Source organism: Metopolophium dirhodum, chromosome 1, assembly GCF_019925205.1.
Source record: "Metopolophium dirhodum isolate CAU chromosome 1, ASM1992520v1, whole genome shotgun sequence".
Classification (NCBI taxonomy): Eukaryota; Metazoa; Arthropoda; class Insecta; order Hemiptera; family Aphididae; genus Metopolophium; species Metopolophium dirhodum.
This window is the reverse complement of record NC_083560.1, coordinates 57,105,171-57,177,259: the sequence shown is the minus strand read 5'-3', so window position 1 is coordinate 57,177,259 and position 72,089 is coordinate 57,105,171. Positions and strand designations below refer to the sequence as shown.

The 72,089-nt window shown below is 30.4% G+C and overlaps 7 protein-coding genes across 8 annotated transcripts in view; 1 reads left to right on the top strand and 6 right to left on the bottom strand.

The window, feature by feature from the left end:
• LOC132934833 (ceramide glucosyltransferase) overlaps positions 1-15,106 on the bottom strand; it is a 25,010-nt gene extending 9,904 nt beyond the window's left edge. The window contains exons 1-6 of the mRNA XM_061001216.1: positions 14,957-15,106; positions 3,978-4,161; positions 3,680-3,875; positions 3,498-3,600; positions 3,240-3,341; positions 2,715-2,941 (exon numbers count right to left, since the gene is read on the bottom strand). Of these exons, the coding sequence (XP_060857199.1) occupies positions 2,715-2,941; positions 3,240-3,341; positions 3,498-3,600; positions 3,680-3,875; positions 3,978-4,090 (741 nt within the window). The 5' untranslated portion in view covers positions 4,091-4,161; positions 14,957-15,106. The remainder of the gene's footprint in view (positions 1-2,714; positions 2,942-3,239; positions 3,342-3,497; positions 3,601-3,679; positions 3,876-3,977; positions 4,162-14,956) is intronic.
• Positions 15,107-36,914: 21,808 nt separating this feature from the next.
• On the bottom strand, positions 36,915-42,717 carry LOC132936056 (uncharacterized). Its single transcript, XM_061002723.1, has 7 exons — positions 39,606-42,717; positions 39,223-39,548; positions 38,996-39,139; positions 38,559-38,925; positions 38,168-38,493; positions 37,879-38,091; positions 36,915-37,329 (listed from the first exon to the last, which is right to left on the bottom strand). Exons 1-7 carry the CDS (start codon positions 42,169-42,171, stop codon positions 37,243-37,245), a joined length of 4,029 nt encoding a protein of 1,342 aa, XP_060858706.1. The 5' UTR covers positions 42,172-42,717; the 3' UTR covers positions 36,915-37,242.
• Positions 42,718-43,105: 388 nt separating this feature from the next.
• On the bottom strand, positions 43,106-57,015 carry LOC132936058 (uncharacterized). 2 transcript variants are annotated; one of them, XM_061002725.1, is made up of 5 exons: positions 56,604-57,015; positions 56,139-56,232; positions 51,807-52,095; positions 51,114-51,359; positions 43,106-45,526 (listed from the first exon to the last, which is right to left on the bottom strand). In XM_061002725.1, the coding sequence occupies exons 3-5, from the start codon at positions 52,072-52,074 to the stop codon at positions 43,461-43,463; spliced, it is 2,580 nt and encodes an 859-aa protein (XP_060858708.1). In that variant the 5' UTR covers positions 52,075-52,095; positions 56,139-56,232; positions 56,604-57,015; the 3' UTR covers positions 43,106-43,460. The 2 variants fall into 2 exon arrangements, with proteins under 2 accessions (XP_060858708.1, XP_060858709.1); XM_061002726.1 differs by lacking the exons at positions 56,139-56,232; positions 56,604-57,015 and adding an exon at positions 52,198-52,351.
• A 1,276-nt stretch (positions 57,016-58,291) lies between these two features.
• Positions 58,292-60,546, top strand: LOC132936059 (uncharacterized). The gene is made up of 4 exons (XM_061002727.1): positions 58,292-58,860; positions 58,918-59,145; positions 59,221-59,796; positions 59,865-60,546. The coding sequence occupies exons 1-4, from the start codon at positions 58,691-58,693 to the stop codon at positions 60,490-60,492; spliced, it is 1,602 nt and encodes a 533-aa protein (XP_060858710.1). The 5' UTR covers positions 58,292-58,690; the 3' UTR covers positions 60,493-60,546.
• LOC132936064 (cysteine-rich PDZ-binding protein) lies at positions 60,482-61,206 on the bottom strand. Its single transcript, XM_061002734.1, has one exon. It carries the CDS (start codon positions 61,115-61,117, stop codon positions 60,764-60,766), a length of 354 nt encoding a protein of 117 aa, XP_060858717.1. The 5' UTR covers positions 61,118-61,206; the 3' UTR covers positions 60,482-60,763.
• Positions 61,207-61,291: 85 nt separating this feature from the next.
• Positions 61,292-67,151, bottom strand: LOC132936062 (Na(+)/H(+) exchange regulatory cofactor NHE-RF1). Its single transcript, XM_061002729.1, is given in 3 exon segments — positions 61,292-62,403; positions 66,262-66,303; positions 66,305-67,151. Coding segments are annotated over 3 exon segments (762 nt in total). The 5' UTR covers positions 66,827-67,151; the 3' UTR covers positions 61,292-62,205.
• Positions 67,152-67,438: 287 nt separating this feature from the next.
• Positions 67,439-70,330, bottom strand: LOC132936061 (ATP synthase mitochondrial F1 complex assembly factor 1). The gene is made up of 5 exons (XM_061002728.1): positions 69,926-70,330; positions 69,670-69,859; positions 69,432-69,596; positions 69,243-69,365; positions 67,439-67,868 (listed from the first exon to the last, which is right to left on the bottom strand). The coding sequence occupies exons 1-5, from the start codon at positions 70,177-70,179 to the stop codon at positions 67,566-67,568; spliced, it is 1,035 nt and encodes a 344-aa protein (XP_060858711.1). The 5' UTR covers positions 70,180-70,330; the 3' UTR covers positions 67,439-67,565.
• Positions 70,331-72,089: the final 1,759 nt, after the last annotated feature.

Sequence of the window (72,089 nt, the reverse complement as noted above, 5' to 3'; positions counted from 1 at the left end):
TTCATTTTTGAATTACAACAAAATAATAAAATCACATTTTGTGTAATAATTCCCATTTTTTTTTTGTTTTTTCCTTTTAAAGAAAAGTACAGATAATTTTTAACTTTTGCCCACTCCCCCACCCCTCTAAAGCAGGCACCGGCAACCCGCGGCCCTCGGAACTTTTTGCTGAGGCCCTCCAAATATAATTCATGGTGTTTAAAATTTTAATTTTGTAGCTTAAATTGTTATAAATATATAAATAATATTTAATCAATGCGAGATAAGCTATAATCGAAAACGTAATCTAATCTTATGTAATGTATATATCGTCGATTATGACAAATACGTATTGGTTATGGTCTTAGTGGCTTAGTGCAGTTCGTTTTGAAACATTCCAACGTGAAGTTTAAATTTCAACTGTTTTATAATATATATAATTTATTTAAAAAATATTTTATTCAAGTCCTTCTGAAATAGATTTTAAAGGCATTAAAAGTTTTGCTAAAAAAATGATTACTGCTTTTGGTAGCACATATATTTGTGAGCAGACATTCTCAATACTTAAATTCCGAAAAAATAAATATTGTTCACGGTTAAGCGATGAACACTTGAACACTGTTTTAAGGATATCAACATCCAATTTAAAAGCGGATATAAATGAATTGGCGGGAAAAATTCAACCTCAAAAATCACACTAGTAACTTAATATTTGTATACTAAATTGCATTCAAGAATTAATTAATAATTATTTTTAAACTTTTAAATTGTCTCTACTAATGTATTTAATTAAAAATTAGTTAATAAGCACAACTGCAATGTTAAATTCATAATATGTTTGTTGCTATCTGTAAATATATTAGTATTATTTGTTAAAATTATATTTTTTAATATTTTAATTTTGTATGCGGCTCTCCATTAAAAACTGAAACAAATTATGGCCCGTGTAGGTAAAAAGGTTGCCGACCCCTGCTCTAAAGTACCAACTATATTCATAATCCTGAAGCAGTTTTACTGCTCCAAAAAGTGATTATAGACACAAAAATAAATATGTAAAACCAGTCATCATTGTAAAAACACTGGCTCAATGCTGTAAAATGCCACTAGGAATATTCTTCGAGAAACATTTTAAGATAAATTAAATATTTAAACATAACATGAACAATTTTATTTTTTTTCATGTGTTGAATTTGTGATGTGTTAAATTTGAAATTTTGATAGTTCAATGATAATTAAATATATAAAGAAAATCCAAATAATTATATCAATAATAATATTCAAATTTCAACAAATTTTTGTATTTTTCTTAGTATTTACTAATTATTTTAAAACTGTGAATTTTTAACTTAAACCTCCCAAAAGTACTAACTAGATCATTTGCTACAAGAAAACTCCAACATAGTTCATGATCAAAGCATTTATTCTACTAGAAAGTGTCATAAGACAAGATAAAATTAAAGAAACTTATTGTCGAAAATTCAACACATTTATCAGAATCTTAAAATAAACTGCTTATAAACACAACTAAAATGATGAGTTCTATGATGTTCAACTTATTATTTCTGAACATATTTTTAATGCGTAAGCATATAAAGCGGAATTCCAATCTGAATGATATTAGACTTAAGTCGGCTTTTAAGCATTTGTTGATGAAAAAAAAAACTTAAATAAAATAGAAAACGATTTATTTTAACACAGGCAAAATTGGTTATACAACTAGTCATATATACAATTATAGTTATTTTCTGATAACATCTATCATGATTATTTAAAATAAGTTACTAATGCTTAGTGCACCAATAGAAATTAAAAAACCGGTCAAGTGCGAGTCGGACTCGCGCACGAAGGGTTCTGTACCACCATCTATGAACATGTTGGCAACGCTGCTTATATTATATATTCTAGGTTTTTTTGTATTTGTTGTTATAGCGGCAACAGAAATACATAATCTTTAAACTATTTATAATTTCAACTTTCTAACTTTCATGGTTCATGAGATACAGCCATGTGACAGACGGACGGACAGACAGCGAGGTCTTAGTAATAGGGTTCCGTTTTACAGTACAGAACCTTAAAAATGGACATTCCATACATTTATTAAATTTAAAAGTGAGCTATAAAGAATTTTGTTTCAGACTCCACTTTATCAAAATAATGTTGACATAGTTTAATTGTTAACAAAAACTATAGCCATTATGTGTTGCTTGATATATTAAATTAGGTTAGGTTCATTATGATACTAAACACACTAATCACCAAATCAAAATAATTATAGAAAATTACTTAGTTGAGCAAAGAGCAATTATGTTTGGCATTTGGAGTTATATCATTACTTTTAACTATCTACTAGTAAAGTAAATTAAAACTAAAACATTTTAAAAGCAATTTAACAAAACTGCTATCATGAATTAACTAAAACACTATTAGAAATCAAATTCCTAAATATATATGTATAGACCTATTATGTATGTTTTTAAATTAACTGTCAATCTAATGAATTCTTTATTATAAACTCGAAAATAAATTAAAATCCGTTTTATTAATCATACATTTAGTAAATTAGGTAGAATGTTAAATTAAAATGATTTATATTACATTTTTCTTAATCGCACATTAGTAATAATATTCTATTAAACAATTTTTTAAAGCTACTTATGGCTATCAGAATTCAAAAACTTAAAATTCCCTATTTAATAAAAATTCTTCAAATGGTAAAAATATTTAATAATACTCACTTTTTCTAAGGTGGCAACAAAACGTCGTTGTTTGCGAGTTTGATTTTGGTATTCTACTTGCCCATCTAATTTTAAAAATGATGAAGGATCTGTTGAATTATCTGACAAAGGTGAAGTCATAGGCTCAGTTCTATTGTCAATTCGATCACATGTGAATGGTACTTGATGAACAATTGCAACATCATCAGCCATATTATCAACCATATCACTAAGTGTATCTTTTTTCACTGAAAATTGAGAAATTGACAAAATAAATTAAATACATGAATTCCAATTTATTAAATTTTACTTCAATGCTATTAGAAACTTATAAAAAAACGCTATTAAAACTTTATAGGATTTATCAGTCGCTAGTAGATAGAAAAATTATTTAAGAAAAACACTACTCATGTATTATGTAGGTTAAATACCTAATAAATAATAAATAATTATAATGGATGATTTAGGAAACAAATAAAATAGCTGATAATGATTTTATGGTTATATTGCATAAATGTAAAAAAATTATATTTATTATTTTTATACTTTTTATTGAACTATCCGATATGAGTATCAAAGAATACTTGGCTGCTTGGTATGCTGCGTGAACATTATTGATTTTTGGATTAACACCTACTTGAGAACCACCTATAAAACATAGTTAAAATTAAACATAAATTTAAATCTTCCCAATGACATAATGCATAGAAAAATGTAAAAACAAAATATTTAATAAAAATAAAAATAAAAAATTTTCTTGTGCTTTTAAAAACTAGGTACTTTGATGAAAATTTATTTAAATACCTAAAAATAGTCGAGCATCTACTGATGGATACATTTCCAATAGCCGATTAGCAACCATTGCAGCAGGATCATTTCGGTCAACCACACATATTAATACTTCATACTGTAAATTATTATTACCATAGTATACTCTAAATTATACAAAACAACTTACATCACATTATAATGAAAGATAATATTACCATTGGGTATTCCATTTGAAAGTAAGAGCTTAAGTTGACAAACAGATTTGGATCCACACCCAATAATGGTTTCAATATACTAACACCCGGATACTGTTTTTTGTTATTTCTCGGCAAACCATGTTCTAAAGATACTAGAGATGGTATCAACTGTACAGATGATTCTGGTTTGGGTTTTCTGTATAGTTTGAACTTCCTATTAATGGCAATATAATAAGATTAAAGGTGGTACTTCTAAATGCACAATGAAATAATTTAACCATTAAAATATATACATAATATAATTTATAATAGTTACCCATAACATATTGCACTTATGTGCACCAACCAATAACCGCACCAGAATATAAGCAGCCCGCAAGCCAATAGTATGTCATAATCGACAAACATTGGCGGTGGTATCAGTTGCATTGTTAGTTCTACCGCTTCTCCTTACTATTGTATCCATCTACAAGTTATATCCTCTTCTAGCACTGGAACACCTAGGCACAACTCCACGTTCACATAACAATTTAAGACCCAGCGTAGGTGCTATCAGGTTTATTGGTGTTGAGTGTATTATCGTCGTCGGGCAATGGGTCACTACGACACAAAAATACACCGAAGGAATGCAACACACTTTGGCGGTAAAACGTCCGTCAGGCGCTCGCTGCTAGCCGTCGGTGAATGACAATTGAAATCGACTCACGGCGTAACGAAAACAACAGCCAGCCGAAAACACATTTCGTACGGCAGCGGTGATTGCGTAACATCTTTATTATCAGCTAATGTGTTTTTATCGAAAGGGCGAAACGTGTGCGGTGTCAGTGGTAAGTGAGTAATGTAACATGACGCCTCACGTACGATGTACAATACTATGTACTATATACATGCGTACAATGTATCGTATGTACACTAGAGACTGCGTGAGCAATAATCGAACGATATTGTTGCATAATGCGTGCCTCAAGTCTGATAAGCATTACCCATTAATTATCATTATTATTATTATTGTTGTTATAAGTTACACATCCGCGTGATAGTAGCGAGAGGGGCACGGTGTTGGCGCTAAATAGATTACAGATCCCCGTCACTGACAGCAGCTGCTGCTGATGCAGCCTCGTAAATACCATTCTGGTTGGCCGCTATCGTATACCAAAACTCTGATGATGTTCATAATAATAACAATATATTGTTATTATCAAGTCAGGCGACCGAAGTCGATCGAATGATAACGTTGTCTCCGGAGATCATCGTCTTAATTTCGATATCATAGATAGGTGTTGTTTAATATTTATTTTTAATATCGTCGTCAATAAAAAAAACGCGCGATTCCCGTACCTATAATACTATCTACAGAAAAACGCACTGAACGTATTTACGTGTGTACTGTGAGCGTTGTATAATGCGATCAAAAAACGCGTTTACAGGCCCGCGTCGACGTTAACGGACCTGTGCTGTAAATCGATTTAATTAGGGAACTTGCGCGCGCGCGCGCGCGTAGGTATATACGTGTGTGTGTTATATATTATTATAATATGTGTGTGCAGTACACTATTATTATACACGCAATGCACGTGAGTTGGGACGAAAATTAATCAAAAATCGACGTCGGCGTACCGGAACGAGGACGAATAATGTATATTATTATTATTACCGTCCGGCACGGCCAATTTCACAAAAAGCTTTGGCCCTTTATACTTTGCGTACCTAATTTGGTATTTACGCGGACCGCGTGACTGCAGTAATGACTAACGATGGTATTCACGGGGTCATTACAATATTTTATATAGGCACTGGACAATATTTTAATAGAGAAATTCACCAGTGATCATCCCCTGATTTCATTGTTATTACCAATTCACATATGCAAAACTAGAAAATGTTATTAGGTCTGGCCAAATGATAGACATAAAAAATATTCTTATAATTAATTACAAAATAAGTTTTTTATTCAAATTTCCAATGTTATTAATTCAGTATGTTATCCAGTCATGACCTGACCCGTAGTTACCTTTGCCAATTTAACTCGTGAGAAGTCGAAAATGATGGAGGGGAGGTTAAGGGGGCTACAGGCCTACACACCTCCAGTGACAATATTAAATTGTACAATTTTTTTTAACTATTCAGCATTACAAACTTGAAACTTTAAAATGTATAGTATTTTAACTTTTAACTAGGTCCTTGAACCCGAATTAACCAAACCCCCAAACACCCTTAAAAACACTTAAAAATCAAACCCCCGAAACTAAATGATTCTGTTTTCAAAACACCCGAATAAAACATTCTGGTTCACCCCAAACACGAATAATTTTGAATTTTAAAATCTAATCATTTTGAATGTATTTTTTGTGGTGAGTTCGATTCTGTAGTTAATAATAACCAATTAACAGAAACAATCATACAATCAATCATAGGTAAATTCAATAATTATTTTCTTGAAAATAAAATCGATTAAAATTAATAATAAATTTATTCTGATTAAACCAAATCGCCTAATAATATCAAATTATTTCTTATCGCTTATATATATATATATATATATAGATTACTTTATTAGTGTATAAAATAAATGCAAATATAGCCAATAACAATATAAAAAAAGACATGTCTCAACAAAACTGAACAACGTATTGACAAAAATACGAAATACTAATAACTAATAAGAAATAAGTAATAAAATCTATAATTAATAGTTAGTACACTATTATTTTCCAACCAACTTCCCGTGCGGTATTATTATAATTTAGTAACAAATATCGTAATTCATGACTATATTTACCAATTTTCTGGAAATCGCAAAATCATAATTTATATTTTATTGTATTTCTCTACAATTTAGTTAAGAGGATGTCAGCGCACATGCCCCCCCTCCACTGGCTAAAGTAGTGAATTAAAATTAGATATACCATAACACATTTTTTTCATTTTAAATTATTATCGTAGGTAGTATATGATATAATAGTACACTTAATAGTTAATATATTAGTTATTGTAAAAAGAAAGGTAGTAAATACATGGTCATAACTATTTTATATTAGGTACATATCATTATTTTTATTTTTATTATTACTTTTTTAAATGACAAAATACATTTTTAGTTTCATATTATTCTAAAGCTGACTATATTTTAGAGTATATATTTCAAAGTAGGTACTTAAATATAAAAATCAAATATCGAACGACTATCTAGGCTAATAATTAGTAGGGAACTAGCTAATTAATAGCTAGTATTTAAACTTTAAAGTTTAGATGAGCGGACTATGTGAACAAACACATCTTGTGGTTTTATGACATTTCAACTAACGTTAAACCTCGTGTTAAACATTTAACGACATTCAATAATATGATAATAATAATATTATGTTTATGGTTCATTTAATTTTGTTAAAAGCAGGGCTTAGCACCCGAATCATTTATTCGGGTTTCGGGTTTTGGAGGTTATCGAGTGTTCAAACACAGGAATAAAAATTTTAAACAAACGTCCGGTTTTCATAACTGTTATTATTCGGGTTAATATTAGTTAATACAGGTGTTCAGAAGTCTTGAAAAAACAACTTTTGAAGGTTGGGCCACCCAAAAATTGTCAAGTTGAAAAAAAAATGTAAAACAAAAATGATTTATGTTATTTATAATAAAATATAAATTCCTAACACGAATGCGCAACATTTGTTTATACAAAACTCGGTTTATTAATGTACAGTAGTTTTGTTTTTCTAAGAAACTAAAAGAACCAAGACAGTGGGAAATTAATTAGGTGCCTATTTATTTAACACTTGCCAAGTTAACGGATATAAGTTAAGGCTCCAGTTGGTCGTGTTTTAAGGAAATTAATATAGGCATTTTATTAACATCATGACATTAAAATGACTTGTAAATGTGTGCAAAGTAAATGAACATTAGTATGTGTGAGTTTAATCTGTAATCGTTTTCGGTCTATTTTTCCTAGAAATGTCCAGAATTATAACAGTAGGCCCGCATAATACCGCCATAATATCGGTCGTTATTTATATTCGTCGGCAATTAACTTACGTACGCGCAGGCATTGACGGAGATTTTAAATTATTTCCCTTAAAACACGACCAACTGGAGCCTTAACTTATATCCGTTAACTTGGCAAGTGTTAAATAAATAGGCACCTAATTAATTTCCCACTGTCTTGGTTCTTTTAGTTTCTTAGAAAAACAAAACTACTGTACATTAATAAACCGAGTTTTGTATAAACAAATGTTGCGCATTCGTGTTAGGAATTTATATTTTATTATAAATAACATAAATCATTTTTGTTTTACATTTTTTTTTCAACTTGACAATTTTTGGGTGGCCCAACCTTCAAAAGTTGTTTTTTCAAGACTTCTGAACACCTGTATTAACTAATATTAACCCGAATAATAACAGTTATGAAAACCGGACGTTTGTTTAAAATTTTTATTCCTGTGTTTGAACACTCGATAACCTCCAAAACCCGAAACCCGAATAAATGATTCGGGTGCTAAGCCCTGCTTTTAACAAAATTAAATGAACCATAAACATAATATTATTATTATCATATTATTGAATGTCGTTAAATGTTTAACACGAGGTTTAACGTTAGTTGAAATGTCATAAAACCACAAGATGTGTTTGTTCACATAGTCCGCTCATCTAAACTTTAAAGTTTAAATACTAGCTATTAATTAGCTAGTTCCCTACTAATTATTAGCCTAGATAGTCGTTCGATATTTGATTTTTATATTTAAGTACCTACTTTGAAATATATACTCTAAAATATAGTCAGCTTTAGAATAATATGAAACTAAAAATGTATTTTGTCATTTAAAAAAGTAATAATAAAAATAAAAATAATGATATGTACCTAATATAAAATAGTTATGACCATGTATTTACTACCTTTCTTTTTACAATAACTAATATATTAACTATTAAGTGTACTATTATAACATATACTACCTACGATAATAATTTAAAATGAAAAAAATGTGTTATGGTATATCTAATTTTAATTCACTACTTTAGCCAGAGGGGGGGGGGGGGGAATTGCAAAATCGGGGTTACACCACTGCATTATATAGTTCAGCCCTAACCACTTAATGATATGGTGTAGTTCAGCCCAAACCATGGGTGGCCAGCATAAAGAAACTCGTTAACCGCATTGCACGCATTATAGAATAAAAAATATATACCTAACCTATACCTATTCTTTTACAATAGTATAATAATAATTGACTGATCGTTGTTATAAATAAAACATCAAATGTAGAAATTCATAAAAGTAAAACGAGAAAATGGCATATTAACTCCATGCAATGATGTCAGATTAAAGTATTCTATTAGTAGTCAGTACCTATTTCCGAGATGTCTATAAGGTGACAGCAGGGGCGGATCTGGGGACAGATCCACTCCCATCATGGCAATTTTAATACATGTGCATTATTATATTATTATTAACCCCCACAGCTATGTAAGCTAAAATTCTTTTCATCCACCCCCTACAAAAATTCCTAAATACACGACTCGGTGACAGCGACTTTGGTTGGCCAGAAAAGACTTTTTCAGGATAACAGAAGGGAGATATAATATGATGTGAGGACCTGCATGTCCGTCTGCTATCCATCTGCATCCCTCTGTATCTTATATCTTAACCCTTTGTGGACTGGCGGAATTTTTAAGTCTGAGACAAAATAAATTAGTATACAATTACATACTAGTATGCAACGGTTATTTTTACCAGATGGGACTTCTATAGTTATATGTCCTATGTGCTATATTCTACCAGAAAAAAATATTAGTTATCATAATAAAAAAACAGTTTTCAAAAATAATAGATTTGTTTTCATATCCTGTCTTAAGATATAGTAAAAATTCGATATGATGTTGTCATCGTCATGGTTTACATAGAAGCCAAGCACTAAAGGATGACGGCTTATAATCTTCAGGTGGCCTTTTCATGATGTATACATTGTTGTTTCTCTTTTAATCCAATAAATTATGCTGCATAGGGGTAAGTCTTACGAACGTTACCCCTCAAAAAAAGGTATGTCAAACTGGAGAGTTTGACGGATGACTTTGAAGACATAAGATTACTTAACCATCTTTGGTTAAACAATCCATTTTTTTATGTTGTTGAAAATGTATTCCCAATACCAAAAAAAGTGGATGTCGCTCTGCTGTACAGTAAATTACAAAAGGGTCACTGTAATGGATAGTGTTAAATTTGAATCCAATGATATTAATATCATTGTATAAGAAAAACGATTCTGAGCCAAAACGGTCAGACGGTAATGATATTACTAAGTATATTTGATGATATTAAGGTGAATAAAGTAATTTATACTATATTATAACCTAATTTAGAATCTTGTTTTAAATTTTCAATCCTTAGCTATAAAAGTTGAACATTTTATAAATTTTTAACTACAAAATAAATATTAAATTATAAATTTGAACTTTAAATGCTTATAAAAAAAAAATTGTGCCTATGTATTTTTAATATTTTTCAAATTATAATATAAATTAATTATTTTTTATTTTAAATAGTCCGTAAAAAGCTTAAAAAGAGTCAATTATTTTTCAAAATTGTATGGTGTATAGAAAATGCCAAAGCTGGGCATTAACGAGTTAACAAGTTAAAGTTAAGTTAAAAAGTTAATTTAATTTAAACTTTTTAACTTAACTTGTTACTTTTGGCTTTTCATTAATTTAACTGTTAACTTACTAAATTTCTTTCTTAATTAACGTGAAATTGACGAGTTAATTTTTCATTTTAAAAAGTAAGTTAAGTTAATTTAATTTTGTTTTTAATCTTAAAATATTTCATTATTTCAGTCTAATTCGTTTTCATGTCAAAAAATATGTAGGTATCGTAAATTGTTTAAAGTTAAAAATGTATATCATTCGAATCTAACTTATATGGAAATACTGTATGATGTATGAACACTATATCCTATAATTTAGTTTTGGGTTGGAAAAAAAATAAGCACACTAGTAGCGTTGTATAAACAAATTAACTTTTTTTGAACTTAATAAAAAGTTAACAAAAAGTGTGTATTAACTTTTAACTTAACTGAGTTAACCTAAAATTAAATTAACTTTTAACTTTTAACTTTTTGTTATTGGTGCATATTAACTTAACTTAACTGAGTTAAAACAAATCATTAACTTGCCCAGCCTTGGAAAATGCTAATATAAACATTCAGTGAAATTTCAAAGTATCTACAGTCATTTGTTTTTTTAATTACAACAAAATAAGAAAATCGTTACAGATCCTTATGAGGAATCTTTTATTATATTTTCAAATCTTAGATTTAAAAAGAAAATTTTTTATGAATTTCTAACTCAAAATAATTTGCATATTTTCGTCATTTTTACGTATTTAGTCAATATTTGAACTTTAAATGCTTATAAAAAAAAACTGTGACTAAGGATTTTTAATATTTTCATCTGCCTTTGAAACAATATATACTAGGATCCGTCTATTCAATTTTCAAGCTTTTTTAATCAACAAATAAAATTTTATTAATATTTATAGAAAATAAAACTAAAAAAAATGGAAACTAAAAATGTCCGTAAGCAACTCAAAATATTTGGAAAATGATATGGTGTATAAATGCTAATATAAACATTCAGGCAACATTTCATGTACCTACGATCATTTGTTTTAGAGTTGCACCAAAAACCAAAATCAAGATTTTGCGTAAAAATGTCCGTTTTTTCCTTAATTTTTCTTTTGTTTTGAAAACTACTGGGACATTTTTACTTTTGGCTCCCCCAAAGTACCAACTAGATTCACTTTTCTATCAGAAAAGATACTGTTGAAGAAAGTCCAAGCATTTTTACTGTCCTAAAAAGACACAAAAATAAAAATAAATAATAATAAAAAAAAAAACACACATTATTGTAAAATCAATACATTCATCACTCCACTCAGAATCTAAAATGCATAACCTATTTTAATAGGCAGTATAAGTAGCTGATATAACAGGCAACAACAAGTTAAAGAAATTAAACTTTTAAAATATTGATTTATATAGGTAGGTACCTACAAAATACTGTAAGTCTCTAACAGTTAAAAAACTGTCATCCTTTGTTAGGATCTTGGAAGCACGGGCCCTCTATAAATATTCAAAATCTAAATATGAAACTAAAAAATGAATATTCATTTTCAACAACATTATATGCTTGTGAATCGACTATGAAAATTATAAAATCCAAATATTGTTTCCCAAGTTTAACGAATGCTCACAAACTGTCCTTACAGCGTGTTATATGAACTTCAAGTCTTCAAAAACCTCAAGAGATTGGGCAAATAAGTTCCGCTCTGCTGTAGGTACATTATAATTTATAGCTGTCATGTAGATTACTGTAATGACGATGTTAAATTCGAATTCAATGATATAATATCATTGTATAAGAAAACGATTCTGAGCAGAGATGTTCTGTCACTCGGCGTATAAAATAATAATATTTTTAAATAATAACAAAATAACTAAAATCGTTATTCTATGTTTAAATGTCGAATTTCTTCAAAATTTGAACTTAAAAACCTATAAAAAACCCAGGCTTATATATATTTATTTTAGATTTTTCGGTTAAATGTTTAACTACTTATATGAAACCTTGTTTTAAATTTTCAATCCTTAGCTATAAAACTGAACATTTCATACATTTTTAACTAAAAAATAATTGCAAATTGTTGAGATTTTGATAAATTTTATCAAATTTTAAATATTAAATCCTTATAAAAAAAAATTGTATGTGTATACCTATCTTTAATATTTTTTACTGTTATTGATTATTATAACAACTTGTGAAGAACCTTGTATTACATTTTTAAGCTTTTTGACCAAATAAACAACATTTTTTAATTGACATTTATAGAAAAATACCTACAACTAGCTCAAAACGAATCAAAATATTTTTAAAAAATGTATCGTGTATATAAAATAATAAAATAAATATTTGGTGAAAATATCAAGTAGATATCTATACGCCATTATACGGTTATTTACATTTAAATAAGTACAACAAACACTCATAAAAATTAATTTAACAAACCGAGTTTATTATTTACTCGTTTTTTAATTCAAATTATTGTATATGTGTATTTGTAATAGTTATGAAGGTATAGTTTAAACTTGAAGCGTTAAAACAAAAAAAAATTTACGAAAACTGGTGTTTGTTTAATATTCCTGACATACGAAAAATACTTATTATACCTATAGTTATATAATGACATGATGTACCAAACTACAAACTAGTATTTACAATAAAATAATAAAAAAATAAATATTTAAATTGTTTTTTTTATATTTATTATGATTCACTCATTTATTTCCGCTAAATTCACCTTGAATCCTAAATTCCTAAACTAACCTCGAATCTTTAAATGCCATACCCATGTTAGATTTAACATTATTTTTTTGTATATTGTTGAAATATTGCGACACTTAAATAAGAGTTAAGAGGACATCACTATTGTCCCTCTTACAAACGTTCAACAAAGCAAATTTGTGTTCAGAAGAACCAATTTTATGTTGCTACTCAATTAGTTTTAATATTTCGAGTGTATTGATGTATTATTGAATTTGAAGGTAAGATCATTATGCCATTATATTATAATAATTACATGACATTTACATTTTTAAGCGAGTTATCAGCATTTTCAATTGTAATATTTTAAATAACTACCTACCTCATAACTTGCTTAAAAAATTAAATGTTTTGTAATTTTTATAATATAATGTAATATTGTCATGATCTTACCTTCAAGTTTGATTATAGGTCAATGCAGTCTGATATTTAAGCTAACAACACAAAAAGTTAGTTCTACTGAACGAAAATGATTTTTGTAAAACGGTGACAACAGTGTTATTATAAGTCGCATGATACCTTAGGGGCTTAGGATACTTTTCAGATACCTCAGGTACTTATAATTTTTTCCCCATATTGAATATCGAACACAATATTATGTCCAAATAAAACGCTACATAAAAACTAGAAGGCATTATATTATGGTATTTTAGTAATTTAGCTGTATTTTAATAAATTTATGTCAATAATTGTGAAGATTATAACGGCACTTTTTATTTATTATTCTAATTTATAGTTATTTTTATGGTATAATATTAAATTATGAGATAGGCACGTACAATATACGAAGATTAGAACTAATAAGTAAACTTTACATATATATTTTATGATTTAATACTTATTAGTTAGGTAATATTTAATGCTTGAGCAATAAACAAAACCGTAAATCATAAATATAGGTAGGTAGGTACCGCCTATACCGTAATATTTATTCTTAAGTTATGTATACTAAAATGTATAAAGTATAATTAATGTACATTAGTATTTCTAAATGTCCAACTAACTTAAAAGTTATACAAGTTTTAAAATTGTAAAAATTAAATTGTAATCTAATTTGATTACAAATAAGTTTATGTACGAGTAGGCTTATGTCGTATTTATAAATTAGAAAACTGGAGAAGTCACTCTGCTGTATAGTAGGTTAAAGTGTTCTTAGCCATTTAGTAGGTTAGTAGGTCACTAATGGATGTATTACATTTTGAACTCAATAATGAATACTAAAAACAATCTGAACAGAGATGTGTATCTATTTCACCCTCTATTTCTAAGGATATTTTATAATTTATAGGCATGTAATACTCATATAGTAATGCATTAATACGTTAACTAGAACTATTTTTGCCCAAACCATCGCGTACTGATATTATATAATAATTATCATAACACTATTTTATTACTGTTATTATCTTATAAGTTAATATACTGGCTTAGGTAAAGTAAAAAGGTGTTAATATAGGTTCATGATAGAGGCGTACTAATATGGTGAGAAGGATAACCCCCCGGCCACCACGCATCATGTAATTTTTCGGACGTGACAATTCTTCTGAAATGCTTTTTTTTGATCAGTTTCAGATTTAAAGATCATCAATCACAAAATAAGTACGTTCAGAATCTAAAAATCATTAACTTGTTCAGCTTTGAATGACGCATATTATACTTTATATTACTCATAAGTCATAACTCATACTATAGGCCCTAGATTAAATAACAAGTGTTATTTTAATCTATGCTTATACGAATCGTCAGAACAATATATTTAGACATTTTCTGAATGGTAAATTGCCACTCATCGTTCATGTAATATTCGTAATCAAATATTATCAAATTATGTTACCTTTATAATTGTATATAATTATAGTTTGTAAATTTGTAATACAAGTTCTTCGATATAACAATAAATATTAAGTTAAAAACAAAAAAAATACTCACCTGAGTTAACCATCACAATATGTTGTATTATCTTTTGATAATGTGTAGGACGTGCTACCTTTAGTAATTACGATTTTCAGCTGAAAACGTTTGCAAGTGAATTAATAGGTACTGCACTAAATATGCTGAATTGGAATAGTGCACCGGATTGTGTATTTGTGTTACGACTTACGACTACCTTGTAACAGTATTGCGCACACTTAACACAGCTGCTATTTCTGCTGTAATCAGTCAGATAGGTATGTTATTATTTGTTATGTATATATTGCAAATCGTTTACAAATAGTAATAGATAAATCATAATCATTTTTTAGTCATAAAAATATTGTAATAAGTGTAAATTATATTTATCACTTATTAGTATTTATTAGTTATGGGTTATTTTTTGTCATATTGTCATAATCTTAATATTTTCTTTATTTCAAATTAGAATTACCATGCGAAGTCTGTCAATGTGTATGTATATGTATTTGTAAAATGTATGTCGTATATGTATAATATAATTTATAAGTAGGTTGTAGGTATATAACATTATAACGTATAATATAATATATAGGTACATATTATTTAGTATTATATTATACAATATAGTATTACTATTACACCTACCTACATATGTAGTTACTAGTTAGGTGGATACCTAGCTAGGCTGGTTATGGGTATATTATTTATAATAACTCTTATGTACAATATGTCTGATAAATAAATAGAATATAAGTAACAAAATGTATATTGTACCTATATTGCGAAATCATTAATCAACATACCACATACCGAATATTTATTGCATGGCTTTGTTGTAATATCTATTAATAGATATACAAAGAACAACACGAAATAATAAAATAATAAATTCCTGCGTGGTACGTAATGATTAATACATATTATTAAATAATTAAAAAATATATAGTAACCTATTATTATATTATCGAATAATAAATTATGGTACCAATATAGTAACTTCAACTCTAATAAATAATAATATATAATACTACGTATTAGTAGGTATGCATATTAATTATTATACCTATCAATAATATTCACTTTATATCTATATATTACTTAAAAAACACTTGGTTGAGTATGAATATTACAAACAAACGCGTTGTTTTTATAATACAGAACTTACATATTATTGTTAAATTATTGTGTACATATTTCTACGAAACTATATTATATTTTTAGTATTCACAGTTCAAACTCACTGTTGTGAAATATATTGTTTAATATTTAATAATTTTCTTATTGCATATTTTATATGTAGCCCGGCGCGATGATTCGTCATTATGGTGTATAGTCCAATACAGTAGAGGGGTGGGACTATGGGATTGATTTATACATTCAGTTTTCACCGATTTTCAATCAGACTGCCAAGTGTGCATCATTAAAATCCATATACCTACAACATATACATATTATTTCTAAAAAATTAAGTTTAATACTTTTTATTGATTTTATTTCATTTGCTTATAATAATATAACAATTTTATTTGTTTTATTAAATGTGCTGTTAAATCAAGGCCAAACGCGTTCACACACGTTTTTCTAGTCAATTAAGATATAACTTAATTTCCCCTCCAATACTATTAATATTATATTATATAGTATTTGTTTAAGCACATTTTAGGAGCAAATGTAACATATGATTAGTTAGATATTTTGTGATACACAATATTTGAACTTTAAAATGGCATGCATAGAAGGAAAATTATGAGCATACTTAAAATTTATTGAAATAGTGCCCCTATATTGATCACATCATAATCACATGAATAATGCATATTATGGTAGGTAATTATTTAATTTCCATTTCCTTGTCATAAGTTTGTTTCGTACCTATTTTAATTTGTAAGTGGAAATAGAGTGTCCTAATTAAATTACTTAAAGTTTTGATCATCGAATCCATATAATATAATGTCTTCTCACTTAACCTAACCGGTTACCTTGCACCATTATAGTTTGTATATACGTACGTATATCAATAACCTGTTTTGACCATTATTCTGAACAGTTTTTAATAACTGCAGATAATATAAAACTATAATATCAAGTTTATATTATAAACTCTTAATGACTGAACATCATGCATTACCTATAAATTAGATTATTAACATTGACATAAAACCAAAGTTCCATCATATTATGTTACATTACCTAATAATAGTACCATATAGGTACCAAAGAACAAAATGGCCTTTACTTTTATCTAGTCTATACGTTTAGAGTCAAAACAAAAACAATTAAAAGATACAGCTAAATCTATAACTTCCAAAAAATTCACTTTTTACCTTAACATTGAAGCATCAACTAAATTCGTATATAATTTTGTCTTCAAATAGGTAATATAATAAATTTAAAGTAAGGATGTCATACATTGATTTCAGTAACTACGTGGGTTAAGTACAGAAACGAAGAATTTGTATGTCCTCCTTATATATTTAGACGATACGGTTCAATTTTATTTATGGATTGATTTTAAAGGTAGGTATCATATTTTAAAATTTGTAATATGATATTATGTCAGTTTATAGTGATGATTCTTGTATTCCTTGTATTTATAATAAGTACCTACCAACTTAAAAACTTAAAATAATATATCGTTTATTTTAATTTGTAATATTTATAATTATTATAATTTTTATGAACATTTACAAACATACCGTAAAACCGGGTTATTGGTTACATTTTTCATTTTCATTTTGAACTCAAGCTAAGAATATTGGTCTGATGAATAATAAACTAAGGATATAAAAGATACGTATTGCCTCATTTATTATTGTCCAATACTTAATTTAAATTTGTTTGCTTAGTTAATTTTTTTTTTTTTTAATATCGGTGTCCAAAGTTACACTCTAAAAGAGGTTACTTGGGACAGTCATATTAAATGTATAGACATTTCATACGAGACTCATAAGAGGTATCTTGAAACGATTATTAAAAAATTTTAAAAAAAAATTGATTTTATTAAAATATATGTGTTTTTACTTTTTTATTGATATTATTGAATTTAAAGTAACATTACTGACATTGGGTTTAACTAGAGACATTAATAAAGCATGGGATAAGTGTCCCACGTTATCCTAAAATTGGTTAAATTTATTTACCTCCAGACCTTATTGTGATAAATTACTTTAAGGTGATACCAAAGTTTAAATTGTATTAAATTGCCCAGGGTTATATTTTTTATTTACATTTGATGATAACTAAATGTAATATTGAAATAATATTCAAATGGTTTAAAATCAGTGACAAAATCATACAACCCACAATAGCAATTAATCTTATTAATTGCTTCATTATGATAATATTGTAAAAATATGTGTACATTGTACATATTATAAAAAATTATTAACATTAGAGCACCTATCAGACTAATTGTTTATTTATATTAATAACTTATACATGACGTCTTTTAATTTTAAAATTAACAAGTGTATGGAAATATGGAATTTTATGTATTCCATAATTCGTAAACAGTGTACACTGTTATTACATTTTAATAGATATTTAGAATAACTTAGTTGTAAAATACAAATCTTATATACGTATATATTTATAATATTCACCACTTGTTAGTATAAATATAGTCTTTTTTTATACAGTTTTTAAATGTTTGGGTAATTTATTTTATGAATTATAAAATGTGTTAAACAATACGTCAATACAGTAAGCAAATTTACGATTTACACTCAAGTTAACATTTAAATGAACCCAGATTGTAAAATGATACGTCCTTATAGGTTTTATTACATAAGATAACGACAATAGTATGAGAATTCACAACTAAACGATATCAACTACCTATAAAATAATAATATATTATATTATATTATACCGTGATAATAAAAGCGTATATTATATATTAAATTCAACTGTATAAATAGTAGTATATGCCTATTTGATTGTTATATATTTTTTTTTTGATTTTGAGGGGCATGGCCCCCTGCCTCAGCCCCTAAAGCCGTCATACCATTATTGTATACGAAATATACAATTCTGAGCGAAGATAACCAGTCTCCAGATGATATATTACTAAGTATATTTGATGATATTATTGTGAATGGAGTAATTTATTTACCTATTTACGTGAAACCTTGTTTTAAATTTTCAATCCTTAGCTATAAAAGTTTAACATTTTAAAATTTGATAAATTTTAACTTTAAATGCCTATAAAAAAATTTGTGCATTTGTATATTTAATATTTTTCAACTGCTATTGTAACAATATATACCAGGAATCTGTATTGCATTCAATTTTCACGTTTTTTGACCAAGCAAATAAAATTATACTAACATTTATAAAAAAAAAATTGAAAAAAGTTGTCATGTGAGTGATGCTCTACTAAACACTATTTTTTTAACATGAAAACGAAATAGACTTAAATAGTAAAATATAATAAAATTCAAAACAAAATAAATTAACTTAACTTACTTCTTAAAATGAAAAAGGTAGGTAAGTGGATGTCGCTCTTCTGTACAGTAAGTTACAAGTTGGTCACTGTAATGGATTGTGTTAAATTTGAATTCAATGATATAATATCATTGTATAAGAAAAACGATTAGATCGAAAACGGTCAGTCAGTCTATGAAATTACTAAGTATATTTGATGATATTATTGTGAATAAAGTAATTTATATTTAATCTATTTATGTGGAACTTTGTCTTACATTTTTAATCCTTAGTTATAAAAGTTGAACATTTTATAATTTTTTTACTACTTAATAATTTATAAATATTCAATTTGATAAATTTCGTAAAAATTTAAACTTTAAATGATTATAAAAAAAAACCGGTTTATGAATTTTTAATATTTTTCATCTACTATTTTAACATTATATAAAAAGCCTTGCAATAATTTTTCACGCTTTTTGACACAACATATAAAATTGTATTGAAAAAAATTATAGAAAAAAATTAAAACCGTAAACAGCTCAAAACGAGTCATAATATTTTCAACATTTTATAGGGTATATAGAAAATAAAAATATAAACATTCTGTCAATTTTTCATTTATCTACAGTTACTCGTTTTTGAATTATAACAAAACAAGAAAATCGCTACATGAGAAATCGAGTTAATGTTATAAAAATATGAACTCCAAACGCTCATAAAAATGTTATATGATTTCTTGTAGTGTTGTATTATATTTTCAAATCTTTTGAAAAGAAAAATTTTTTTGAATTTCTAACATAAATAATTTGCACATTTTCGTCATTTCTTCGTATTTTGTCAAGATTTAAACTTAAAATGTTTAAAAAAAAAATTTTTAAATATTTTTCAAATATCATTGTAACAATATATTAGAAGCCTTGTATTATATTTTCAAGCTTTTTTACCCAACAAATACAATTTTATTGACATTCATATAAAAATATAATTAAACAAAATGTGAAACTGAAAATGTCCGTCTACAGTTCAAAATAAATTAAAATTGAAAATGTTATAGTGTATATAAAATTGTAATAGGTATAAACAACCAATGAAAATTGCATATATCTACATTTGTTTTAGAGTTTGACCAAAAACTGAAATCAATTTTGTTGAAAACCGATTTTGCGTAAAAATTCCCGTTTTTTCTTAATTTTTATTTTGTTTTTCCGGCGCTTTTGAAAACAGGAATTTCAAATTTTGACCCCCCGAATTCACCCACTAGATTCACTTTTCCATCGAACAAGATACTGTTGAAGAAAATCGAAGCAGTTTTACAGCCCCAAACGATGGTGACAGACACGAAGATAAAAAATTTTAAAATTAAAAAAAAAAACATTATTGTAAAATCAATACATTTATCGGTCCGCTCAGAATCTAAAATAGTTAAAATGACTGATCTTTGAGATTGTGGGAGAACGGGTCGGGTTTAAAATTCCCAATAGTTAGAATTTTGGTTTTTTGTGTAACTGTAAAACAAATGAACGAATATGCATGAAATTTTCATGTTCTGTTTTTCAAAATTCAAATTTGCATTTTCTATACACGATAAATTTTCAAAATATTTTAATTTGTTTTAAACTGTTTAGGGACATTTTCAGTTTTCAATTGTATTAGTCTTTTTTTCTACGAATGCCAATAAAACTTTATTAGTTGGGTAAAAAAGCTTGGCCGTTTATAGAAGTGGTCCTACTATATTGTTACAATTACGATTTACGTTTGAAAAATATTAAAAATCCTTAGTCACAGTTTTTTTTTTTAAGTATTTAAAGTTCAAATCTTGACAAAATACTGAAAAATTATGAATATTTGCAAATGATTTTGAGTAAAGAATTCTTAAAATTTTTTTTTTTTAATCTAAGGACTAAGATATGAAAATGTAATACAAGATTAAGTTTGTCTACGCTTTTATCAAAAAAAAAAAAAAAATGTCTACAAGCAAATTAAATTCAATTTTTATGAGTGTTTGAAGTTCATATTTTTGAAGTTAAGATATTTACTCGATTTCTCATGTAGCGATTTTGTTATTTTGTTGTAATCAAAAACGAATAACTAACTGTAGATACATGAAAATTTCACTGAATGTTTATATTTTAATTTTCTAATTGTATTCGTAAGGTAAAAGAGGTTGGTAAGTGGATGTCGCTCTGCTGTACAGTATGTTACAAGTGGGTCACTGTAATAGTGTAATGGATGGTGTTAAATTTGAATTCAATGATATAATACCAATGTATAAGAAAAACGATTAGAGCGAAAACGGTCAGTCAGTCTATGAAATTACTAAGTATATTTGATGATAATATTGTGAATAAAGTAATTTATATTTAACCTATTTACGTGGAACTTTGTCTTACATTTTTAATCCTTAGTTATAAAAGTTGAACATTTTATAATTTTTTTACTACTTAATAATTTGTAAATATTCAATTTGATAAATTTCGTAAAAATTTGAACTTTAAATGCTTATAAAAAAAATTGTGCCTATGTATTTTTAATATTTTTCAACTGCTATTAAAACGATATATCAGGAGCCTTATATTAAATGTTCACGCTTTTTTATCCAACAAATAAAATTTTATTGATATTTATAGGAAAAAAAAATTTAAAAAATTGAAAACTGACAATGTCCGTAAACAGCTCAAAAAGAGTAAAATTATTCTTAAAATTTTATCCTGTATAGAAAATGCTAATACAAACTTTCAGTGAAATTTTCAAGTATCTACAGTCATACGTTTTTTAATTACAACAAAATAAGAAAATCGTTACACAAGAAATCGAGTAAATATCAAATGTTGTAAAAATATGAATTTCAAACGCTCATAAAAATTTAATTTGACTTTCTTGTAGACATTTTTTTTTTGATAAAGGTAGATAAATTTATGGATAATCTTGTATTACATTTTCAAATCTTAGATTAAAAAATAAAAATTTTTATGAATCCTCAACTGAAAATAATTTGCTAATTTTCGTGATTTTTTCGTATTTTGTCAATATTTGAACTTTAAATGCTTATAAATAAAAATTGTGACATAGGATTTTTAATATTTTTCAAATGTCATTGTAACAATATAGTAGGAGCCTTGTATTAAATTTTCAAGCTTTTTTACCCAACGAATAAAATTTTATTGATGTTTGTAGAAAAAAAACTAAAAAAAATGGAAACTGAATATGTTTGTAAACAGTTCAAAATAAGTCAAAATATTTGGAAAATGTTATGGTGTATAGAAAATGCTAATATAAACATTCAGTCAAAATTTCATGTACCTACGATCATTTGTTTTAGAGTTACACCAAAAACCAAAATCGATTTTCACAAAAACAGATTTTGTGTAAAAATTCCCGTTTTTTCCTTAATTTTTCTTTTGTTTTTCATGTCACTTTTGAAAACTACTGGGAAATTTTTACTTTTGACCCCTTCCAAAGTACCAACTAGATTCACTTTTCTATCAGAAAAGATACTGTTGAAGAAAGTCCAAGCATTTTTAGTGTCCTAAAAGGTGATGACAGACACAAAAAATATTTAAAAAAAACACATATCATTGTAAAATTAATACATTCATCGCTTCGCTCAGAATTTAAAATTAACTCATTAATTTCACGTTAATTAGGAAAGAAATTTAGTAAGGTGACAGTTAAATTAATGAAAAGCCAAAAGTAACTAGTTAAAATAAAATTTACTTTAACTTTTTAACTCTTTAATGGCTAGCTTTGGTAATTACAGACCATATTCAGTCAAATTTAAAAGTATATTAATGATAATATTATGTACCTTTTAAAAACTCGACCAATGAGTAAACAAGTGAATACTTTCATTAGGTAATAATAATACTAAGTAAATTATTGTATTTTTTTGTACCATGGAATTTTCACAATAAATTACGGTGGCTGGGGGATGAAATGACTAACGTTAGTGCCACCCCCAGTCATCGATTAATAAATTATATAAAAAAAGGGGGTTAAAAGTCGAAAAATAACAGAGAAAGTGGACGTTTGGAGATTTTGTACGGAACATTCGTAACTTGTCGAATCACAAGAAATGGATTTCAAGCTCAGATTTTATGAGTTCTGTTGGGGAAGATTGATATCATTACGTATAACTACGTGAGTACTTTATAAGAATTAGGGTTTGCAATTTGTATTCTCAGGTGGTCACTAGAAAATATTCAAAAGACATTTTCTACTCTAATTTGTTCGATTAGTGCTGAGCAGAAGTTCGGAAAATCTAAAACATCTTTCATGAAAATCGGAGGAGGAGGTTTTACGTGGACAACGACGTTTGATTCTTCTGTGACTGAGGGTGTATCAGTATCTATGACAGCTGAATCATTTGGAGTTAGAAATTCGAAAAGGTTGCGTGTAGTAAATCATTTAATAGAGGTTTTGTAAGAGGTATCGGATGAGGAGTTTAAAAGATTTCTTTTTGGCTGTTTCGTTGTCTAGCAGTCGCTTCCATGACTACCCCGAGTACTGGGGCCAGAATTATTTTTAAAATTTGCAGGAATTTTTAGGTGAGTAGGCATTATAGTGGTGGATATTTTATTTGGATTTTGCATATTTAGTTTATTTGGTTAATTGTGTACACGGTGTATATTTGGAGAGGGCGGCATATATCTTACGTGTAAGGTCACGAATCGTCGAACGACGCACGCGATAATACGATATCACGACGCGTTAAATAAACAATAAATACACTTAGTTAATGTAAGCAAAGTAAATAACAGAAACTATATTTTTTAAGGCACAGAGAGAGCGTACTTACAGATTCAATTTAAATTAGGTAATTTAGATTGAGTTAGATGTTAACAATTTACGTGTATTAATTTTAACATAATCTGTTGCGAAGAACGAAAATTACAATGAATTTTGACAAAGTTAAATAAAGACGTGTGTGTTGTTTGTGCACAATGCGTCAGTCCGAACCGGGACTATGTACCTATATAAACTAAAAAATAATATTTTGGCAACTAATATAAAATAAAATGTCTCTTAAAAATTATAAATATCATAATAAATTTAAATAAAATCTTTTGTACTAACCCACCTAAACCTACTACCTATCCAAGTTATATAATATTTATTATTTTTTTCATTTATTATAACTTAAAATGTTTCAACACACTGGGTGTTTTTACAAGTATTTTAACAATTTTAAAATTTATAAGTAACATATTTATAACATAAGTTATAAATATTTATTATAATGTGTATAATAATGTGTATTTTATAAGCAAATAGCACACATTTTTGATAGTGTTTTAATTTTTTATTACTTACATTAGTAGTTTTAATTGTAATTTTTTTTTAAATGTTTAAGTACTTTTAATACAAATATATTGAAAATATGTCAAACAACTAGAACCACTATCTACCTAAACTATTAAGAAAGGATTTTGAATTTATATGGACAAAATACTGGAAAGAGACTTTTGATGATAAGAAAGAATACTTATGCTCAAATCTAATATTAGCAAATAACAATCACAACCCAGAGAAAGAAGTTTATATTTATACAAATGTAAGCGGAGATGGTATAGTTGCCGTACTTAAATAACTTCAAGAAAAAAATACAATGCACAACTCTGCAGTTGCTTATTTAATATTTTTGAAAAAAAATTAATCCTACAGTTAGTTAAAGAAGAAAACCATTAATTTTTAAAAGTTATTAGCAATTAAAGAAGTTAAATATCTTCTTTGGCAAATTTACTGGTAACACTGTCAATTGTCATAATTAATTTACAGTTACCCTCAGATCATAATCCTTTAGAAATACAAAATTGTAAAGCAATAGAACAGGTTTTATACTATGTCTCTCCATATTAGTTTTAAAGTCATGTACCTGTCAATGACAAAACTGAAGCAAATTCACTGTAAAGAATTTCTGGGAAAATGTTTTAATTAAAAAGGTGTATTTAACATTACTAATACCTATATGTGTAGTTAAATTAGAAGAAATATTTAATGACAGACCAATATAAGTGAATTTTGAAAAAAAAATATTTTAAGAGTGTTATACAAAAAAGGAATATCAGTTTCAAAAAGCTTAAAAATGTACGGAATTTTCATGTTGTATGAAATTGATTGTAATTTAAATTATGAAATGCATGTTTACTAGCCACTAGGTACTGTGTTCATAATATAATGTTGTTGAACATTTATGTGAGAAATAAAGACTATATTATTACTTTCAAGATATTTGTTAACTTATCCACATACTTTGTAATGCATGTGAAAATCAATATTCATAAAAAAATAAATCCAGAAGAACAAGACCAATATTAGCTTACTTCCAAAGTTAAGTCCACCAATACGGCAATGCAACTTTATGAAACTCTGTCTTATTCATCAGATCGACTATCTATTTTATAGTGCTGAAATTTGTTAATGGCATGAAAATTCACATTTTATTTTATAGTTGATAACTTACTTAAAAATGCATTAAGTTATCAAGATTAATATGACAAAGGTTTAAAAATGTAATACATAGTTTTACTTACAGTAATATTTAAAAAATTGAATGTATATAAATGCAAGCCTGGGCAAGTTAATGATAATATTTTTAATTGAGTTAAGTTAAGTTGATAGAAAATATGTTTTAAAGTTTATAGTTATATGAAAACTTTTCAATTTTTTGAAATTTATAAATAGCCAGTTATATGATTTAAAATAATAAAAAGTAAATGTTAATATGTATCATCAATAATAATTGTATTATAATTATAATTATTATTTAATTATTTATAAATTATCGTAACTTGAATTTGATTTAAAGTAACTAGTTATTTGTTAAGTTTATATATCTATAATAATCAGTTGAGTTAAAAATTAAATTAATGAAAATTAAATTTTTTAAAGTTAAAATTAACTTAACTTTAATTTATTAACTCGTTTATACAGGATTGTATATATGTAGACTTTATTTATAGGGCTTTAAGTTCAACTTATAACACAATTGTATACTTAAACGAAAAAAACAATTTTATTAAATTATATAATATGTTTTAGAAGTTCAAGAAATATTATTTGTAAGGACTGATACATTTTTCTATTTTAGATTCTGAGTGGAGCAATAAATGTATTGATTTTACAACGATGTGTTTTTTTTTTATTTTTTGTGTCATGTACACGTTAAGTAGTCAAAATAATAACTTGATTTTCAACTTTTCTTATAGGAAAGTGAATCTGGTTAGTGCTTCGGGAGGTCTAAATTAAGAATCCCCTATAGTTTTCAAAAGCGCCGGGAAAAACAAAAAACATTTAAGGAACAACAAGCATTTTTACGCAAAATACGTTTTTTACAAAATCGATTTTGGTTTTTGGTGTAACTCAAAAACAAATTTTTAAGCTCTTTGATCCAACGAATAACATTTTATTGACAGTTATACAATAAAAAATAATACAAAATGTAGCCTATCTTCTTCCCCAAGGTCTAATCTATTCCTGTACCAAATCAAATGAATGGTTTAGGAATGCATAAAGGAGATAGCTAGATAAAAACAGTTTTTGTGTTTTATATACCTAACGATGTTTCTTAATTTCGGACAAAGTAATAAAAACCATGTGAGTTGAGGACGAAACCTAAAAAGGTGACATTCGAATTACGGACACAAATATAACATACTATCTGTGGACAAATTTCCAATTATTATTTTTGATATAACGAATAACAATTGTGTTAGATATCGATGACTAATATAATATATAATATGATTGACTTTATTGGACTGATTATTTATCACTTTATCAGCATTAAGATTGTGAGTTAAGCTTTTGAGACGACTGCCATAGGTCATAGTCATAACTCATCACTCATCCTAATATATACCAAATGATCGAGGCCTTAAATTAAATACAGACTAGTAGCTACATGAAAATGAATTGTACTGCTGTCCGCAATTAGTAATTTGATAACGAAACCCATGTCCGCAATCGTTATATTATAATATTCACTTGAATAATTCGTCCGCAACTAGTATGCAGCTTTATATTATAATATACAGATTAAGAAAATATTATGAAATACGGATACCAGAAAAATGAAATAACGTCAGTGATCAGCATGAACTAAGATAGTTATCTTAGTTCATGGTGATCAGTGTTAGGAACAGATAACAAAAAAATCATCTAGATAAAGATAAAGATAACAACACTAAATTTTATCTAAGATACAGATAAAAGATAAACAAATCAAATTCATCTAACAAAAAGATAAAAGATAAAAATATTTCATCTAGATAATTATCTAAATGTTTAAATAACAGATAATTTTAGAAATTATAATTAGAACAACTAATTTAAAAAAATATATACACCGTCGTGTAAGTACACAAAATAATACACACACAAGAAAACCCATGGCTAACGGCCGTTCTTGCCGGGCTGGTGGTGGGGTCACCGGCCACTTTTCATGTCACGTACTATTATTATTATTATTATTATTATTATTAATTAACAACATTGAAAAGATATTTACGAGTATTGTGTATTTGTGTATACGAAATAATGTTTATTATTATTGTAAGTCATGTGCAATTAAAATTGGTTTAGAGATTGTTTATAGTCCATAGATTTATAATATAAAACATAAAACCCGAAATATATAAATAGCATCTCATATATTGCTCGTCAGACTTATCAATTGTCATTAATTTCAGACGCATTGCAAATACGGAAAGAATAGACGGCTGGTTTATCTTTATTTCTCAATGAATAATATTATATTCTATGGAATTTTGTTTGGGACGGCGGTGGTTATAACTTCCCATCTGTTTTATTATTCGTATTTTAATTATAGTTTAAAAATATTTATAAAATTCTGGGAATTTGACATGTTTGTTGCGACAGTAATATACTAATATAGGCTAATTACATAAATTAATTAGTATATTATATTATATATTATTAACCGAATACAGAATATTAATAAATTACTAATAAGTAATAAGTACTATATAGGAATAATTTATAGTCTTTTCAGAATAACGTCATATATTTTTAGCCCGGGATGTTATTTTACGAACAAGTTGTGCCTCAGATAATGAGAATAAAAATAAAACATTTTCGAATAGATCTAGCTAATTTTCTCCAAAAAATTTATCTTGTAAATTTATCTAGATAAGTCCTAACACTGTCAGTGATGTACTCAAATAGCCTACCCAAAACGCCTTGTACAAAGGGTATAACGAGTGGTACTTATCCACATATTATAATGTCTATTATTTTATGCTTATTAAGCTATTATATTATTATGAATTATTATTTCTAATTGGTTTTTTGTTTTTTGGGGGAATAGGGGCAGGTAGCACACGATATTTGCATATTGCCATCGTCTATCATAGTTTATTTATAAATGAGTACTTACGTAAGTTATTAAACTGGATTTGATGATTCATTAGCTCCTTATATTCTCGTAATTTGACCTGACAAAAGTGGCGCAACTAGACCAAACATTTTTTTTTGGGAGGGCATTCGAAGCACCTCCATACATTTTCCTGAAAAGTAACCCTTTGCCTACATCCCCATTTATTGCCTATTTTTATTACACAAAATATTTAATTTTACTTTAGTATAATTTGTAATGTATTATTATTACATAATGAAAGCATCCACTTGTTTACTCATTGGTCGAGTTTTTAAAAGGTACATATTATCATTAATATACTTTTAAATTTGACTGAATATGGTTTGTAATTACCAAAGCTAGGCATTAAAGAGTTAAAAAGTTAAAGTTCATTTTATTTTAACTTTTTAACTTAGCTAGTTACTTTTGGCTTTTCATTAACTGTTAACTTACTAAATTTATTTCCTAATTAACGTGAAATTAACGAGTTAAGTTTTCATTTTAAGAAGTAAGTTAAGTTAATTTATTTTGTTTTGAATTTTATTATATTTCACTATTTTAGTCTATTTCGTTTTCATGTCAAAAAAATGTATCGTAAATTGTTTAAAGTTAAAATCATTCAAATCTAACTTATATGGAAATACTGTATGAAGTATAAACACTATAATATCCTATAATTTAGTTTTGGGTTGGAAAAAATTAAGTACGCTAGCATTTTATAAACAAATTAACTTTTCTTTAACTTAACTGAGTTAACCTATAATTAAATTAACTTTTAACTTTTTATTATTGGTGTATATTAACTTAACTGAGTTAAAAAAAATCATTAACTTGCCCAGCCTTGGTAATTACTGATTAGAGTTATCTGTAATAATCAAATATAAAATATTACAACAAAATAAAAATACACTTTACAAAACATTAAACAATTAAAAATTATAAGATGTCTTATGTTATAGATTTAGATTTATTATCATTTCATGATAATAAAAATTAAATATAATACTGCAATAATAAAAATCTTAGACAAGAGTTCGTATTTTACAATGTAAAGTATGATATAGTTAACATAGTGGTAATTTACACATTTCAAATAATAAAAAAAAGTACTATACAATAATAAATTAAGATAAACTTTAAAAAAATTAAAAATTAAACAAACTGAAAACAATATTATGACTAGGTATTTAATTACAAACTCTAATTAATTTATAATGTAGACAGAAAACACTATAAGGTAATAATAAATTAATAACATTAAGACATAGGCTCTTGTAAGTGTATTACTGTCTTATTTTATAATTAGCATATTTGTTTGTATAAATTATAATTTTTGGTAACTATTTAAAATGATACTTAGTGGATTACAGAGGTTAAAAGGAATAAAATATGGGTACTTTTTTCCAAATTATACTTACGAAATTTAAAAATACTTGTATTCCTTTTGGTACTTATGTTAAAAAATAATATCTTTATGATTGAAATAATGTAAGTTCTATACAATTTCTTTAGAATGTAGTTGTTATAGATTTGGAAAGCTACACCACCTACACCCACATATTAAAAAGAACATCGGTATTTAAAGGAAACGGTTTTTTTAAAATTTAAAAGCAATCCTAAGGAGGAGGGTATTAAATAGTTACGATATTCGTTACTAAATAATAATAATACCGCTTAGGAAGTTGGTTGGCAAATAATACCATGACAAAATAAATAGGTATGCAATCAACTTTGTGATACGCAACTGTGTGTTCTCCCACCGCAAAAATTACGTCATCCGTTCTACGATATTACATATTATTATTATTTATTTATTTTGTCATGAATAATACTGTATAGGTATTAACTATTAATTATAGATACTATTATGTATTAGTTATTAGTATTTGGTATTTTGGTCACGACTGTCAATACGTTGTTCAGGTTTGTTGAGACCAATGGATTTATTTTATATACTAATAAAGTAATCAATTTATATATACCTATAAGTAATAATTTAGTATTATGCGATTTGTTTTAATCAGAATCAATTATTGAATTTACTTAAGATTGATTGTAAAATTGTTCCTGTTAATTTGTCATTATTATCAAGCAACTAACTACAGAATCAAACTCCCCACAACAAATACATTGAATACGATAAATCACATAAATATTATAAAAAACAAAATTATTCGGGTTTTGGGTTAACCAGAATATTTTATTCGGGTCGTTCGAAACCAAAATCATTCGGGTTATATGGGTTTCGGGAGTTAGATTTTTAAAGGTTTTTAGGGGTGTTAAGGAATTCGGTTAATTCGGGTGCAAGGTCCTGGTTTGAACACATAGAATAAAAAGTATTTTCTATTTTTACAATTGTACCTAATAAATCAGTTTAATCAGAGATTCAGAGAATGTTTGGATAAACATAAAATAGAATATATAAAACTAATATAATCTTTATTACACATTTACACCTATATCAATATACTATGTATGACTACAGATTCTTAATTCAGTCTATCACTCAGTATCTCAGTTTGATTCATTTTTCCTAACTAAATTAACAATCATAAATGTGAATATTTCTGAAGTTTTTGAAACCCGTCATGATAAAAAGTCTGTTATAATTTATAATTTTAAAAATAGTGAATTTAAAATAAATAAAGATGAGAGCAACATTTTTTGTTATACCTACTAAACGTAACTGGATACATTTTTTTTTTAAATTTGTTATTATGTATACACAATCTATACCGGCAGGTACAATTAATAAGAGTATGAGGTAGGTATATAAAAAAGAAAACATGAATAATTTGATTGAAGAAGCCACCCATAATTGGCACTTTCAGATGGATACATTAAAAAAATGTACCTAATGAATTTAATCTTGACAATGGTTTACGGCGAAGTCTACTTGTCAATTTTCTAAAAATGTATCTGGTGTTAATCTCATGGAATCTAGTGGCGTCATTTGGGTGGATGGCTGGGTAGGAATTCCCCCTCACTTGTCATTAGCGGGCAGCTATCGGGCCGGGTATGGGCTAGTTTTGGGCCTTCATAATATAGTAGCTAATAAGTAATAGGTAATATATTTGGGTATCCCTCTACATATTATTATGTATTAATTATTTATTTCATTAACCAGTAACCACTAACCTTAGCAGATAACCATGATAGTAACTGGTAAGTATAAAATTATGTAAGAAGGCTATTTGTTTTGAGATAAAAAATAAAAATGCAATTGTAATGTAATGTAATGTAAAGTATTGTTAGCGAGCGGTTTTTTCAGTTTTATTATGGGCTGGTCAAAAATGTTGCCCCCCCTCTCAAAAACTGAAATGACACCACTGATGGCAGCATACATTTTTAGTTGAATATTTCACCTGCCCATATAGTAAAATATCTTTAGTAGCTTTGATACCTAATGGATTATCTAAATAATAAAGGGAATATATTACCTACTGTGGGGCGCCAAAGCAAACGTTTCGGCTTTTCTACCTGATGGTGGAAAAATTATGGTAGCGAATGAGGAAGAAGAGAGCTATTTTTTTTTATAGGCAGGCAGCCGAGCCAAGGTGACAGAGATCTTCTGTCCTCCGCTCTCTAGCACGTCAAACACTGCAAGCTCTCAGGCTCTGCCAAGGATCTACATGATATATTATATACTAGCAATCGATACGGAAAGTAGTCCTTGGTAGTATATTCTTAAATGCATTGTTATGTAATTGTTATTATTTTTAATTAAGTGTAATGGATTAATTTAAAATTAATAGATGATGGTGGAGCTGTCGATGTAACGCTTAAGCAGTTATGACAGCAACGTCGTTGCCACAAAAAAAAAAAAAACGGGTATTCACTATTCATTATACTGTATAGGTACTTAGATAGTTTTACAAATTATTTATATTGATAAATTATTAGATCAATAGTAATTACTAACATTTTAAAATCATCGAAGCTCCCATATCTATTTAACCCATTACTATAGTCCATAGGTATAGTATATAAACCTACTAGTACACAAAGTTATATAACTTAAAAACTATTGGTTCCAGTTTTGATTTAAATACATTAAAATTTTTAGAAAAAAAATATCTGCTAATAATTAAAAGTGAAAAATTGTCATTTGAAAAGTTAAAATTTTTAAAAAAGTGTTAAAAACCATATTTTTGTTGTATATTTTATTAATTAAAAAATTATTTAGTATTTACTTTCAAATATAATACGTTTTTCAAATTAGTTGCAGCCTTCGCTTATGGTTAAGGGAAAATTAATTCCAAAGTTTCAGAAGAAAAATTTGGGTACGTTCGGGTGTTATATAGTTTGGCAAGTTCCAGGCATGTTTTAATAGCTGGCACTTTGGCAGTAAAAAAATAAATATCAAATATTCAAATCTAATTTTAAAGACATTATCCAAAATATTAAATTTAGTATTCTTGTTGATGAATCAGATTTCTAGGATTAGTCATTACTCATAACCAAACAAATTCAAACATAAAGAAGAAAAGAGGTTATTTGTTAACCATTAACTGACAACTCCAGTATGGTAGGAACTAGGATTCAACAATGAAGTACCCTGTACCCATCAAAATTACTTATAGCTTCAGCGATTACGAGGTCAAAGAATTTAAAGATACCGCTCATAACAATAAATTGTAATTCATTTATGGAATTGGCTAATTTGTTTTTAAGTTATCTAACCTTGCCTTTGTCCAACGTAGCTATTGAAATAATATACAGATAAATGAATATTGTTAAGTCAAAATCAAGAAATAAAATTGGGTACAACATGGATAACTTCATCGGATTCAATTTTGATTTCAGTTGAATGATAAGTGTTCCAACAATTTCAATAGATACCTAGATGCTGTAATAAAACAAATTGGCACTAAATAAAATTACAAAAATCCATCTATTCAGAAGCAAGTTTGCATGTTGAACTGTAGTCTGTAGAATATATTTTAAAATACATATTAAGTAAATTTATTATTTATGATCTATTATAATGAGAGTACAAGGGATTACATTTATATAGATACATATTGTAATTTTCTATTTTAAATAATGATTTAGATACATTATGACACTTATATCATACCTAATAACCTGTGACCCAATATTTTAAAAAAAATGTATTTTATTAGTTTTTATTGTTAATTTATATTTTAAGAAAATGGAAATCTTGTTGGAAATTTATCTCAGAAAAATATCAAAACACACTAAATGGAATAAGCACCTATTAATTAGCCTTTAAAAGTACATACATTATAATATACGGTAATTAGAAAATATCCCAGAAACTGAACTATCTATTAATAAATATGAAATACTATATGGGTGGATTAATTCATACAAACTATAAGTTTTACAAATTTATTTCAAAAGTCAAAGAGTATTTTTTTTTTAAATATTAATGATTCAGATGTTTACACTTAAACAGTTAGGTTAGATAACGAAAGCCAATATTTTCAATCTATAACTCTCAAAAATTAAATACTTGCATAATCTATTATTGGTTAGTTATCATTTATTATTTACATTTTCAAATGAGACAATACACTTGCCAAAATGACAAATGGATATTTTTCTACTAAAGAATTATTATTTTTTTAAATTTTTTTATAAATAATATTTATTTCAATTAATTTTACTAACTTCTCTATTTTTAGTATACAGTTTATATTAATATTTTATTATAAAATCCAGAAATGTAAATGTTGTGCCATAACAATCACTTGAATATCTTTTAAAAATTACATATCTATATCACAGATATACATATCAAACTTGAGATAATAGCATACTTTAATTGTACTTTAAAATAAATAATATGCTATTCAGTATTATGATAAAAGGCATTGAAGATCCTTGTAATGCAATGAGTAAGCCAATATTATTATTATAAGTTTACATATTAAATTAATATATTATTAACACGGAAGAAAAATAATAATTCCAGGTTGCATGAACACTCATTAAACATATATTATTCATATTAATGAATCAATAGTGAGCTAATGGTCCCTTACATAATTACATAACATAATTTAAAGGTCCATGATTAGTCCATTAAATTAATATATTTTTTCATGTAACGTGGCTTTATATTTTCATATATTTGAACAATAACTAAAAGCAACTATGTATTTAAAGATGTCTTTTTAAAGCAGTAAATAGACTCTGAGGATATAGGAGATACAGTAAACAGAATAAGCAATTACTACTACAACCAATTACTAAATAGGTATTTAAAATAGCCAAAAGGCTAAAGTTATTAAAAAACTATTAAATCTATTAAAAAAAATTTTATTTAGAAAACATGAAGTATTCATAAAAAAATTTTACATTTTGCATAAAAATGAAGGCTTATGCAGTTTTTTTCTAAAATGTGCAAAAATACATTTTAACTTTTTGATTTTAAATTTAGTCATTGCATGGAATGGATTTCTAATTTAGTCTGCTATAAATCGAGACCATAATATTGGAAAATATCCTATAACTTTTGAGCCTTGTGGTAATAAACTATCAACATAACTCATAAAATTATACTTATATAGTTATAAGTAGATAATGAACATATTTGTATATGCTTTATACTTTATAAAAACAATAATATTTAAAAAAGTTACAGTTTGTTTGCATATTATAATATCATATTTTCAAAATAGACAGTGCCCTCTATCCTTTGTGTGCGTTGCTTCCGTCTTATAAACACATAACATAGCAAATTGTATATTCTTAATAGTCTATTATTTAACTCTTGTATGTTCAATATTAGAGTGAATTGATCTAATATTTAATATCAAAGTAAGAAACTTATCTAGTGAACCTCTTAGGTTTTTTTTATATTTTAATTTACGAGCAAGTTATTTTTTAACTGCATTATAAATTATAAATTTGTTTGTACAATATGATGGAGACAACACATGCGTTATCTTAAGAGGATTTTTAATAACAATTCTTAACCAAACAAATGTTGACCTCGGGATTAATGAAGAAATACAATTGAGTTTTTTTATTACTTATATATTTAAATTAATATTTTTTATAAATATATATTATATATACATAACATTGTGTGTTTGTCAATTGTCAGCATTAAAGTCCATTCACTTGTTTAACCTATTCAAATTTCGATTTACTTATTTTGTGAATAAAAACTAAAATACATATTTTTATACTTAAATTTAGCATTACAACTATATCTAATTTTTGTGATAGTTAAAGCTACATCAATACAACAGTTTAATTTTTGTCAATAAATAGGTTAATTTAAAATATTATACCACATTAATGGTGGATGAACAATGCATAGTACTGGGGCTCGTCCAAAAACTTATTAACCCCTGTACCTTAAAAATACAGATAACAATTTTTATTTTAATAAGTAAGATCATCTTACTTAAAAGTTAGGCCTCAGGACCTGGTTTAACCCTTCCCCTCCTATCATTGTAATTGGCCTGCATAACACTTATTATTTATACATCTCATCAAGTCAAGAAATATACTCGGTGGTAAACTGATAATCAATTTTGTTGGTCAATTTGACCTATGGTCAGGCAACACCAGTCCGTCATATTTACAGTCTACTTTATCCACAACTGTCATTCAATTATGTCGTGGAGTATGTCTCTTAACTTAATAAGGTATAGTCAGAAAAATAATTTAATTGAGTTTATAAATTAAATATAAATATAATATGGGACAGTCCCCCAACATATATTTATATAAACTTATAAATACTTAACACTATTTATATGACAAAAATATAATATTTTTTATACATTAATGAATGTATGAAAATGTAATATAAAAGCGAAACTATTTTATAATTTTAAAAATTAAAATTTACGAGAAAATGTTTAAAAATACTTTTAAAAACTAAATCGTTTGGAGATACAAATTCACTATCAATTTGACTTAATGTTCTTTAACTAACACAATACAGCGATTATTTAATACCAAATTATATTTATTAAATCAAGGTTATGACCATGGGTGCAATTTGGGAGTGCTTTAATTACCCTCAGTTCTTAAATTAACACCCTTATAATTTATGAAATTTATAGACTAACTGAAAAATTAAGGGGTTTCAGCACCCCCAGTTATTTTATTGAAATTGCGCCATTGGTCATGACAAGTAAACAGTCTTTTATGGTAACATAATATAATATATAATATATAATATATATAAATATATTTACACACACGTTTAAAAATATTATATATGTATATATATATATATTTATTAAAATCTTGACAACACATGATTTATTTATGGAAACAAATAACAAATACAAATTGTATAATGTTGTAAAAAAATAAAATATTTAACTGTCAAAAGTACAAAGGTAACCTTTTAGAAATAATTTGGGTATGATACAAAATTTAACAATGGCAATAATAAAATGGATAAAGGCACTAAACATTTAACAAAGGCTGTTGGTACTATGATATGACAATGGTTCTTTCAATAGTTTACCATTATGGTTTTTTTAAATATCGTATACCTAAAATATACATTATACCAATGCAATTACTAAGATGAAACTGCTCTGCAATTTGATTGGCTTTTGGAAATAAAAATTTTAGCTTGTGCCCATGTATTACATACCAAATGAAACAACTATAAACATTTAAATTATTATAATTAATAAATTATTCAAATTGTCATGACAATATTATGTCTCAAAAGAGAAAAATCACTTTTTGCGTATTGTGAATGATGCGATTGGGACGTTGAGAATCACGCGATCATGCTAACATTAGGCCATTGGTGGGAGATGCACAGCACTGACAAAAATTGGTTAGGCGACTGATTATGCTCTTTTGAGACTGAGTATAATATAGTACAGTAGAAACTCAATTAACCGTTTCACCCTCTGTTACCCGTCATCGTCCAAATACGGCAGGTCTTACTTCTCAGTAAAATACTTAACATTGCCACTCAAAAAGCTCAATTCTTGAAGAAACAAAAGAGGATGACGGATTATTTAGTATGTATTTTAATATGTATAATATGTTTGTATTATTTTTGTATGAAAATATATAAAAAATAAGTACACATATTGTAAAATATATACATTTATGGCTGATTTTCTGTTAACCGTCATTGTCCCGGTCCCGATAGTGACGGTTAATCAAGTTTCTACTGTATATAGTATTATTATCTTACTTTCTCGATCCATTCATCATCAGCTAACAATCGATTTAGAACAGTGGTTGTGTCATGAGTTAAACCATTACAGCTATTTTCATTTTCAGCAGCGACACGTTTGCAGCATTCTTGGTAAATGTAATATTTAAGGTGTTCAAGACTATGCAAGATAGTTAACTTGTCTGCGCACTGAGTGCTAGAACAACATTGAAATCGCTTCACTGGCACAATCTAAATGATTTAAAATTTAAAATTAATTTAAAACAATGTAATGTAGTGACTATATAAATATTGTTGTAATATCAACCTTAGAAAATGTTATATTAGAATCAATATTTTTTAATGTCCGAGAATTGTACTCCATGCCTGATAGAGATATTTCGACAAACTCCATTTGATGTTTCTCCATAAATTCCTGATAGCCACATACTAAGCAACGCAAATTAATATTGTTCTTTGATTTTCCATCTATTGAACAAATTTCCATGTTTGGGTACTTTGCAATAATTGAGCATATATTTTCTACATTGGACAAATCTGTTGCTAAGTCTTTAAAAACTGTAGAATCTATAGTTTGTTTCCAAGTTTGCGTGACTGTTTCAATTGCACGAAGATTGCTTAAAAAGTATTCATCTAAAAAAACAATAAAAAAATGTATTTAAATTAGGTATTATTTATGAAGTGCATTAAGATAATACCATTTTCACGATAAATCTCTTCTAGAAAATTTGAGTCCAGCGCTTGTGATGCTAATGATTGGATATACACATCAAAATTGGCACGTAGCATCACACTCTGCTCATCAACAAAAGCCGAAGAGTTTGTAGACAAACTAGAATTTATGGCATCAACTTTTAGTTTTGATATGTGGTTATAAGCTGAACTAACGGTCTTGACTATAGCATTATTTTGATTCGGTTTGTTGTCATTATTTGATAATAATTGTACCAAAACTTCAATAGTTGACAACTTATTTGGAATGACATTATCACCATTATCTGTTGTAATAATTTTGACATCAACTTGACGGTACATGTTATAATGTGATGGACTCCAACCAGTGTACTAAAAATAAATCAAATATATATAAATATAAATGTGATCTACTTTCTTTTGTTTTTACTATCCTACTTACAGTTGACACACTCTTATACATATTATCTTCATTACATCGTGTAAATTTTTGTAGCAATGATTTTCCGTCAACTCTCCATAAATGTTGTGGATTCACATGTCCATTATCCAAAAATTGACGTTTTAATGCCACAAATGTACCAGACTATCCAAAATTAATTACAAAATAAATAAACCATTGAAATTGCACTTAATATAATATATATTATATATATATATATATTATACCTTAAATAATGTTGAATCATCTGGATGATCATTATCATTGTTATTATTATTGATTTTAGATGAGGTTGATGGTGGATGACCAATATTTGAACGTCGCTCTTTTGAGTACTTTTTATGACGACTATTGATTGAGTTGGAACTTTTAGATGCATCATTATCGTCATTGTTTGGTATCCAAGCTGGATCAACATCAGAATCAGTATCTGATAATGCATCATTATCATCTAGATCCAATTCACCATTTAAACGGCTAAGCAATTGTTGAGTTTTTTCTTTAGCCAATCGATGAGACAACTGTCTTGTAGGCTGTTGCACATGATGTGTTTCTAAAATTTAAAAAAATAATTAGACAAATTAAAATAGTAATAACTCAGTGTACATACTTTGTTTTTTAGTTGGTATGACAGAGTTTGTTCGTTTTTTTTTCATGGTGCTATTATTTTTTTTTTTTTTGCTTATGACATTTACTTTATTTTTTATTACTGATGTTGCTGCTGTACTGCTTGGTGCTTTTGAAGAAGATATCCACCATTGATCGTGTTCGTCATCTGCTGACAACCAACTGTTTTCACCATTACTGCCATCACTTCTGTCTTCACTTATACCGGCTATTGATGATGAGGTTTTAGGTAATGGAAAATATCTTGGATCATCATCTGTTGTTGTTGTAACATTATTTATTTTCTTAATATCTTCACCAGAACCATTACGAGATGATGTCTGTTCAGCTATTGGTAAAATCTTTGGTTTTGGTAAAGGTACATAAGGCTTAGATATAGGTTTTGGTGATGACGATGCTAGTGGTATTAATAATTTTTTTGATTTATCATTACATTCATCTTCTGGTTTATCAGTCGCACTGCTTGTACCACCATTTATAAATTTGATATAACTGTCAATAAATGAAGGTTTTTGAGTAGTGATATTTAATAGTTTAGCCCTAGTAGTAGTAGTTGTGTCAGTAGTAGTTGTAGTAGTAATGGAGTCATCACAAAGGTGACTCAATTCCTCTTCAATGTTTGGGACCACAACATTTGGTAAAGATGATGTTCTGTTATCATCGTTTACAACATAACTCTCACCTTGCAAATTATTGGTGAAGTCTTGAAAAATGTTAGTATGTTGTCTTTGATTATTACTTTGGGTTCGATTGTACAATGATAATGATGGGCTGGTAGTGGTGACAGAAGTCACAATAGGTGATACCATTGTAGTTGTGGGGCTATAATATGTTGGATTTACTGATGACACAGTAAAATTATTGTGATGTGCTGGCTGTGAGATATGTTGATGTTGAAGATGAACGTTGGATGGTGGTGGTTGAACATTAAATGTTTGAACTGTATTGTTGTACTGTTGATGATGGTGTTGATGCAGCGGTGGCTGATGAAATACCCCAGAGGAAATGTTTCCCGTAAAACATGATGAAGTTGATACAATGGGTGGTTTTTGATGGTCCAAATTCCAACGATGATGGCGTTGATGCTGCTGTACATCCAAATATGTATTTCCATTAGCAGAAACAACAGTTAAAGATGTAGGTGTAGGTAACATTTTGGTATTACCAGTAACAACATGTTGCTGTAAATGTGGCTGATTATGATGCTGATGAAGATGTGCAGGTGGTGGCTGACGTCTATTGAAATATTGACCATTGTAAGACGATGATGGATCAATCGCAGAAGATTTAGGTAACTGCTGGAGATGTTGGTGCTGATGCTCTATTATACATTTACTACCATTACCTAACATATTTGTTGGTGCTATTGTCTTACCGTTGTCAGTAGCCAATAATCTAGGTTGTTGGTCAATCATTTTTTTAACACCATAACAATCAATATCAGTCTGCATAGATTGTAAATTTTTAACAATATGCATAGGATCACCGCGTTGAACTGGAGTCCCCATTAGTAAAATATTGTCTAATTGCTGTTGAGGTGTTTGACTAGCCGAAACTGTACTATCAAAATGGTAATATTGTCTTTCATGATTATCAGAAGTCTTTGATTGTAATGGTATAGGCTGTGCTTGGTAATAATTATTGTTTGGTGCTATGTCATTCATTACACCATTTGTCGTTGGTACTGCTGTACGAGTAATAACAGACAAATAACCTACTTGTTGAGGTGCAGTTCTTGGTTGGTAACGTTGTTCATATGGTTGGGGAACATACGCACTGGATACCACTGGCAGACTTTTATCTGAGATGCTATTGACAATTTTAATTCTATGCTGTGGCTGTGGCTGAACATCATATTGTTTAATTTTGTTGCTGAGATGAGTAGGCTCAATGTAAAAACGTTGTGAATTGATAACTGGTGCGGTTAATATTTGTGCGGCGCTAGTGTTACTAGTGTCCATAATAGGTTTAGAAGGCGGCGGCCCCGGTAATTTTCTGTGTTGGTGACGATGATGAGTATGATGTGGTACCACACGTTCGTGTGGTAATATACCAAAGGGACTCAACGCCATACCAACAGTGGTAACGTTTGAATTGGGCATGACTATAGACGCAACGGACACTGGTGCAGTAGCAGCAGTAACTAATTGATGAGGTCCATTGTGCTGTTGAAATTGTGGTATTACTCCTGATGTTGTTACCGTTGCTGTTGATAGCATTAACTGAGGTGGTGCAGGTAACATTGAACCAGTCTGAGTAGAATGAATCAATGATGGCGGTACCAATGTCGGCGGAGATGGTGCTACTAGTATCGGAGGATATTGGTGATGTTGTATGATGTTGCTACCGTTAGCGCAGTGTTGCAACGGCATTCTATGATTGCCGTCATGACACAGCCCAATGGTTTTTGTATTACTTGTAATGGTCGCCACTGAAGGCCTAGCTTGTGACAGTAAGAGTCCAACTACGGCCGACGAGGTGGCATTGGCAATGGACACTGCAGTATTAGTGTTGCTACCCATGATAGTGGAACGGCCAATGGATTCCATTTGAAGGCGATGAAACGATAATTCTATAGCATTTTAATCAAACGCATAACACGTGAATATTATAAGGACGAGCGTAACTATGAAATTAAAAAACTTGACGACGACAACAGCGGCAAGATAAAAACAAGTATCGCCGACAATGCATCGTACGAAATTAACGTCGAAACTATTATAATTTTAAACGTATATTGTGTACAAGTACATAATATTATAATATATTACAATACAATATTGTACATCATGGCATTATATAATAATTATTATTATCGTGTGTAGTGTTGTTCGTCGACCGGACCGTATTAATAATGCGGTGGCAATTAAAAATAAGTAATAACACGCGCACAGTAACACACACACATACGTACAAGACACTAATCACTAATCACAGCGTACGGTATACAAAACGCACGGCGGCAGCATCACGAAACACGACGCGGTGCGCACACAAAAAAAAATTATAATATTATATACATTTTATTATTATTATTATTATTATTATTATTATCTAAATAATATCAACCGATAATGAAAACGAGTCTTCCGCTGCTGCGACGGAGCGTGTTTTGTGTGTGTGTGTGTGTGTGCACTGTTGCAGTGGCTCCGTGCACACGGTTTGTTAATAATCGTGTGGAGGTGGCGGACGGGGGGAAACGGTGGCCCATGATTGTTTGGAGGAAACGCGCGGCGGAGACCACGCCGCCGACGAAACCGACACATCGGCCGCCGTCGGGTGGAGGTAGAAAAAGTATTAAAATAAAATACACGAAGGTATCGTGCACCCGCGTAATAATGTCATAATAATTGTATTATATTATTATAATCTGTCGTTCCAGCACAATGGGTACCTATATTATTATAAAATATACAGAGTATATGAGAACATAATATAACATAATATGATAAGACATTTTTTTTTTAAGAAAAATTAAGAACGTTTGTTTTTTTTTTTTGTTTATTCTTTCATTTCAATACAGATGAAAATACAATAATAATAATGATGATAATAATAATAATAATAATAATAATAATAATATATAGCTATATTTCGCAGAGTAATAGTTTTTATTTTATACAAATATAGGTAGTAATTAAAATAAATAATAAAATAATATAAAAATAAAATAAAATATACACCTATATTTTAATTTTATTTCAGTAATTTCATACATAGTATTATAATATATTATATAATATTTATTTAAAAATTAATATTGGTGGAAAATGCGCATGTAATATTAAATATTGCCGGTCGTATGAACTGCAGTTTTTGTTTCGTGCGATGAAATTGGTCAGTTAGCCGAAGTCCACATGGCTAACCGAGAACCACTCCTCGACAGCGGTAACGGAATAGATTTCTTGGCGGTACCGTTTGTGAGCGGGGTGGAAACAGCCACTACTCCGCTGCCAGCGGACTGCCGTCGTACCGGTATTTTCGACACGATTGGCGAATTGTTGATGGTGCTGTTCGTTGGCGAAGGTGAGTTCGAAGAAGTCGACGATGCAGAAGACGAATAGCACGATGTGTTGGCTGTAGACGACAGTGGGGAAGACAGCGACAGCCGTAGAGACGGCAGCTTTGTGGGCGATTTCGATTCCGCCGAGGCGGGCGGTGCTACACCTGAGCCGTCGACTTCGTCGTCGTCGTTGTTGTTGATTTTAGGTGACTCGCCGTTGCAGTTGATCTTTATTGCGTCGGATCCGCCGCCGGACACTCCTCCGACACCGTCCGCCGAAGTACCGATGGAGCTGCACAGCGGGGACTTGGACTTGTCGGTGGCCAACACCACACCGTTGCTGCAGTTGTCTTCGTCGTCCTCTTCTTCATCGGACGAAAATGACGGCAAAGATGCGTCCTCGATACTAGTCGTGCCACCGGCCACCACGTCTCGATTGTCGTCCACCATGAGCGGGGCCACCGCAGTGCCTTTGTCGTACACGCCTTGGACGGCTGCAGGTCTGTCGCTAATAGTGGTGTCCGCTACACCACCCCCACTGCTGCTTTCGACACTTGGCGTCACGGACGGTCGTTTCCCGAAGGTGGACATTGGCGGCGCCATGGCAGTCGTGGTGCACCAGTAATAGTCGTCGTCCACTCGGATTTCGTTTATTGCCGCGGCGGGCGTCTTGGTCAGCTCGGCACAAGCGACCGGAACCGGTGCCATGCAGGGCTCCGGTGGAACAGTAGCGTTATGGACCCTGGTCACGGACGCGTCGCAGGTTGCTGCAGCACCGGTAGCCTGTGGTACGGTAACTGCAGTCGCTGGAACAGTCGGTGGCACTACCACAGTCGCTGGAACAGTCGACGGCACTACCACAGTCGCTGGAACAGTCGGCGACACTACCACAGTCGCTGAAACAGTTGGCGGTACGACCGCAGTTACTGGAATAGTCGGCGGTATGGCCGCAGTCGCTGGAACATTCGACGGTACGACCGCAGTCGCTGGAACAGTCGGTGGCATTACCGCTGCGCTGTATTTACGAGGCGGAGGCGGTGGTGGTGGGTTGGCATGTTTCGGTTCGTCATTTTTCGGTTTAGCCATCACCACCAATTTCCTCCCGTCGTCAACCGTTTTCAACACTGCTGCAGCGTTTTTGTCCGGCACCACGATTGCTTCGTCTTTGTCCGCTCTGACTGCTTCGACTTTGTCCGCTTTGACTGCTTCGCCTTTGTCCACCATCACTACCACATCTTTCACTGATGCCACGGCTACTACATCTTTATCCGCCGCCGCCACCACCACATCTCTGTCGATTGTCACTGTCACTGCGGCGGCCGGGTCTTTATCCACCTTCCCCAGGACAGGCTCCGACGGATTGACTGTACAGCACTGGACGCCACTGTCTGGTGACGACTGCGCTTCAGCATCCACGGGCGATGCACCGTACTCCAGAGTGCGGTACCGTAACGATCCGCCAAGGTTTCGTGGCGGCCGTTCGGCAGCCCCGGTTTCATTTACCGTCATCACAGAAGATGGAGATTTCTGGGTCGGTGGGGCAGTACCCACGTGGACTGCTTCAACGCGGCCGCTTTCCACATCACCTTCTACGATTTCTTTGTCCACGTCCACGCGGCCGCTACTGTCACCCCCTTTGAATACGAGCTGTCTCTGGTGCCACAGACGTTGCGCTTGTCCGCGGACAGCCGATAGAATGTTGGACTTTGTACATTTTTCTGAAGTATCGTCGCATTTTTCCGGCGTCCCTACAACAGCTTCTCCCTCGGTTTCCAGTTCAACATGCAACCCGTACTTGCGACTCAGCTCGACCAGCGAGCGACTTAGATCCGATGCTGGCGGTCTGCTCAGTTGTTGTTGTTGCCCTTTATCAAACACAAACCGCAACGCAACCAACTGATCTATAACACAAACAATAATTCATAAAACATTAAATTTTTTTTACCAATATTTATTTTTATATCTATTTTTTTTTATTTGGAAGACCATCAATATCTAAACAGCCATATATTAAATACCATCCGTCATAGTTATCACTACTGTGTTATTTTTATTTGTAAGGAAATCGTTTTGGTTTAGATCTATTAAGATCCAAGGTCCAGTTTATATTATTATTTATATATTTCATTATTTGTGTACTGATTTAAATAAAAAATAAAGATTACTAATAACATAACAGTATAACACGCATGCTCCATTCGACCAGGGCCAGTTTTACTGATGCAAATTTACTATTGCCCAAATGCAATTGCATTGATTATTAAATATTAAGTCCTACGTCATACATATTATATATTAATATATTATGTTTACAATTTGAACGCATGTAGAACCGTTGTAATATTTACTTGTTAGTCAATAATAGTAAATGAAGATTGTTTTAAAATTACAATCTAAAAAAAAGTAGGAATTACTAAAAAATCTTAGTTAAATAATAGGCTCATAGTGCAAGTGTAAAATCAGTTGTTCTGTCAACACACATCATAGAGTGTAGTAAAAACCATTTTTGTACTACACTAATTGTGGTTACATGGTTGAAAACTAAAGAATCATAAACAACTATAAATGATTTGGTAATAACAAAACCATCTGTTTTTTAAGATTTATATTTAGGAAAATTAATTTAATTTAAATATATAAATATAAAATATAATACACAAAATTCACTTTTTTTCATGCGATAATTAATTTATACATGGAGTAAGCATAAGTAATAAATATAACAAAAAAACTCAAATTTGACTAATTCTATGATAAAAACTGTAAATAATAAATGTGAAAGTGGATTACTAGAATATCAGTTACTTTTTGAATGTATATTTTAAAGTAAAAACATTTAATACGTTTATCATAGTATACTTAATTAAAATTGTAACAACGAGTCAAGTGTCCAATAAATATGTACCTGAATGCTATTTTATGTTATTTAAGAAAAACATAATATATTAAGTTTATTATACTTAATATGTTTTTCGTTGTTTTATTGTATAATACGACACGTCACACACATGATTAGATTCTTTCAATACCTTCGATACAAAGCAGTCCCGATGTTTTTCGAGTACCATGAGAAAATTAATGCGGTGGCCCTTAAATCATCATAACACCATTGATTAAATAATATTCACAGCGATTTGCAAAATGTAAGAAAAATTAACCAACCAAGGTTATTTAAACTCATGAGTCATGATATCTGCGTTAATGTAACTTAGAGTCTTCAGTATTAAGATAATAACATTCTGGCAACTATATATAGCTGTACGGCACTAAACAATAAATTCTAAACAATGAATAAAGTAATAAAGAAAATATTCAACATTCAGTATTTATCCATGGGTAATAACTATTAACTATAAATACTTAATAACGAATTTCTTCGAAGAAATTTGCATTCTTTACAGTTCACACGGCGGCACGGCGACACCACGACAAAAATAAAATATGACAATTATTATAAAAATAATCAAAAACGTAGCATATTTATATAATTACTTAATACATAAACAAAATAAAATTGTATTATTGATATTTCATAAAGAAAAAGATTTTAGCAATAATAGGCCCTAATGGATACCGCCTAGTGAGACTATTTTTATGTATTAATATCAGACTAACATACAAGTCCATTTGGAATATTTTAAGAGACCCTTAGAAATTTTCGTAAAATGGGGCCCTGGGAAAAATGGCCCCGTTGCTCCCACATCCTCCTATCTGAACGGCCCCGCGTACCTACCTCCTTACTTCTTAGCACTTTTCAGCCCAATCATAACAGTTACTTCACTGGTTAATACAACAGTACATAATATATTAATTATATTATAAAATATATCCCATAAGAATTTTATTTTTTTAGGAAAATATAAAATATTTGAAGTACACTATATGAAAGTAAAATGATTTATTCTATCATGTGGTTATATACGTATATATCTTTACAAATAGTCTAGATATACCTATTAAGTTCGTATTTATGAAGCATATAGTTACAGCACCTGTGAAAGCGTAGCGAGTGAATGCCAAACGCTCAACAATTATGAGATTATGACTTGTCCTAATCGCGGTTTTTGGTTAGAATATATCTTTTAATAAACTGTCAATGTTTTATATTCATTTTTTAATATGAAATATTCAGTAATATCTATTTTACATTTTTAACGTATAATAGTGTTAGTTGTATAATTGGCTTACACCTATAAAATAAACCTGGTTTTATCTCGAAATGTAAACTCGATTTTCTACATTGAAGTGTAAATGGGTGATATTAACTAGAAATAAAATGAAAGTTTAAGTCAAAATGCACTGAATCATAAATTTTTTATATTCTACGCTACAGTAGGTGTATATTATCTGCAGTATAATTTATAAATAATAATTAATAAAAAAAAAGAAAATAACCAAATTTGAAAGTATTTTTACAATCACAAAATTAATATATTCAACTTGAAAAGAAACAAAAATTGGACATATAATATTTATTATACAATTTGTAATTTGAATCTGAATATTATATAATAACTACAGTTTATAGTATAAAATAATATGTAATACCTCTACCTACTTTTGATTTTATACATCAAGATTTTTTATAACCTAAGCTGATATGATATTTATTCGTTAAGAATTATAGAGTTAATATTGTACAACTATTTCATCTACAATGTGCTAATCATGGATAGATTCTTCATCTTGCGAAATATCACTAATATGTGAAATCATGTAAATATATTAAATATAATATCAAATACCATAAATTTATCTTATTGTATCTAATATAGAAATTGATAAATAAATTCTTAATATGCAGATTCTTTTAAATAAATAAATAAAAACACTAATAGCTGACTAATTATTTTTGTACATTAAACTTTATGGTAACCTAAACTTAGATAACTTGAAAACATTATAATTTGCTACTCATCATACCAACTTGAATATCTAAAATAAGTATTGTAAGCTTATAAGCCATAGGCCCGTGTTCGGTGTACATCTTAAAATATTTACTGCCATTACAACATGGATGTTTTACTTGTAAAAAGGTGTCACAGATTATTGAAATAGTTAAAAATACAAATCGTTTTTAGTTCCCAATGATTTTAAATGAATAATATTTAAGGGTATTTCAACACATTTATTGTTTTGACTTGACGTAAATGTAAGATAAATGCAAATGTCAGATATTATGTATATGGTTATTATTATAATACTGTGATTCGGCTAAACGATTTAAATATATAATATAGTAGTATGTACCTATTTACACAAATCACATTTTGCCCTTTTTAAATAAGTTAAAATAACACTTAAGTTATAACAATGATATAAACAAGACAAAAATTGATTTTGGTTCCCGAATCACTTAATGCCACATGCAATTTGAAAAATATTGTACTAACTACTAACTGATCCTATAAATTGATCTACCAATTCAATAAAGATAGTTTCATAAGGAAATCGGGGAATTTCAACTTAAACAGTATAATGAGGATTGAGGAGGCTGACTAAAATGAAATAAATCTGCTCGAAACGCAATAAACAACCACGATAGCAACACGCTACTTTGCATTGCTATAGTTAATACACGCAGAAATATAGATATTGCATATAGGTACTGTAATAATCTATGGAACATTGAATGGCAAAATGTTATACAGAAAACAAATTAAGAGAAATAAGACACTAAACATTTGGTTGATCTCCTCAATATAGCTAAATAGTTTAAACCATAAATAATAAGAATGAACACTAAATAAGCTCATTCATTATTCGTCACACGAGGATCTCACGCGGTCACTAAGACCGTCAAACACATAGGTATAGAGTCGTCACCTGCCAACATTTTACAGATACTTTAAATTAATCCCACCTACCGAAAAGTCTGTATGGTAAGGACCATTTTCAGATGTAAAATAAATTAATACCGTGTTGGAGACTACGAGAAATGCAGTTAAAGTAAAATATTATCAAACCAACATACGTGATCGACTGATCGTAACTTTACAGTTGTAAACTACAATAATTGTTCCATATAAGGAACTGATTTTCAAGGCAAATATTTGTTTCATTGATAATATTTTACAATACCTAGTTAATTAACCTGGTTTATTTTTAACTGTATGTTATAAATTAACCTTAGGGCTTTGATAAAGAACAATATTTTTTTAAATACAAATTGTTACAAAGCCGTTCTTTTTTATCTAGATCTATACTATACTTCGTTATAGTGTATAATGAAGTTTTAGCACCCACTTAAAACAAAATATTCATCTTATTAGGTATATTTGTTAAAATAATGCAGATGTAAAATAATTATAAATTATGTGTTATATACGTATATAGTATATTCTATAAACAACTTTAAAATGTCTATATTATATATGTATTAATTGTATATTATAGTAATATATATGTTACACTGAGTTCATGAAATCAAAAACGTCATTGCTAAATACGTAAGATTGTTAATTTGGCTACCAATTTCATGGAATCGGAAAAAATTGTTTGTTGATTTCAAAAATCAAGCGGAATTTTTTCTGCCAAATGCATTCATTTAACAACACATTATTTGATGACACTAGAGTTCTGTACACGATAGGCACTATTACAAATTATTAAAATTATCAAAAAAAAGATCAGCCTAGGAATATCTTACCGAAATGATTACTCTTTATATGAAGTACATAAATAATAAGAAAAAATGTTTAGGCTGCTTGAAGCGTACCTACTATCACTGGGGATCAAAAATTTAAAAGTAATCTGTTTTTAGTTTTTTTTTAAATTTATGTTGATACATTTTTTGTTTTTGAGTAGAAAACTTTAAAAATAAAATAAAATATGCTCCTAATAAATTATTTTTATAGCAGTTAAAAAAATCAAAAATACATAATCCCAATCATTTTTTATAAGCATTTAAAGTTCAAATTTCGATGAAATTAATTAATTTTAGTACTACAAACATATATATTTACACCATTGTACGGTTCGACGGTTCTGACTTATAAATTATAACTTAACGTCAAATACCAATAATATAAATTAGATTTAATGATCCATTCACCACAATTTAACTCACTCTATGTATTTTATGAAATCTTTTTTAAGCAGGCCGTTATAACGAAATCAGCAGTATTATTTTAGAATGCAGCCGATTTCATGTATACGTCAATTGTCCTGCCGATTTCAGGAACTCGGCATAATATATATAATATAAATTAAATATATATACAAATATATTTTTTAATAAATTTAACTTGGGCTTATTAAATTTGTATACAAGTTAAATTATATTTATATATATATATATAACCTATTTATTAATTATTAAACAAATACACAGTAATTTATTTAATCCCCTCAATATTTCCCAAGTGTTATAAAAGCATATAAAAGCCTAACAATGTAAAACCTATCGCCTTAAACTGCAATGCTTGACCGTAGTTAAATTATTACAATACTTTATTTAGACATCAGCTTTCCTTATAATTTTTTTACCTTTGGATCCATCAATGTGTTTGCACATATAGATTTGTCTGCCATCTTCTTCTTTTAATGACAATTCGTTTCCCAGCGACCCTTCGCTGATAGACGACGGGGATACGCGCACGACCCTAGTCAATCCTGTTTTTGCAACACAGTCGCCAATATAAGTATCTGCTGAAAATGCTGGATTATCAGTGCCGCCATTCTTCAATTTTTGGTTTTTCACAGGAGCCGATGTTTGTAGTACGAGATTTTTGTCTGTTCAAACATACATAGATTTACATATTTATAAAAAATAAGAATATTTGATATAATAATACAAATATACATATATTTATTTATCTATAATCTATTGTTATGAACTTTTCCAAACACAATACGTGCATAAAAAATAATGGCGATCAATGTAATTGTTAACAAATACTAAGATTTATTTGGGTTATTATTGTTTTAGTGTTAGTACAGAAAGAGTACCTACTAAGATATCATGCATTCGTCTGAAAACGTCATTAGAATCCCTAAGTCAGCGGATTCCAATGCACGTGTTATATGTCCCCACACACAATTCCTAATGATCTGATATCTGTTTTGAATTTCTAATATGATATATTATCATATAATATTCCAAGAGTTCATAACACTAGATACGTCTATGCATAATAACTGTACGACGCTATAAGTATGTATAGTAATTTTATTAATTACCTGAATTGCTTTTCCACCATAACGATGACCAGTCATGTTCTCTTCTCTTACAGTAAACAAAATATATCGCAACAATTGCGACAACCAACAACATCGTACAAAAGACAGTCGTCCATACCACGGCGGATATATTACCCGAGCTGCAATGCTGCTGCCCTTCGTCTGCCATCACTGCGTTTTTTGAAGTCGTGGTTGTGATGATGAATAATAACAGTAGTACAAAACGCGTGAAAATGTCACTCTTCCACCGTGGCCGGGGCCACCACATTATTAGATTTTCTCACGAGCTCTGAAAGAAAAGTTGTTAAAACATCTATAAGTAAACACAAAACTATGATATTTAAATTTTAAATTAGAGTGTTTATATTTTATATTTATAATACGTTCTTACTATAGTATTACATTAACACTATATACGTATACACGTACAACCGAAAATTGATCTTGTGGGTAAATTGACCAATTAACGAACACGCTTTCGTCGACCCGATGGAAAGCGCTTACCAAAAATAAACTCACAAGCCACGGATGTGATGCTGATGTTGCTATATGCCGGCACACCGTGTTTCTCTCGAAGAATGCAGTTTATCGGACGTGTCGTGGGTGCGCCGGGAAAGAGAGAACCTGTCTTCCAGGTACGGCTACCATCTTTGCCTACTTTTACAATCTCGATAATGTATCGTGTACGATACATAATATACACACAAAATACACAATATATAAGTATGCTGCATGTATATCGGTCTCACGCGTGCGAGATGAGCAAATTAAATATATATTTTAAATAATAATATGTACCTACACAAATTTAAGTGTCTATATAGTCGAACGCCTCACGTGACGACGCAGGAAGGCAGGTCATAATATGATATTAATTATAATAAAGAATTCGCTCCTCTCGTTAGACGTGGACTGGTATAATGGTACACATGTTAGAGAGAACCATGGTACACAGATATTTATCGTCTCTGTCGCACTTCACAGTATAGGTATCGTAAGAGCGCTCTAATGAATATCAATCATAAATCATAATAATGATTGGCAAGTGATTTTAGAGCCAAAACACGTCCTGTTATAAAAACGGAGGAAAATAATATTCTCAAGGGCATCTGCAAGCTTATAAGTTATAGACATATTTATATTTTTTGGAGGGGAGGGAAAATATAATAATAAGTATGCTATTGTCGAGGTCTGATCTTTACTAGCTCAGTATCATATTATATTTATATACATTTACATACATGATATACATACATACATTAGTGACGTACACAAGGAGTTGTTTGGGAATATGGAAATGTATACAAGGACACCCCCTTTAGCACGTGTTTAATTATTTTGTAAATAAGTACTTATAAAATATTAATATCATTAATGTTATTTTTTCAGGGATTTTGTCCATACCTATTATATAAGAATGTCTTGATTGGCCGATTGTTTTTATTACAGATCATTTGTATGTAACCTTAGTCATGCATTTTAATTTATTTAGGTTTGATAGTAATAACATAATATAATATGTGTAAATACTTCGCCTTTTGGTAACACCCCCCTTTAAAAAATCCCAGATACGCCCACTCGGAAATATACGTAGGTACATATAAACGGAGAATGGTACATTGGTAACTATGAGTCGACGAAATACTCACGATGAACAAACTCAACGGCCATATAAGGTATTTCATATACGGCATGTTGCAACTTGCAGTATAGGTGCATAGAAATTTTAAATTAGGCAATACCTAAGAAAATTAAATGTTTTCACATTATTTTGTATTGCTCAACGAGTTTGAGGGAAGTTAAGATTTACAAACTATTCAACCTCATATCTGGCTACTATGAAATTGTTACAAAAACAATAGCCAATCATATACTGAACACGCATTATTCAATTGTGTGTAGACATTTGATAGATTTATTTGAGGTATTTTCATTTAAATTTTTTTTCGAAAAAAAGCTCAATGACGTCTTCGACAAGAATCCTCGTAATAATGCACATGGCATACTATGATATTTGTTTTCAATCGTATAATTCAGCTAAACAGAGGTTTTACTAACTTAATGATATAGGTAGGTACCTATGATTATATTATAAAGGCAGTATTATGCCTACAGCTCTGCCTAAATCATACTATTCAGTGATCAACTGGCCTCCCGGAAAGTAATTTTTGTAGTTTAGGCGTAAAGAATTTATTACAAAAAATATACTTAAAAAGAACCTACACATATTATTAGATTTGTTATTTTCGAAATACGGCATGCCGACGTTTTCTATTTTTAACGAATTCTTCAGTCTCTCGTTCTGCGTCTCAGCCTCCTTCCCGTTCTCCGAAAAAATCTCTACATACGCCCCTATAGCCGCGGTATATTATAATAATATATATACACGCGCGAGCCACGGGTACGGCCCTACAATAATGACGTGATATACATCATAACATAATAGTACTTCATGTACCTACACAATCTACGATGATGTGTGTATACTATATGATATTGTTGCGTGTGGGGATGCACTCGTCGGTGCAGTGGCGAACGCCGGCGCATGCAGCACTCTCTCCCGCGGTCGCAACCGTCATGACCTCCAACCGGATATATGCGGCCGGCACCGTCGTCGGCCCACCCGCGGCACAATGTCACGGTCACCGTGCGCCGGGCGAACGTGTATTATAATATAGGCAATAATAATAATATGAAACTCTACAGATTTGTTGTATTTTTTTTTTTTATGGGTGTCTGGTGCGGTTTCGTCGCGGTGAGATACGGCGAGCGGTTCGATTTCTTGCTTAAACTTCGGCGACCGGTTGTGTGCGCATATTATAAGTATAATATATATATTAAGTAAGTGTGTATGTACTATATGTATGTATCCTCCGCGTCGGATCCGAAAATGTTTACCGGCTCTCGCCTCAGGTACCCAAGCGATATGTGTGTACGACGTGAAAGTGCCGCCGCCGGCTGGTTTTCTACTGTTTGTACGCGCCGGGCTTACGACCACCAGGGAGGTACGGCCGTACGGGACGTCACCTGCAGGCTGTAGTACACATTCGTCGTACTATACAGGCATGACCATATAGGAGGCTCGCAACACGTCTTGTAGTAGTAACATGCGAGATGTATATAATAACGTACATGTGTAGTAGTAACATGCGAGATGTATATAATAACGTACATGTAACGTATATGTATGTATATTATATGTGTAACGTACCTATACCCTGACATGTGCGTATTACTGCTGGACGTTAAGCTTCAACGCTATACGATCCGTGTGTCTGCCCGATATTTATAATTTACCCACACGACATGTGCACTTTGAAACGTATAATATAATATAATAATAGGTAATATATATTATAGTTGGTAACGGCGACGACGGTGCGGTGCGGTCAGCTGCATTTCGGTGCATCCGGTTTCGTGCAGGCGGTGTCATTATATTATTATTATTATTATTACTATCATTATAGTCATCATCGTCGCGTTTACAAGACAAGGGTTGTAACTTGTAGCGTTATGCAGTGTGCACTTGTGGCCAGACGTATTGTGTACACACAACCCCGGCTCAACCTGTTGCGCTTGCGCGGTGCCGTTGCCGTTTCCCTGTTGCATATATTATTATGTATATTGTATGGGAATTATTATGTTATGTTAACGTGAATATCACAATGACGGCGGGAAAAATAATATTCTCACCGCGTACGCTTATACACACTATTATATATATATATATATATATATCGCCGATTCAAACAACAATATTATTATAATATAATTATTACCAACATATACAATAATATATCATATTGTTTTCTCGGCACGATATACGCACCCATCGATACTGATTTTATTGGCAGACTGCATAATTAGTCTCGTCGGAATTTATATCGTTACTATACGCGCGGATAACCCGTAGGTATACCTATTGCAGGAGTGCGTACGGCGCGAAAAAGAGAAAATTTCGACCTATATGTTAACGGGTCCGTTTCAGTTAAATCCGCTGCAGTTAATCGCATATAATATATAATATATATTATATGCGTTGCACACGGTACCCGTGGGTTACCTATATATATTCTCGAGCGCGACATGCACTCCAGTTACATATTATATACATACATAATAGACAATAGTATTAATACATTAGTAGATACATTACGTTACGAAACGGGTCGCAGCCATAGTAGGTACCTACTATCGACTACGTAATTTTACAACGCTATATTTAAATATTTAATAGTGACGCGAAGTTTTATATAGGCGGTATATAACTATATAAGGTATGAATAATATAGATAATATAATAATATATAATATAGATAGGTAGGTACTCACTCGAAATGTTGAAGCGTAATATGTTTCGTGAAAAACAAATATCCTCTTCGTCGCCGTCGCTGCCTATATAGTTGCGAGATGGTCCCGTGAAAATCTGTTTCGATCGGAAAAACAACAATTAAACTTCATATTATAATATGTTGCAATAGATATAGAATGAGCCACGAGCGCAATAAAGTTTGGCGGTATATAATATTGCAATCTTCGTTTTCCCACATTATAATGTAAACCGTATCTCATAATATAAAATAATATATCACTCGCAACTACAAGCGCCTATGTGTATAATGTATAATATAAATATTATATAGGTATTATGTTATTATCGTTATATTTTATATTATATTATTATAATATATATACATCAAGCAGAGTGCTCGGTGTTCCGATACACACAATATTATACATATACACAATATGCACTTACGACTTACGAGTGGTACGAGCGTCAAATCAATTATTTACCTATAAAGTATAAGTTGTGTATTACGATATTGCACTATCTGCGGCACGTACAGCTCGCAGACCGACGACGATATTGCGACTGATACACGTACTGCACACCGCACGAGAAGAACATGCCGAGTGCCGACCCCGCCGAGACTCTCTTCGCCGGTACTATAAAAAAAACATGCGGCGGCGGCGTTGATGTGTATACTTGTATTCTCGGTGGAGCGGTGCAAGTAAAATTTCACTATTTGCCCGCGAGCCGCTTGCCTACAACTTTTACGCCGTGTCACACACACACACACACACTCGCACACACATACATACACGCACGTCGCACTTATAAGCACACACACACACACTCGCACACACATACATACACGCACGTCGCACTTATAAGCACACGCACACGCAATGATTCTGGGCGGACGGCGGTGTGCGTGGTGTTATTATAATAGAATATTACGTAGGTACGTTTTTCGGGTATGTCATTATAATATCGTCGCCGTCGTCGTCAGCGGCGAATGATTGGCGGGAGGTGTACGCGGTACCGCAAACGTTTGGTAGGCGGCGAACAACCGGTTTTCGGCGGCCGCAGTTTGGCTTTTCTCTCACAGCGATATGATAATATTACGCAGCGATATGCGCTTGTATCGCCAGCCGCCGCCGTTAATGGGTGTAATATATTTTTACGTTGGACGCGAACGACTCTAAACCATCTAGAAATTACCATATTTAATTTGGATTTTCGTCGTATTCTAACGCGATTAACGCGCTTTTGTCAGCACTCGGCAGATGAATAAAACTTAAACGATTTACGTGCCTACGTTATACCTACGCCACGACAGCTACGGTGACTATTATCGTCATACCTATTAGGTACCTACCGCCGCTACCCATATGGCTGGCTATATATTATTATATTATAGTGTCTACGACGAGAACAATTCGGTATTTAGTACAAAGTGTAAAAAAAAAATGTCGTCCCCATAACTATATATATATATAGGTAATAGGTATATAATATTATAATATCTACACATTATTATTATTATGCAGACAGGTACCTATATCGTATATGCGTACAGGTTCCGACGAGTCGTTAATATAGAAAGCTAAAGCTGGCATTTAAACTGCAGATAAGCCGCCGGGAGTTGGGTTCACACGCACGTATAGGTAGAACAAATTAATGTTAAATGTATACGATTAGTTATGCGTTATTTCTACATTTTTATTACGATTATATTACAATTGTAAATTGTAATACATTTTTATGAACCTATGCTACTATGCAGGTATCCCATTTCGAGCGTGTGGCGTGTCGATCCCATAATAATTAATAACAATAAATTGTCACTCAAACAATAAGCGCATAATAATATTTGTAGCACGATGCGTAGAAGCGACAAAACGCCGTGACCACTTCATAAAGTTGTAATATTTAATGTTTGACAATAATACGATAAACCATAAACAGTATTAGGTATTGTATTTCATATTTTCATATTATGTTTCGAAATACAAAATACTTTGGCACAAATGGGTATAGCAGTTGTTATTTTTAATTATTTACCTGGTAACCGATATTATTTTATGTTTGAATATTGTATTATTTTTATGTTGTCCGCTAAACGTTAATATTAATTATATTACTTAGTTTACCGATTCAGTTTCGTTTGGACACCAATCGAGACATAGATGGCGCGACAAATATGGTGTACACCATAACAACTAAAACGTCTTGGAATATTATATCCATGCCCCATAGCGTCCACACTGGACCACAACGAGTTACAAAACTACGAAAGTGATATCGCGCGCGCGGAGTGTTACGAGTGATATCGGTGGAATACGTACTACGCAGTCGGTTTTTCAAATTTGCATTTTGTTCAGACGTTTTTCGTTTTTTTCACACCTTGGATGACTATGTACATCACCAATGTCTATTGAATTTACTTTGTCCATTACTATAAGCAACTTCTGCATGTGCTCGATAATGGTTCGTTTTTCTATGCGGGATATGTTCTAGCGGCCTTTCCCCATTATGCGTTCGGCGTACCTTACCTACCTTACTAGTTAGTTGAGTATTTAAAGGTATAGCCATCATGGACGCTACCATTGATTCGAATTTCCACGAATCAAAGAGAAAATGTATTACCAAATCCGAGTACAATGCAATGGTTGACTGGATAGACTTGTCAATCAAAAATAACCATGATTTTATTCTAAACCGGTATGGTGTGTTGACTTCAATCGCACTCATCAGATATCCCTAGTAAGTTATATGCTGTTATAATGACTTTATTTTACTAATTGTACTATTATCGTTTAGCTTACATAAAAATACTGTTATAAGTATTGTCGACGGTCGAGTTCAACAATATGTTCGTCAACGACATCATAAGGTCTTTTCCAGCACTTCCAATGCTAATTCCCCTTCACATTCTTCAGCCACATCTCGGACTACAGCCACAACAAAATCTAAGCTATATATGAATTATCGTCAACAAGAACGCATTAATAAACATTTAATCGGTTCTTCAAAAACAATGAATGAGAGGTATGCATTTTTTTTATCCAATTTAGTAAGTCTAATTTACTATGTTTTGTATACTAATGATATATGTATCTATAGGTACAAGGAATTAGTAGCTAATGGTACTGTGTTATCTCCAATGATCACATTGGCTGATAAATTGCGTATGCCTGCTATGTTGGTCGCAAAATTTGTACTTACCGATCAAATAAAAGAAGAAAAATTGAAAGAGAAACTTGATCAGCAGCATTCTATCAATGACGATAGTTTAAATAGTAGCATATTAAATGATACAAGTGTTGGATCAACTGCTAGTAACTTACAAAATGATAGTGATATGGAGTTGAAACAAGATTTAAGTGCCAATGACTCGACAGCTAAAGAATTGGATACTTCGAATAGTATTGATGAACAGTTATCTAAACAGTTAAACTGGCTCACCTGTAAACTACGCTCAATGCATAAATCTGAATTAACCTTAAATCAATCTGATAATAGTTTGAATAATAGTAATTCATACTGTATTCCGACAACTGATAAAAGTTTGAATTTAACACCACATCAATTGGCTATGTCTACTTGGTTGATACGTAAAGATCCACAGTTAGCTTACGAAGTATTTAAATCTTCTGTTGTAGATGGGCATTATGGATCATGTGTGGAATTTATCAAAAGGTATAATTTATTAAGTTATTTTGATATTAATTTATTTTATTATTCTTAATATATAAATTGTTTTACAGTTGCAATGGCAAACGCTTTGAACAAATTTTGAAGCAAAATATGACAGGCTTGACCAAGTCCCAGACAAACCGACCAGAGAGAAATTATACAACTGAAAAAGAGTGCAGGCTTCGTGGTTTAGATATGACACCTGATGTGGTCCTTAACGAACCTATTGCCATTTTATTGTCTGATGTTCACAATATGAAATACAGTCAAGAATATACAGCGACAAATTATGTTGGAGGAAGTGAAAATGAAATTCGAGTGTTAAATTGGATAGAGTCGAAAGCAATGTTTGGTGGCCCTGATCAATTACGTAAATCTACTCAAGGCCAATTGTTTCCTTACTGGAATCGTTATGGGCCGGGAGCTGTAATATATTGGTTTGGGCATATTTTGGAAGATAACGACAAAGTTTGTGGTGTCCATGCTGGTGTTTCAATAAACAAAAATCCTATCGACAACATTTCTGCGAGCGTTACTTCACCATCTAAAAATGATTCAACAGAAATATCTGCTTTCAATTTTTGGTCAAAATATTGTCTATTAATGGACGGATTTCCTGCCACCAATAAAATTGTAATGCACAACCGCCTAAATGGTTTAAAAAAAAAAAACTCAACTACAGTTTCAATGACAGTTTAAAATATTGTTTATAAAGTAATTAAATTATTTAATAATAAAATTAAAGTTACATCATTTTACAATATTTTTAATTTAAAGTGCATACATAACATTTGAATGGCCTGTTAAAATAAGAATACATAATTTACAATTACTATTGATTGTAAAATATAAAAATTATAATCAATAATATTACATTTATGGTAAAATGATTTTATATCTATAACAGTAATATTGTTTCAGTTACAGTTATGATGTATTTAATAGTATCATGTGACTTTTTAAATTGATTTCAAGTAGCAGATTGCTTATAAGATTTAATGTTTAAAATGCGAACGCCACACATGGCGCATATACCTTTCTTGTATGCACAACTCTGACAATAATGTCTTCCTGGTTCATGTACCTTCTGTTTGCATATTCTGCATGCACCAAATGAATACATAACAGAAGATGATCCGGTCTTGAGTGAAGATTTCGATGATACTTTTGAGCCGGATAGTGTCTTGATTTTTCCTATAGTCTGTAGATGTTTGTTGTCCTGTTTACTTACTGAATTGGTATCGATGGCATTACGACATCCCTGTTTCCAGGGATCGGGAGTAGCCGTTATACCCAATTTTTTCTCACATTTCTCGCAAACCATTTTAAAACAAAGAAAAGTTTTCGTCCGGCGTTTTAGTGTTTGTGTTTACAAAAACATAATAGCAAAAATGTAAACGGAAAATAATAAATATGATAACTCCAATAGTTGATAAGGACATATCAAATGATAAGGAAGCAGACAGTGGTACCGTGGAGGTAAACAATTTATTCCATGTTCGAGAAATTATATTTATATTTAAAATATGTTTTACAATATATAAACACATAATAATATTATATTGAATACGTACAAGTATTTTTTTGGAGCAATATGGTTTTTAATTATTATAAATGTATAATTAAGTACTACATAAATCATAATATAATGTTATAATAATTAATGACAATAATAATATGTCGTGTAGAATAATAGTTTATTATATGCGTATGACGTACCTAGTACCTACGTTATTAAATTACGTAGATTATTATCTTCTATAGGCCAGCACGACTATCTTATTATATCTTCGTCGCGAGCTTATTTACTTACTATGATATAATAATATATACTAACCACTAAATTAAGAATAAAGTATAAAGTATTTTGTATGTTATGACACACGGTTATTGTGTATACATAATATTATATGTGTGTGTGTGTGTGTGTGTGTATCATACGTTTTCTTCTTATTTAAGAAATCGAACATCAGAAAACGATGGTCACGCTCATGCACACACATAATAATATATAATATAAAAATACGAAATACGTTTGATATTTAATTTAAATTGCGTAACACGACGGACTGCACCAAATTATAAATGAGAAAAAAAATTAAAAAAAATATACAACGGCATCACGGCGATATAATCGTATGCGCGACTATTATTAAGGATATGAGTTTATGACGTATATGTACCCTGTATAACCTTATAGACATTCGGACGGATGACGATAAATACTAAACGCTAAGGTATACAATTTTTTTTTTTAAATACTTAATTAATAAACTTACAATATGATAATAATATATATTATTTTGTAGGTATTAATATTATCCTATTCACTAATTTAGGGCGCGTGTATTTAAAAATGCTTGTGTGTGTATGCGGCTGTGTGTATAAAGATCCAGTACAATATTTTCATTTTCACAACTTGTCGACAATCTCGTACTTTTTACGGAAATCTAACGATCCGTCTCCAGCACCGCCGGGGCGTCGAGAGTCTTGCTTCTTGCGTTCGGCCAACCGCCGGCGCAGCTCGGCAGCCGTCATGTTCAGATTTAACGTCGTAGTGGTGGAAGTCGTAGAGTTGGTGGGCTTTGCAGTCTCGTCGCTGTCGTTCGGCTGAAAAATGGTATAAAACACAGGACCACGTTTAATACAAATTTAAAAACATGGTTTAAATATTTAACATTTATAACAATTACAACTGACAAATATGCTATTACAATCTTTGCGGGGTTAACCTTTACCTTATAACAACCGTATGAGTATATCTGTCGAAAAGTTGCCCCCCCCCCCCCCCGACGAGTAATTACCAATCATCAAAACTCGACAGTTACGGCGTAGGAGTGATTTCATTATTTTTCTTGCGGGGAAAAATCACAAGAGATTTTGAAGTTAAATACAATATAATTATTACTCAAGCTTATCTCGAAGGGGGAACCTTAGGGGGTGCAGAGGTTATTACTCCAAGCACCCATCCAAAACAAATAAATTACCAAACAAGGAACAATAAGAAAATGTGCTAGCTAAAATCAAAAAAAAATTATAGCTGATAGATACCACGAGTTAATATCTTATTATTATTATTATTATTATATTAAGAGGATGTCAGCGTACTATAAGTATGTGTCTATCTATGTGCACCAGAGTGTAAGTTTAAATACTAGAGTTAGGATAATTGGCCTATTTTAAAACTCAATGTGAAGAACAGTATGTGAATTTATTTGTTGGCTCTTTTACAATATTACAATTTTTTTGTGATAGTGATATATTAATCATTATTAAATTTTAATATTTTACATAAGTATACTCATAACTTACATACAAAATTCCGTATAAAAGCCAAAGTACAAACACAGATAATGTTCTTATCTTTGAGTTTAATAATGGGTAATTCACTCTAATATTAGCATTATGATAATTGTCAATTGATAGGTTTGGTTCTGCTAAACGCAAATTCCCCATGTTGCGAGTGATTCAGAGAGAAAAAAACAAATAGTGCGATGACGGCTGACATTCAATCTAATACATTTTTAATGACGAATCTAAATGGTTAACAAATAACTACAATTAGCAGCAGCTGTGGTTGCAGTTGGCTAGGTTTTAGTGATTTAGAAAAATAGGATTCTTGAAATGTAAAAAAATGCATGTAATCATACCAAAATAATAATATTTTAAAAATCATCGTGTGATAATGTTAACGATTTTATTTGTTGTAAAATCTTAGTGAGGGGCGGGGGGCTAAGTCTCAAATTGCCCTTTTGAGTTACAGATAAAATGTCTATACGTAATTAATATAGCAGGCAGGGGTGGGCTGGGACTATAAATCGACCACGAAAAACAGGGAAAACCTTGTTATTAATATCGGTCTCAGTATTTGAAATTACAATAATTGGCCAAAGCGTCGATTTCCACATCGTCATCCTTGGCCTGCAACCACCCCTGCTTGCGGGCACCTTTTCTTCTAGCAGGTGTAGGCGGAGATTTGATTGAACTTTAAGGGGGGGGGTCTAAAATTGTTTTATGCAAGATAAAAGCAACAAGGGTTTTTACGAGGGTTTTTATTAAAACAAGGCCAAGGGGCATCAGTGCTTCATTGCTGCGTCCCCACCCACCCCACACAGTACCAACAATAAAAGTGCAACCTTCTATTCATTAATAACATGCACACTTTTATGTGAAATTGTATCATGTAATAATTGTAATATATTTATATTATGCACATATAGGTAGTAGAGAGTATTACGTATGCTATATAATATATTTATTTTAATGCAATATACCTGTTTTTGTTAGAGAAATTATTAATAAAGCTATCAATTTTTATATCTTTTTCACAGTATTGACTAATGACTATTGATGCATTATTACAAATCAATTTAAAATTTCAGTATGTCTGATACATTTATTTGACATTATTGTACAATACTTGGCAAAAAAGATAACAATTTTATAAACAAAATCATAGTAAAAAAATTTGATGAATGAAATAACTATTATACTCTATAATAATATTATCTCTGTAATATTCTTTACGATTTAAATATATTTTACAAAAATTATATACATTCTATAATTATATATGATATCATAGAATATCGAAATAATAATTTATAGCAACTGACCATGTGACCACATAATATTATTACTGTGCGTGTTTGGGTATCGTAAATAACGCACGATCTTACTGTGGGTTTTTATTCTGAAATCGACACTTCCGTAAATTGAAAATGTAAGTATCAAATTAATGAGTACTGTTGCAATTGACTGTCACACGGTGGGAATTTTCGGAAAACAATTTTTGTTTAGGCAAGTATTTCGTATTTCACGCGTGTTTTCAACGAAGTAAAACAGCAATTTTTTTTGTTCGTAAAGAAAATAATTAGTACCTGCCTATTAGTTATTATTATTAAAATACATATACGGCATACCTAACGGCTAATTGACTTTTAATATTTAATAATTTGTTTAATGGCTATATAGGCACGTAATGATTTTTAATTACACTTTTGTTTAATCGCACCTATTGGTAAGTAAAATATGATGTTTCAAGTCGATTGTAATGGACGACATCTTTCTAGCAGTCCCTTGATATCCATTTAACTCGATGTTAACTATATACCTAATAATAAGTTATAAATAGGTACGTATATAAGTATAATATTACAAATTGCTATTTAACACTATGGTTGGTATGAGGAAAAATATGAAATTAAAAACCTTAAGATATTTAAAATATAATTTTACTTTCCGTTTGTGTTGCGTTTAAAAATATGATAATTACGAAATCCAATTTGTGTAATTGCCAATACTTATTTACATATTATTAGGTATTTATGTTATACCTACCTAACTACTTATTAACATTATTTTTTAACATATTACCAAAAAAATACATAAATTATATTTTAAAAACACAATAATCCAAGAAAAAACAAAAAGTGAAACCACCAAAACGAATTCATAACAAAAATACATGGCCGTTCTGTACGATAAACATTTAGGACAAATAAAATGCCCTAGCGTCTAAAAGCTCATTATTTTATAAAGTTGTCTGTACGGTGACATTTAAGTATATTAGTACTTTTAAACTCATCTTATCTATCTTACACTAAATCGGTGGTTCCTAGGTTGAGCTAGGAAGGTACACAAATTAATCTATCATCAAACCAGCTATGGCCCATGGGTTAGCGTGCAGTGTCTTTAAGTAGAGTTAACATAATAACGTACATAGGTACCCTAATCAAACTTTATTAAAGTGACAAGTCCAGTCGACTATGACCAACTGGCACCAAAAGCGGAATGTTGCCAGCGGCCGTTTAAAAGTATTGTGATTTACGAGTACCCCCCTCGTATGTATATTTATTTTACACGCCTGACCTTTGAAAACGTTTTTCGTCAGAAATTATTTTTATCAGTTTATTACACTGCTAGAAAATATCGCTGTGCCTACAACAGGTACGTTTCGCATAATGTAATCGAATTATCGCTGGCTAGGTGTGTATAATATTTTTAGGTAGGTGCCTGTGCGCGTCGAGTTACTCTAACATCACGAGCGGATGAAACGTACCTACGTGTAGGTATAATATTATAATGATATTGTACAGGAACAGTGGAGTGGGGGCGTCCTCGACCGCGTTTTTCACGCGTCATACGGCGATGCCGCCAGAGTCCTTGGCTACAACCGCCGTCTGCCACCCACGCCCAACCGTTGGCCACAGCGATATTATAATATTTTATATTATTAGTGTAGGTAGGTATACTTGGTATATTATATTATTGTATAATAAACATTCCCATGGCGAAAACGACTCCGCTACACTCCCAAGATCTCCAACCGTCGTCGTTCGAACCACCGTATGCGCGGGGTATAGAGCGACGACCAGAACGACAGTATTATTATATTATAAAGTACAGAAAATGAACGGGATAAAAATATAATGATAATATTAGTAACGCGACGGGAAACAAACTCGCCTGTTGCTTAGCTCCTGAGTCGTCGGCCACCGCGGCGTTTTTTCGGGCTCGGGGCATTCTGCGGCTGCAGCGCAAGGCATTCGGGCGTCGGCTCCTCAGGTGTGCGCAACACCAGTATCTGCAGCCCCATGTCGGCGTGCACTCTGATGCCCTTCTCCCTGTAGTACGTGTCTGCCCGGCGGTCGACCACCAGCAGCGAACAGCGGCTGACTGATTCATTGTCGTCCTCAGCGCCGTCCCCGGCCGAGCCCTTCTTGATGCGGGCGACCACCTTGGAGTGCGTCTCGCCGTCAATGTCCACTCCATCCACCTGCACGATCCTATCGCCCTCCCGGAGACCGGCGCTCTCGGCCGGGCTGCCCCGGTCCACCTTGCCGACGAACTGTCCGCCGGAGAATGGCAGACCGCCGTTGGGCGACGACGCGGATGTTTTTGACTTTTCGGCGTGCAGGTTGAATCCGTACCCGTCAAAGTGGTCGGGCCAGGTGCGCAACACGCACAGCCGAACGGTTGGCTCGGCCACCTGCTGCGGCTCCTGTTCGTTGTTGGCGTCGTGGGACGACATGTTTTGTGCGGCAGACGCGGGTCGATGTGGGTGGTGGCGTGCGCCAATCGTGTGTCGCGGGGTAGCCCGGTGTCTGACCGCGTTGTCTGCGCTGGTGGTGGTCAGTTACCTTGAGAAAATCTTCTTTAAGTCCCGTGTCGGTTTTGTCGTGGTGGGCACAAGCTGCGGTGCGAGTGGTGCGACTGCTCGACGCGAGAAAGACGTCCGGCGACGAAGAAAACACCTGTTGGCGATAACTGCTAGTCGAGAACTGTTAGCAGGACCAGGACGCAGTAACGGGCGCTATACACGGCACAATACTATACGGCTAATGTACCAGATGTGTGTGACAGGTGGCGGCCACGGTTACGGATAATATTATGCGTTACATGCTCACATTCGTTGCTAACATCCACACAGTGACGTTATCACTTATCATTCTATTGCCAAACACCATTAAATTAAAATATAAAATATTGTAAAATGTCATATTTTTAATTTTATAGTATTAAATATTAATTGCTTGTGCTTGTTGAGAACAATGCGAAGCGCATATTATTAGGACAATAGTATAGTACGACGATAAATTACCTACAATAGGTATGTCGGAATAATATTTAAATAAAAGCATCATTATTATTGCTAAGTAGTATTTATTTTAAACACATACATCGGTTGTATACTCAAGAAAAAATAAAAAAAAAAAAGATCAGAGTTCTATGTTCGAGCTGCACTCGACATGCTTTAACTATCTATATTATTAAATGCTCAACGTTTCTACTAGAGCAATTACATCAGAGTGTTTGAATGTTACATCTCCTTCGTTAAACGATTTTAAAAGTTTTTCTTTCTCTGCAACTCCAGAATCTACTGCGTAAAATATACGCAACTGGTTGACTAGGCAAGCTGCTTCAGCGGCAGATAATAATTTCCCATCGTATGTAGATCTCATTAAAACACACGATTCATCATCAGACCCACTGTATTCAATCGCTTTATCATTGTTGCAAAGGTCTGTATAATATTCAACTGTCATACATTCTGGTGCGTTTTCGTTAAACGTCTAAAACATAATATAAACAAACAATTAGGTACCTAATTAAAAAATCATTATTAAAAGTATTATTACGTTTTATATTGTGCTGCATAAATCTATATATTATATAAAAATGAATAGTTGTGTGAGTGTGTCCTTTATGCATTCCTAAATCATTCCACCAATTGCGATGAAATTTGGTACAGAGATAGATTAGATCTCTGGGAAGAAGATGGGCTGATTTAAAAAGGGTAAATTAGAGGTCTAACCCAGGGAGGTGTTCAAACAGGGATTTTGAGATTTACCTACGATGAAAATTTTTGTTTGTAAATGGTTGCTATTGGTTTTAATATTAATTATTATTATTTAAGCGATAAGCCTGTTAGTGCAGTGGCACTTCTATGAAGTTTAGCACGGAATGTCTCAAATTCGAATTACAGGTTTGGTGGACCAATTTTTTGTATTGTTACTGCATTGTTTTTTCTCATTTTTCTTCTATTTTTACTTTCTTACTTTTCTATCTATACATACACAAAATGTTTTTGTTTCTTTTTATTCATTAGATTTTAGTACCGTTAGATTAGGTTAAGATTTTGTATTAATTAATTGAGTTAATCCAACGTGCAAACCACATGGGATCACGATCTGCGCAGGTAAATCGCCTATCTGATAATATACTGCTCGCATAATCACAAGCAAATCTCATAGACAACGCCGGTCAGGATTATATATATTATTATACACATTAAAATACAATATCATTTACACTTAAAAAGACATTGCTTCCACAGCATGTACACCCAAAAGGAATTGAACAATCACAATTTTTTTTCAGAGCAATGCTGGTTAATTCAGCTAGTATTTATACAAATGTAAGCTATAATATTAATATCTTAATTCCTATTTACTATACTGAAACAATTTAAAAACAATCTTTATAATTTTAACATCAAGACCTTTTACAATGTCATTTAAATTTATCTTGTGCAAAGCTTTAAATAATTTTGAAAAAAACTAAAAACCAAATTAACTATTCTGTTCTGAGAGAACATTACCGGGACCTGACCTAAACTCATCCGAATCCCCACTAAATATAAACGGTTTGTTCATTTGTATCGTTCAACTCATGTTTGGTTTTCGGCAACACTCAATGCTATAATTTATATATATTTATACAACCTAACCGTTACGGCACAAAGTGGAGAAATTGTGCCTAGTCTGCATGCGCAAAACGGCAATGTTCTCTGCTGGCGCAGAGTATAAATAAGAAATGTATACTCAAAAGAAAAGTAATTTAAAATTCATTCAATTTTTAGCCATTATTATTGAAACAAAATATTTAAACTTTAAACAATAAATTATATTGATATTACCCATCACAATGAAATTAAAAATGTTTACCTGATAACTGATCAATGGTGTTAAGTGGACTGTGCAATTGGACATTGAATTTTCTTGATAGTGCTGGAACTGGGCAAATATGAACTCGTAACCACTAGTGTTGCGTGGTAGAGGTAATAAAAACTGAAAATATACGGTTTATTAAAACACCTGTATTTGGGAATATAAGTTATGAAAATACTTGAGTACCATGGGATATTTAATAGATTGATTATAAAATTTTTCAAACTGATTTAGAGGAATAACAGCACTTAAAGTTTCATCACGTGTCCTATGGTACGCCAGCCATATCTCAGATACGTCTCGCCATGATTTGTCACGTAACAATTCTATGTTCATAACTTGTTCTAGAGTCTTTAAATCAACATAAAATGTTGACATTATAGTATTATACGATTAAGAAAATGTGTTTAGAAATTGTATATACTTTTGGTTTGACTAATAGTGTCTGGGATGGTCTTCGTTTTGGTTTTGCTTGTGGTTTAGTTTCAGTACTGTTAATTTTGTCAGAGCTCGTGTCTGTAGTATTTACTACTGCTGCATCAACAGTATCAATAGTCTCTTTTTGTTTTTCACGTAAGCGTCGTAATGCTTCACGGTAGGCACTAGCATTTTTTCTATAAAACAAAAAAATAAGTTATTTTAGTATTATTTTTGTTAATTAGACATATCCTTATTTTTACTTTTTAAGATCTCCCAATTTTTCGGCATAAGCTGTGTAATATGGGTTGTTTTTTAAAGTGTCTTCTCCTTCACTATCCGAAGAAGAGGATTGTTGTCGAAATGAACTAGATCTACTATTGGTTTGGGTCAGTCCATTGTTATTAGCCACCACATTTGAAGCAACCACTTTTAATGTATTACTTGAGGTTGCTAAATGTTGTTGAAACTTTAAAAGACTATTATACAACATATGTCGGTTTAACGCCATCAGCATTTTGGTGACGATTAATAATTAATTAATTTTGTAGTTTGAAACTAATCAAATATTTTACTAAAGAATCAAGAGCAAACAGTTGTATGAACCATGAAAACGACTAAAATATTTTTATGAAAATTAGTCTTGAGTTTTAATGAGTGATAGTATCAAATTGATAACATAATAATAATATAGTGATAATAACTATAGACATCACAGAATAAATTGTGTAGACATATTAAGATCATTAATATCTATGAAAATAACACAAGTTTACATCAGATATATTTTAAAATTAAGATATATCTTAAGAATCTTAATTTGTGGTTTACATCGATACAAGACAGCCAGGACAGGTGGATAATATTAATATATTTATATTCTATAGTCTATACCCTTGATTATATAGTGAACACTGAACAATTGTAAACAACGAGTAACAACTTACTACAAGACACAAGTTATAAACAATAAGAGAACAATAAATTATTACAGACTATAGCGGTATGGCCATCTAGGTAGTCTAGTTCGATATTTATATATTTGTAATACAAAAAAAAATTGACGAGTAATGACTAATAATCATTTTTACACATTTCTACTAGTAAACTATTAAAAAATATTCTTTGAAGTATACATTTATGTAACAAATTGAATAATGAAGAAAATATCAAAGTCAATACAAATATGAAAATCAACATTAAACATCGGTGATGGCATACTAAACATAACTAGCGTTCCATTTTTCAAAACTTAAAATGCTTGCAGAGATGTTAGCTAAAGAGAAATCTGTTTTTCTTAAAAAATGATCACAGTACTATTTGTTAAAACATTAAAATAGGACATTTCAATTGAACTTGAATATCTATGTCCTGTTTATGTTATATACTGTATAGCACAATTATTTGCTACAGTATACATTAAAGGTGGTTAATCGGTATTAGGTTAAAAAATAATATAAAGTTATTTGATAGTTTCAAACCATTGATGTGTTAAATTATGTTTACAATCCTTAATTTACTGCTCAACTCATAACAATAATACACAATCGGTTTTATTAGAAACAGTCAAATGCCATCACATCGACTATGTGTAGTTTAAAATAATATTATGTTTGTTATAACTAAGGTACAAAATCATAACTCGTAACGAGTTAAGTGTAATTTTATCAAGTATTTCAAGAATCTACAGTTATTTGTTTTTGAATTGCAACAAAATAAGAAAATCTCTCCATGAGAAATCGATTGAATATCTAATGTTGTAAAAATTTGAACTTCAAACTCACATAAAAATGTAATATGATTTTCCGGAAAAAATTTTTTTTTTTTGATAAAGGTGGACAAACTTGTGAGGAATCTTATATTAAATTTTAAAATCTTAGATATAAAAAGAAAATTGTCCGTAAACAGAACAAATCAAAATATTTTGAAATTTTTTTGGTGTATAGAAAATGCTAATATAAACATTCAGTGATAATTTCATGTATTTATTTTGGTAATTTTTTTTAGTTACACCAAAAACCAAAATCGATTTTGTCAAAAACCGAATTTACTTAAAAATCCTTAATTTGTTTTTTGATTCTCTCGGCGCTTTTAAAAACTACTTAGAATTTTAAATACTGACGTCCTCAATGCACCAACTAAATTCACTTTCCCATCAAACAAGATACTGAAGTTGAAAATCAAAGCATTATTTTGACTACTTAGCGTGTACAAAGACACAAATAAAAAACACATCATTGTAAAATCAATACATTCATCGCTCCGCTCAGAATTTAAAATAAAGTAAATAATATAATAATTTGTCTAAAAATTGTTACTCATAATATGAGCTACTACAATAATTAAAAAACTTGATAATATAACCATATTATAGATTAAAATGTATAATTAATAATAGTAGTACAAGTAGCAATTATTCATTTTTGT

Bases quoted from the DNA above. Each gene is read 5' to 3' on its own strand.
- LOC132936061 (XM_061002728.1), bottom strand. From the start codon at position 70,179: ATGCTGATGGCGTTAAACCGACATATGTTGTATAATAGTCTTTTAAAG. The intron at 69,860-69,925 runs GTAAAAATAAGG...TTTGTTTTATAG, and splicing joins AAATTGGGAGATCTTAAAAA to AAAAAATGCTAGTGCCTACC. The intron at 67,869-69,242 runs GTAAACATTTTT...ATTATGTTTTAG, and splicing joins CACCATTGATCAGTTATCAG to ACGTTTAACGAAAACGCACC.
- LOC132936059 (XM_061002727.1), top strand. From the start codon at position 58,691: ATGGACGCTACCATTGATTCGAATTTCCACGAATCAAAGAGAAAATGT. The intron at 58,861-58,917 runs GTAAGTTATATG...ATTATCGTTTAG, and splicing joins GCACTCATCAGATATCCCTA to CTTACATAAAAATACTGTTA. The intron at 59,146-59,220 runs GTATGCATTTTT...ATGTATCTATAG, and splicing joins TCAAAAACAATGAATGAGAG to GTACAAGGAATTAGTAGCTA.
- LOC132936058 (XM_061002725.1), bottom strand. From the start codon at position 52,074: ATGTGGTGGCCCCGGCCACGGTGGAAGAGTGACATTTTCACGCGTTTT. The intron at 51,360-51,806 runs GTAATTAATAAA...ATGTTTGAACAG, and splicing joins ATGGTGGAAAAGCAATTCAG to ACAAAAATCTCGTACTACAA. The intron at 45,527-51,113 runs GTAAAAAAATTA...TTTGTGTTATAG, and splicing joins ACACATTGATGGATCCAAAG to ATCAGTTGGTTGCGTTGCGG.
- LOC132936064 (XM_061002734.1), bottom strand. From the start codon at position 61,117: ATGGTTTGCGAGAAATGTGAGAAAAAATTGGGTATAACGGCTACTCCC.
- LOC132936056 (XM_061002723.1), bottom strand. From the start codon at position 42,171: ATGGAATCCATTGGCCGTTCCACTATCATGGGTAGCAACACTAATACT. The intron at 38,926-38,995 runs GTAAGTAGGATA...ATTTATTTTTAG, and splicing joins TGTATAAGAGTGTGTCAACT to TACACTGGTTGGAGTCCATC. The intron at 38,092-38,167 runs GTTGATATTACA...TAAATCATTTAG, and splicing joins CTAATATAACATTTTCTAAG to ATTGTGCCAGTGAAGCGATT.